This window comes from Lycorma delicatula, chromosome 5, assembly GCF_047948215.1.
Source record: "Lycorma delicatula isolate Av1 chromosome 5, ASM4794821v1, whole genome shotgun sequence".
In the NCBI taxonomy this organism is placed as follows: Eukaryota; Metazoa; Arthropoda; class Insecta; order Hemiptera; family Fulgoridae; genus Lycorma; species Lycorma delicatula.
This window is the reverse complement of record NC_134459.1, coordinates 35920937-35993025: the sequence shown is the minus strand read 5'-3', so window position 1 is coordinate 35993025 and position 72089 is coordinate 35920937. Positions and strand designations below refer to the sequence as shown.

General features: G+C 29.9%; 1 long non-coding RNA gene across 1 annotated transcript; it reads right to left on the bottom strand.

The window, feature by feature from the left end:
* Nucleotides 1–45934: 45934 nt before the first annotated feature.
* LOC142324849 (uncharacterized) lies at nt 45935–71059 on the bottom strand. The gene is made up of 4 exons (XR_012756413.1): nt 71045–71059; nt 53283–53462; nt 49388–49637; nt 45935–46638 (listed from the first exon to the last, which is right to left on the bottom strand). It is a non-coding gene; the product is annotated as an uncharacterized LOC142324849 (long non-coding RNA).
* Between the last annotated feature and the right edge of the window lie 1030 nt (nt 71060–72089).

Here is a 72089-nt window from a genome sequence, read left to right as displayed (position 1 = left end):
CTCAGGGGTCTGTAAGTGGCGTCCTCCTCCATGGGTGCACTTTTAGGAAGGAGCACCACCCTGGCCTCTTTCCAACATGCGGGAAAAACTCTTCTCTCCAAACCGTAACTGGCAACCTGTAATACTTCCCAGGGAGTCTTCTGGACTAAAATGATCACCGATGCAGGGATTCTGTCAGGTCCAGGGCTCTTCTTTAAAGCCAGACTTTTGGCCGCTAGTTGCAGTTCATCTATAGTAAATCTCCTGCTCTCACATGGTGTGGGTCCACTATCATCGGCTATCATGTTAGGGAACAATCTCGCCACATGCATTCCAGCATTAGCATTATCCAAATTAGGTAATCGTCTGCCGAACTTCTTAGTTACTATACGATAAGCTTGGCCCCATGGGTCAGTATCGAGCTCACTGCAGAGATTATTCCAGCACTCTCTTTTCCTTTTCTTAATTGCTCTGTTAAGGGTCCTTCTAGTTTCAGTATACCTTCTTGCTATATCCTGGTAATCTTCCCTACCATTTCTGAGAAGTGTCTGTTTTCTTCTCCTAAGGGACTGGAGCTCTTGTCTCATATTCCCGATCTCGGTCGTCCACCAATATACATTACGTCTCCTTGCAGCATTACTTCCCACTCTATCTATCTCTTGTTTAATTATATTTGATAAAGCTTCAGGGGTCTGCTGCTGCCTATCTTTTAGTTTATCAGCTGTTCTATTGACTATTAGTTCAATTTGTTCCGCTGAAAAACTTGGTAGGGGAGGATACTCCACTCGCTCGAAATTCGCATCTCTCAGGTCTAGTATCGTTACGCGGTGATCAGTAGCTATATCGTCAAGGAGAACCATCCAGTCATATTGTTCACTTTTCCATCTATTATCCAGGATGGTCAAATCCAGCACTGACTGGTGGCCTCTTGCTACATAAGTGGGTGTGCCGTCGTTTATACAATGACAGCCAGTAGTCTCAAGCATGTCCGCCAGGATCTGTCCTCTCCTGTTCGTGTAACTACTACCAGCCATCACCATTTTACTGTTAAAGTCACCCAACATAACTAATCTCTTTGGTGAATTAGTAATTAATCCCTGTAGGATATCTACGAAGCGAGTAAATTCCGCAAGCTCTATGTTGGGTGACACATACACACCCACTATCATGACGGTCTCATTCTCCAATGCCACCACGCCCCTACCCCTAAACTTGAGTCTCCAGTGAATATTATGATTTATGACCTTAATAGCAACATCCCCCTCAGTATCAGCAATCCAGCATGATTTGGCTGCCTCGTATCTATTCGGCTCGGCAACTGCAAGGAAATCAACTCCTCTCTCGACGACGACTCGTGCAATTAGATCATGAGCGAGGATACTCCTGTTCACATTAGCGAATAATGTTCTATACATGTTGGTCTTTCTTGCATTGCCAAGCTCCAGTCCTGTGTTCTCTGCTTCTGCAGTCGAGGCACTGCTTCGGTTCTCGACAATCAGCAATCTTATGACCTCGACCGCCGCAATTGAAACAGAGTTCCAACCTATCTGGGCCCTTACAGTCCTGATGTCTATGTCCTTTCCCCCAGCAACGATAGCACCTGTCTTCGTCCTCGCTTATATAGGCTCAGCAACTTATCCAGCCTATCCTGAGCCTTTGCTCTACGAGTTTGCACGCTGCTCTATAGGAGGTGATAACCGTGACGTTCCTGGTCTCGCCAAAGCCTCTTCTGATTGATGATATCTCTTGATGATAACTCTTCGTTTGGACCAGCCCTGTTTGCTATTGCAGCCAACACCTCCTGTTCTGATGTTTCAAACTCTACATCTCTGATGTGGACAACAGCTCTTCTGGTGGCTCTACTCTTAAGATCAACGTGCAAATCCGCCGCCTTATCCCTAAGTAATGTGGTAAAGTCCTCTGCATTTTTTGCACCCTCGATCCTTACATGTAACTCTTCGTTACGGCCCTTGCGCAGTGCTATTACAATGTTTGCCTCCTCACTTGCCACCGCACCCTTCATCGATCTAAGGAGCTCCGCATATGTCTTACCCTCAGCCTTGACGATTACTGTACGACTTTGATCCGCTGGTGGTGTAGCTTTCTTTATGGGTATATGATTCACTCCCACATACCTTACACTTGAATCTCCTTGAAGCGTCAAAATGTATACTGGCGTTTTCTTATTCCTTAACAAATAGGACAGGATCTTCTTCATGTAATTTCCAATATTCCCTGCCGGCAAAATATACGCAGCATCTGGCACCTGAGATATAACCCTCCTGATCGCTCTTAACAATGTAGCAAGGGCTTCCCTCTAAGGTATGCCAGAGCTGTAGCATAGCTTATATTTACTTCTCTTTTTTTCTGTAGTGCTGTCTCCAATGACTGAAACTTCATCTTTTATAATGTCTGCTGCGACTAATTTGGGGCCTTTTTCTTTTTCTCCCATCTTCTTTAAGTCTTTTAGATTGCATGTAATTTCCCTGTCCGGAGGGAGTTCTGTCACTAAATTTAGCTTACTCCTCAAGGAATCGGGCCACCTTCTGTGTAGGAGTTCTAACAGCTCCCCATCTTCTAAATCCTTAGAAAGAATATGTTCCATATCTTCAGTTATCGGCAGATCCGTTTGTGTGGTTTGCATCACCATGTTTGCAGTGGATGGCGTTTCAGCCAGCGCGTTGAGGCTTTCATAAATTGCTCTGAGCTGCTGCTCATGCGTACCAATGTATTTGCTAAGTCCAGCCCCCATATGTTGTTTTAGGGAAGCCAGCGTCTGTCCCAGTTGATAAATTAGACTACCCAAAGTATCTGGTAGCTCTTCCTCTTCTTCTGATGACCCTTAGCTTGGTTTCTTCTTGCATTTGACCTCTAATTTCTTGATAGGCACCACCCTCTGTTGACTACTACTTTGAGCGGCTGTTGCCTCTAAAGGGAGCGAACCTTTGCGCCTCATACTTGCACTATCAGACTACGGGGACATTCCGAGTCCAAAAAAAAAAAATATATATAAATGATAGCTTGATAAACTAAGCTACAGCAGTCTATCTTATCAAGAGATAACACAACCGAAATTTAATTAATTCCAATATCAAAAGTTTATCATTTGAAGAATAATAAACAATATTATACACAGTCGATTCCAGTTACAATTGTCTAAGTCATCCACTACAGATAAGCTACACCCGAATTGAAAACAACTCAAGGTACACCACTACTAACTTACACTAACCACTGCGACCAGCAGTCAACTATGAACCTTATTGCCAATAGCAATAAGGCTAATCAGATAAAAAATTCAATAAAAAGGTCAGTCCGTAACCAAAAATCACCAAATTATATTAAAACTTCCGAAAATTTTCCACCGTCGATTCCCATTACCAAAAATCAGATATAAAACCCGTTGATCCGAAAAAAAACAGTATAATACAGATCGTACAACAATACGTCCGACCGCAACACAAGCTTCCACTCGACTTGTTAACTACCTTTTTTTTTTTTTTTTTTTGAGTCTCCTCCCCTGGGCCGGTCCGACTGGTTGGTATTTTGGTATTGCGCGCCACCCAGGGGAGTGCCTGTTGTACTCAAATGGGCCTTCCCACCTACCGGCTGTATGTCCGCATGGCAGTTTTTTTTGAGTCTATTCGCCACGCCATACCATGATTGTCTTGACGTGACGATTGGGTCTTTTCTTTGATCTTTCCTATCAAGAAAACCCTTGAAGTCCCCAGTGGCTCATCGAAACTGGCACACCTCAGCATGCCAGTCCTCACCACTGGGGTTATCCGCCCTTCCCTATATTAAGATCAGAACCCCAATCTCCTCTAGTCCTCATTTTTCTGCGTTAAGATTTTCTTAATAGCTGAATCAACCCTCTTCCAGGCATCCTTACTCTGCAACATGTGATTAATTAATCTGCCGTTACCATCAGATGATAGATCGATGTCTACTAATTCTTCTCTCCATTTATGGCAGTCAGTAAATGTGTGCTCAACATATTCTTCGCGATCGCAATACATACATTCCGTCGATGCTCTTCTACCGATTCTGTGCAAGTAAAAATTAAAGTTGTCATGCCCTGTAAAGTATTGTGACAGGTGAAAATTCACTTCCCCATGCTTCCTATATATCCAGCTATTAATATCGGGGATGAGTCTCTTTGTTCTACCTCCAGGGCCATTCTCATTGCACCTGTCCTGCCACTTTGCCATTAGCCGCTGCCTTGATTCGTGAATTCCAACTCCCTGGTCTCTTTCAACTCTTAAAAGTGCCAATAAATCAATCGGTGGGACTCCAGCGAGCACACACAAAGCCTCATAGGAGACCGTCCTATATGCAGAAATCACTCCAACAGTCTCCTATGGATCCTGATCATACGTGCCAGGTTTTTCTTTACTTGCACTGAAATCCACCAAACCGGCACCGCATAAAGCATGGGCGATATTACCGAAGACGCTATGACCCTTCTCTTTGACGCCTTAGGCGCTCTTTGGTTCGTCATAATGATATTTAAAGATTTTATCATTCTGTCAGCCCTGTTACAAACTTCGTTTATATGTTCGGTGAAGGAACCGTTCCTCTGAAAGGTAACGCCTAGGTACTTCAGCTTATCAGTTTCTGCTATTGGTTCACCGTTTATCCTGATATCCAGCCGATCAATGATCCTTCTTCCAGTGAAAGTGATAAATTTGCATTTATCAATGTTCAGCACTAAATGTTTATTACATAGCCAGTTTTCTATCATCTGTAATGCCAAATTGGTATTATTTTGTACTTCCAGTGCATGTCTATCACTCGCAAGGATCACCAGATCATCTGCATAGGCATGACCTCGACTCCTGCAGGATAATCCAAATTCAGGATTCCGTCAAAAGTTAAAACCCATAATAACGGGCCCAAAACGGAGCCCTGGGGAACTCCACCGTGTATGTTGACTTCCAAATCTCCACTTTGCGTTGCAATTCTGCACGATCTGTCAGAGAGGTATCTCCTCACCTGTCTCCTAAGATATGGGCTTACGTTCTTAGCCAATAATGCACTGTGAATATGGCTCCATTTGATGGAGCCAAAAGCATTCTTAACGTCTAGGTAGACAAGTAACGGAATCCCTCTTGTTCTCCAAGTACCTCTTCTGACCAAGTAGTTACTTTCTTTGCTGCCAACACGGTGGAGCGTCCCTTCCAGAACCCAAATTGATTGATGCTTATACCCATACCTTCTTCAATTTCGCATACAATTCTGTTGGCGAGCATCTTCTCTACCGCTTTCCCCAAGTTATTTAAGAGACTCAGCGGTCTAAATCGAGACAGACCTTGATCATCACCGTCTTTAGGGAGGAAGACCACCCTGGCCTCCCTCCAACATCGCGGGAATGAATCATTCTCCAAGCCATAATTAGCTATATCAGTCATCTCCCAGGGAAGCTGTTTTACAAGCAGCCTTGAGTATTGCAGCAGGGATTCTATCAGTGCCGGGGCTCTTTTTATTACCGAGTTGTCGGATAGCGTTACTTAGCTCTGCAGGGGTAAACCTCCTCAGCTCATATTCAGGCAAGATGTTAGTTGCCTCTGCTGGACATGGAAATAATTCGTCAAACTGTGCCATAGCCTGTCGTTCACTCAACACAGGCAGACGCCTGCTAAACCGCTTAGTAACTATCTTGTAGGCTTGGCCCCAGGGATCATTGTCCAATTCCTCACAGAGTTTGAACCAATGATCCCTTTTTGATCTCTTAATGGCCCTGTTCAAGTGGCGTCTAGCCTCTATATATAGTTTGACTGCAGTATCAAACTCAGCACCACCTCTGATTCTCAGTCTTTGTTTCCTTCTCCTAGCCTGCTGTAAATTATCGCGTAAGCGTGCTATCTCATTGTTAACTAGCTGGGTAGTAAAAGGGACACGGTACACAAAGTCCGTGTTATTCTCTTTGATTATAAGTTGATATCAACAAAATGCTAAAACTTTTAAAACCTGGTAGACGAGTAAACTTTTTTTTTAACGTCACTTAATTGGGGATAATTTAACAGACAAAACTAATCGATCTTAGAATGTCTAGTAAAATTAATACTAGTAAAAATCAAGGAAATTAAACCAATGAAAGTATTATGCCAATGAAGTAACTGAAAACAAACTTTATTTGAATTAAAAAATTATAATATAAAAAATATCACCGCTACATCCACGTCTAGTGTTAATTTATCAGTATTTTAGAATTATTTTTAAGTAATTAATTTTAAGCGTTAAAAGGACTTAAAATTTTGTTATTGACATTTCCTTAAATTTTAATTTTTAATCACTAAAAGTACTTTTTTATTATTTTTGTGGAATTACAGTATAACGAAATCTGAAATTGCATCCGTAAATGATAATGTTTTATAGACTTCCGTTTGATTAGAATTTTTGGAATGATGATTTTTTTGTACAGTAATATTTTTGTCTTAGCTAGACTATTAAATGTGAGATAACTAATATTCTTTACTTGATGATATTTTAATATAGCGATAATGTACTAACTTAAAATTTTTATTTTTATGATAAATATATAATTTTATCAAAAGTTTCTAATTTTTACGTTACAAAATACCTTATGTTTATATTTTGTTTTAGTTTTGTTGTTGTCTTATTATATTTTATATTTTCTTTTATATTGTACATTTTTGTTTTCCGGGCGATAATAACACGAAAATGTTGTTCGCCCACAAAAAAGAATCACCTGCTAGACTAGTACAGAAAATTAAAGGGTCACCTATATTTTATAATAAAAATGATTGTATTCAAACTACGTTAACTTCGCAATCAAGAAGTTTAGAGAGACGAATAAAAAAAAAATTAAAGCTTGAATACTTTTTAACAGTATACTTCAAATTTAAAAAATCATTAAATTAAAATTTTAAAAAATCACTGAGAAGTAAAGTTTTAAAATTTGAAAGTTTTTCTTTGTGTTTGATCGAGCGCTTGGGGAAACGAATTTTTTTTTAGTAAAGTGCAATAAAATCGTTTAAAATCTAAAGACTTTAGCTTTAATTATGTCTACGATTTATGTCTTTTTTTATGTCTACGATTTTTCTGAACCGAAATATTCCTCTTTAAAGAGAAAAAGTCACTTTTGTCTTTAAAAACAACGTTTAAAACCAGTGATTGCAATTGCAATTATCAGAGCGTATCTTAAAAACAGCAATAACAATTATTATTAAGTTTAAAAATTTTGGGAGCCTAGAAACTTTTTGATTCTCAATGTGAGCGGTGGGTGAAAAAGTTTGAGAATCAATGCGCAAGGCTTTTTAGCAGTATAATATTTAACGAATTATAGGGAATAATGTGTTCAATTATTATACTTGTACTCATGTACCTTTGAAGTCGGATGTGTGTACAATATATGTAATTAACATGTATACTAACATACTTTTCTGGAAGCGATAGTAAAGGGGATTACTTATTGGAATACTGAAACACTAGGGTATACGCTTTGTATACCCTAGTGTTAATATTAGTGATAGTTGATAATATTAGGTCTATTGTTGATAGTTCAGCACATCTTGAATTATACTAACGAAACAAAGGTCAGAGGTGAAAGCAAGCAGCGAGTGCTACATTGTAAATGTGCATGCTCAGCTTCAGTACCTAGGGAATTAATGGAGCTATATTTCCAATCCATTGAGAGCCCTTATCACTTGTTTCCGTCCACTTAACATCAACTAGACTCTACTCTGCAGTAATTACTGTTCCCTGTGATAGCCTTCTCGACTACTTGTTTCTTGATCATTTTTAACAATACCTTTTCTTCACATCAGTTTCAAAGCGCAATATCATTTTACTTTTGTTTATTCGATTAAGATGTTTACGCGATGAAAATTAGTAAAAAATTGTAGAATTAATAATTTCATGGAACTTAGTAATAACCTTGTAGAAACACAATTAAGTTTCAAAACTTGTTATAAACATTTTTCTGAATATCAGGAAAGAGTTTTGCCCCGTTTGAAATAACAATTATTATTTTACTTTTGTAGGAATTTAATCGTAAGTATAAACTTTAAAAAAATAAAATTCAACAACTGAACTGTAACGTACAAAACTAAATTGGTAAAGGCTCTGAGTGATGGAGGCTTTAAGAATTGTCACCCTACAATATTCCGATCGAAATTACACTTTAATATAACTGAATTAACACATATTCTAGTTAGACATTCCTTAAAATAAGTCGTTTTTTAGTCTGTTATGAATAGAGTTGATCGATAAGTTTAGGTCGATAATTATTCGTTTCGATTTACAGTTTCATTTATCGTTAAATCATATCTTTTTCCGTACATGTCTACGGAAAATGTTTTGTTGACATCTGGGATTCTTGTATAGCAGATAATAAGCCCTGAATGTAATGTAGCATTTATAAAATGGAAAAATGTGGTATGTTTATTGAATTAATAGTTATGATTCAAAATTTTGTATTTTAAATATGACAGATTGTTTTCAACAACAATAAATTTGGCTATTGTACATCATAAATTTTTTTTTTAAAGAGAATAAATACGATTTTTTTTTATAAAATCTGTCGTTTTATGGCAAAGTTGTTTAAATATCTTATTTTACTTTACTTATCTATTACTTTATAATTTCCTAATAACGATTTAATTATAATATCTCCGTGTAATTTTTTTAAATATATATTTTTCTATTTAGACGTGGTTTTATATAAAATAAAATCTTTTATAAAAATAAGGTTAGCGAAAAGTTATGCAACTCTGAATCCATTAATCCACTGCAGCGAGAAATTTGCTTTAGCTTGACACTAATGGGTGGATTGGTAATGCTTGACGTATCAATAACTTACTTATACACAACAATTAATTTCTACTTATTTTGTCTATTATTGGTAGATTTGCTATTAAAAGACTACCATATATTTTACCAGTCCCAACGTGCATTTTTAATTATTTTATATCGCAATCATTTTTAAAGTTCGAAAAACGTTGCTGTAACTTTTTATCGATGAAACGAATACAATACGTAGAAAACCATTATGCTCATAATCGTTCGTTTTACAGAAATTGGTAGGGGAGACCAACGAAAACGGTCCTGCCGACCAACAGTTTTAAATGACAAATCTATAGAAGTATCCGGTGAATCTTTTGAAAAATCACCTCGAAACTAGCTAAGAAGGCTATCTCAGCAAACTGAAATATAGGAAGTGTCCGCAAAACAACGAAGAATTAAAATTATGTCCGTACTGTATTATCGTCGTGCAGAAATTGCGAATACACTATGATACAAAAAAAAATCAGTTATTGTATACAGTTTATGCGTTTATTTGCGGTAATATTTTGATCTAGGACAACATTTTCTTTAGCTTTGATGGGGTTTCTTTGAAATGGATGTAAACAGCTACAACATCCGATATTGGAATGTTGACAAACATCATGATTTCTACGATATTACATTACATTCAGAAAAAGTTGGAGGTTGTCGCGCGATTTCTCAGAAGAGAAAAGTTGGTGTAGTATTTTTCACAGAAATAGTAACGTCTGAACGCTACAAGGAGATTATAACCGACTTCATAGCACTGCCAGAAGATGCGGACGCGATTGCTGGTTCCAGCAAGATAATGCAACAGCCCATTCAGTGAATATAAGTTCCCTTGGGAGAAAATTGTTTACGGCCACCTAGATGGCCAGATTTATCTCACAAATTTTTTCTTGGAGGTTATTTAAGAGAAAAAATGATCAGAAATAATCCTCACGTTTAAATCCTAATAATAATATAACAATTCTTAATAATGGAATTGCAATAACACAAACCAGTATTGCAACCATTAAAAAAAATGTGTTGGTAACAGGAATAAACTTATTGATACCATAGAGAATAGCTGCCATAGAGAACATTTTATATAACAAAATTATTGTAAGATATGAAATTATTTTATTTATTACATTTTAATAAAGTGTTTTCACATATATTGATTCCTATTTTTTTTTTTTTTCCATATGGGTTGTATAACTTTTCGCTCACCTGCAGCTAATAAACGTACTGTGAATCACGGCAGTTAAATACGAGAGGGATTTTCTACATTGGCGTTTTATCCTTGCTATTATTAATTTACCTTCTCTCTGGTTAAACTGGATCTCGGTTTGACTTTTTGGTGAGAGAGATTTTTGGTGGGGTTCGTAAGTTAAAATTGACTTTTATTATTTTTTTTTTACCTATTGTATGTTACATATGGTTCTCTTCATATTATTCTATATTCTAATTATTTTTACATCGTTAAAATGTATGAAAATTATAATAAAGTTGAAAAACTTCTTCAAAAATATATCTCCAGAATTCGAAACTAGATTGATGGTTTCTTTAATTTTTTTGATTACTTGAAATGTTATTAAAATAAATCAGTGAAATTTTTTTTTCAGAATACCGGGTATTCAAAAAAGAATGTAAGGAATTTCATTTATTATAGTATCTCTTGGATGAAGTGTATAGTGTTGATAAGGCTAGAATCCCAGAGCAAAACGAATAGTTTTAATCGAGCGTATGGCCGTGATTCATTATCTTTCCGCTTAAAAGCGCTACTAGCGACTTCTGAAGAGAAAGCCTTCTGGTTCTATTGTTTGCTAAATGTAAATTTGCTGTTTCAAAGTGTGTTCCGTAGGAAATTTAATTTTGATCCTTAAGTGACGATAAAATTCCTCGATGGCATAATCGGTGTTAAAGTACCGGATGTCTATTGTATAAACGGAACAGTAGAGGATGACCGAAGGTAATTGAAGAAAATGTTGTGACCTTCCAGGATCGTCTTAAAAGATTTGTTAAGATGGCCGGCTACGAACCAGTAATGCCGGTGCTGGCTTTACTGGTAACTTTACTGTTCGAACATACAACGCATGTATGTTCTTATACATGCGTTCGTATCATTTACAGCTGTTACAGGCTTCGAAACCTACCGACCACGCTATGCGTAACGAATTCCCAATCGAAATTTTTCATCATGAAGATGAGTTTTTTTTATCGTATTTTCAACATTTCATCTTAGTGGAAAAGTTAATTAACATTCTTAATGTTCATATCTGGTGGTCTAAAAATCCTGATGAACTCTTAGAATACAAAAGGGACTCCCAATTTGTTTTTCCTGAACTACAGGATTGACCAGGGAATTTTATTTGAAAACAAGATGATGTGTTTTTTTGGTGGCTTAACTCTGAACGGGATCAGTTGAATGACGTTTTCCTTAATCTCTGAATCGGTCGATATGAACTCGATAACAGGTCTTGCGTAGCGTTCAAGACCTTCCGATCTGACCCCATGTGATTTGTGATTTTATTCTTTTGAGATTTTGTAAAGGAACCTCCGCTACCTGTGATCTGTTTTATTTGAAGCCGAGGATTGAAGCAACTGTCGCTTCTATTATTACCGAAATACTAGTTAAAGTACAGGATGAATTTTCCTATCGGTTGTATGAATGTCGTCACGAAAGTTTCCCACATTGAAAACTTGTAAGGAAAAACTATAAAAGTTACTCTTTCATTTTATTTTTGATTTATTACTGTAATTCAAAGTTAAGAGATACTATGTACCATTAAAACCCCGGTATTCTTTTTTTGTACATTCTGTATATAACGCGAAGAGGAGTCGCTAGTCATACCTCAAGCACCCTTGCTGTATTTAGCCTCCCGGCCAAAACGGTAGACATCTCTCTCTTTCTTGGAATAGGTTTTTCCTTCCAATTTTAAATCGTTCAGACTGGTATTACCTAAACATCTCGAAAAATAACTACGATATACACTTCTGACATTTTTTCCAACAGATGGAATAGAAACATATCTAGGGATGGTAAGACATATTGGGACGTAACGGAAATTTCAGATTTTATCTTTAACAATAAAATTAAAACGGCAAATCCATCATTTCCGCAATTATATTACATCCAATGCTTCTAAAAGCTGAAAAATTTGAATTAAAAAACTTCTTAATTACGAGTGTTGTGGTTAGGGATTAATCCTGCCACTTCTAAATTTGATAGAAATGAGATCATCTCAAATTTTCAGTCTTTCCTTTTACTAACTAAACTATGTCTTTAATCGTGTTCTTCGGGCATAAGAAGTATTACAATTTTCATCTAAAAAAAGTAAATAAAAGAGGTTTGTTAATTATTTTTGAAAATTAATAAATATTAAGTTACTAATAGTTTAAAAATTAATATAAAATCCCGTTTAAAACAGAGCTTAATTTTTGAAAATTGATTATACAAAACGCTACATTCATTTATTAATAAATATCGGTTTAAATATGTTTAGCTCTTAATAAGATATGTGATCCGCTACTTAATTATAAGTCTCTACTTAAAAATGTAAAAGACCAAGCACAATTTTTAAAAAAGAATTCGTTTTGTTTGTCAAATATTTCATTCACTTTGATGAAGAGAATCAATTTTTTTTCATTTATCAGTAGTATATATTTTCAGCTATTCTTAGTCATTATAATTGCAAGTTATAAATTTTAAATAAAAAATGAAATTTGATTTAAAAAATTATTATTTGTTCTTTAATGTTTTAATAATTTTGTTCCTTAAATTACTATAATTTCGTTAAACAATATTTTAGAATTCTTTTTAGAAATATCAACATTTGTACTGGACTTTATTTAAACGAAAAATCTGAGTGTACGTTAGCATGTTTATGTGCCAGTGAGTATTAGAAACCAGCCGAAAATGAAAATAAATCAAACAAATTAAAAGTGGAATACGATCGTTGGTTATGTTGAACTCACTGATCAATGCCTTTTTATTTTAGACCGAGTAGAAAAAAAGAGGAGATCTGTCTCATAGAGTCAATAAATATAGTCGACTATCCAGAATTGGTATTTGAGGCTAGTCACTATGCAGCGATTCAATTACAGCCAAAACGAATATTTAATTGAACAAAAGCTCTGGTAAGTTCTCTTTTTGTCTGGGAAATCAGAACCAATACCCAACCCTTTTCCCTTCAACCGTATCATACGCATTCTCATTCCAATCTACTTCGAAATGATTCCTCATTCTGACATCTTTCAATTCCTTTCCATCACTCTCTCTCTCTCCAACCGGAAAATTCTGACAACTGTAAATGATGTATCGATCACATATGGAAATTTTAAACTACTTTATATGTTAATAATAAATGCATTTCTTATTTTAAATTACTGTAACATTAATATATTTTGTAAAATTATGCCTGATTTACTGCTAGTTAAAGAAGCTATGTTAGATAATAAACTAAAGTGTTTTACGTAAATTACCATTAACCGATTTTAATTGTTAATTACCAAATAAATATACATTAAAATTTCGACTAACCGTACTTCGTATATCTGATTAGTTAAATTATTAGTATTGTTGAGGTTCTTAGAGAATTAAAAAAAATTATAAAAAACAAAAATCGTTCACCTCAGTCAACTGAGGTGAACGATCACTTTTAAAAAGGGAGATTCCACCTCCAGTTTCCAGATTGGTTCCGGTTTTTAGTACAGTTATATACAATCTAACTTTACCACAAAATTCTGGTGATGGGCAAGTTTTCTTCCTTTAGAAATCCTGCTTTTTAATTAGCTCTTTAATAACTAAATAAAAATAATTTTTTTTTTCATTAGTAATGAAGTACTTCTTCCGTTCTGAGTATAAATAAAAACATAATTATCCTCTTAGGAAATATCTTCCGATGCAGTACGTTTGGAAAAAACTTCCGTTGCTTAGATAGGGACTTTAGCTTTGTGATGGGATTTTTTCGTACTGTAGTTCTTCTGAAGCAGACGACCCTTTCTTTTTTTATACTTGTTTTCTTTATCCTTATTCTTGACGTATCTATCGAGTAAACCCACAAGCCTACTAACCAGTCATAAAATAACAAATATCTTTATGAATTTAGCGATAATTACAACTGCAATAATTCCTAAAATTGAACATTGTTATAGTAGGATCTTTATCTCCATTAAACGGAATTATTTTATTCCAAATTAGTAAAATAGTAAAAACTAAGTGACATTTAGTGACATTTACATAGTGACATTTAGACTTGAAATTGCTTGAAATTCTAGAAGTGGAAGCCTTATATTAATTTTGAAATTTGACCTTTTGTTTCTCAGTTTTAAGCAATTTCTTATTTTGTGTGATAATTTTTATATTAGTTTATAAGTATGAAAATAATAAAAGAACAAGGAAATCTTGAAATCAGAGAGCTGACATTTTATTTCTTAATTCACTTAGTAGTTATTAGTAGTTGATTAATTATGTACCGTGTTTCTTTAGAAGTGAATAATGCAGTGCGTGAAAAATGTTAAACCCTGCCTAGGATTCAAATCAGAAATTTCATAATGAGAGATCGAAGTGCTTCTACTCTACTTTATATTAACATTAACACTAACTTTAAATGCAATATGCCAATCCCTATGACTAATATTATACAAAAGTTTGTATAGAATTAGTGACGTGATTTAGTTATTTACAACACTGATTTTAAAAAAATTCTGCCATCCAATTAGTTAGTTACCTTGTGTTTTATAATAAAAATAAAAACATCTGATTGAACATCAGATGACTTGTATGCCTATTAAATTACATTACACTTTTTTTTTTAATGAAAAGTGCATAAACTTTTATTTCATTAACAACTTCTTATTTTTTTTTTTTATTATTGTATTCTTATTTATCGTAATTTGTTTTTACAATGAAAGGTTAATAATTATTAATAAATCAATATATTTAAATTTAAAAAAGGAGATGAAGTCTTGATTTGAACCGATGAACCTTCCCCTTCTATGATCCAAATATTTCATTAATTAAAATTTTATTAGCTATAACTCTGGAACCAATGAAAATAAGTACCACTTACGACATATTGCTGAAAAGCTCTCAATGAGGGCTTATTACTGCAGTTAAGAAAAAGTCCAAAATCCAAATTCTGTTTTGGAATTTTGGGCTTTTTGGACACGTTTGGTTCAATCGATTTTAATCAAAACAGGAGGTGCACAACTAGATGTTACAACAGTCCTAAATCCAAAATTTCAACAACCTACGGCTAATTTTTTTGAGTTATGCGAGTTACATACGTACGTACAGACGTCACGCCGAAACTAGTCAAGATGGATTCAGGGATGGTCAAAATGGATATTTCCGTTGAAATCTGAAAACAAAAAATTATTTATTTATTATTTACATAATATTGGTGAAGTATACTGGATAAAATAGTGAATACATCAAAAATGTATATATAAAAAATATTTTATATTTTTAATTATAACGTGTGCGCGTGACACTTGCATTCAAAAAGCATATACGGTATGATATTATGTATGTATATGTATTATATATATATATATATATATATATATATATATATATATATATATATATATATATATATATATATATAATTATGTAACAATGTCAAACGATAAAAATATAAGTACTAAAGATATGGCACAACAATAGACGCAGTATTTATAAGATAGATAGATAGATATATTTCATTCGAGAGTATTTATTTCGTACTTCAGTTACCACAAACCAATTGTTTCATTTTGATGATAATACAAATAATGTAAACATTTCAGAAATAGAATAAAATGTATCATTGTTAACTAAAATTGACATCATTATTAACATGTAAATATGTTGTTATTGTTACCAATAATTAATAAATAAAATTAATTTAAATTTTGTTGTTAATATTTTTCAATTCATTACACAATCATTTAAATATATATTTTAATAAAATCAGCACAAGTTAGAAATAGTAATATCATCAAATATGATTATAAACTACTAATCGGTATTCATTATTTCAAGTTTTCACTTCTGTCGGCCAGTCCCGCGACTGCCATTTTTTTTTTATAAGAATGATTTTTATGAATTAATTTATTAAAATTATTTATTAAGAACGAATCAAAATTTACAAATTAAAATTAAAATTGGATCATGACTACTGGGTTATTCAGTCCTGGCCTTATCTAAGGCCGTATGTTCAAATCGTCCAGACTGTTAGAAAGTTCTGAAAAATTACTAGCGAGTAACAAATCTGAATTGATTGTTGAGATATAAATGAAACTTGAATTTGGGGATCTCTTCAATCTATTACGTATCGTTGTTAAATAATTGATTAGTATTTTATGCTTCATTCATTTTTTTGTTGATTTTTGATTTAGGAAATAAGTTTTATTTGAAAACTATTATGTAGCAACCTATAAGTTTATTTTATTTATTCGACGCACATATATTTTAGAAATGGCAAATGATTTACCGACAGCAACTGTCGGTAAATCATTTTCTAATATGTAATACAAATGTGTTGAATATATTTTCTTAAAACAACGTATTGTAGACCCTTATCATTTTACTTCTTTTCTTTTTGTTTTGATGATGTTAAAATGACTCGTCAACTGTTTTTCACTTCTTCGTAGCCTCCATTCACTAATCTACCATTTATCTCGGTCTCTTTTACAACTGTGTGTTGGTGTTTCGCAGCTTGTTTAGACGTACGTCTAGGTGTGGGTTTATTGCGCACACAATATCGTTCAGAAAAGCTTTTGTTCTCATTTACAATAAAAATATATATATATATATATATATATATATATATATATATAATCTTCTAACCCTCTATGTCAAACTTTCCTCTTTGTTGTCAGTTTAAATATCAGTTTCAGCAAACAACTTATCAGATTCTGTACAAAACCTCAACAACAATAAATAATCATATACGAGCACAAAGTTATAAAAACAAAGAGAAAAGTTTCTTTACAGAACTTAAACGACACTCTTTATCTTCGATTTTTATCTTCAATGTATTACCTCTTAGATAATGATAAGATTAACTTCAAAATGTGTGTGTTATTAATGCAAGATTATTTAGTTCTTTTTTTTAATTGAAAATATAATTTGTTAAAAATATTTTACCTTATAGTTAGTTATTCAATTATAGTTAAATTAGTTAATTCAGTCACCTAACGATATATAATAGGCAATTTACTTCAATTTTACTTTCAATTTTTTTAATTTTTTTTTATAAACTTATATTCACGTGTAATGTTTTAATAAATTGATTAATGCTATTCCTTTTGTCTTATTTATACCGATAAATAAGAATTTAATAACTTTAAAAATGGCAAGAATTGGTTTTGGTTATAAAATGTCAAACCGGATAGATAATACTTTTTAGAAGATTTAAATCGGAATCGCATTCAAAATGATTTTCAAAACTCTTTTTCTTTCCTTTTCCTGTTTAGCCTCCGGTAAACTACCGTTTAGATAATTCTTCAGAGGATGAATGAGGAAGACATGAATAAGTGTAAATGAAGTGTAAGTCTTGTACATTCTCAGTTCGACCATTCCTGAGATGTGTGGTTTATTGAAACCCAACCACCAAAGAACACCGGTATCCACGATCTAGTATTCAAATCCGTGTAAAAAAAACTGGCTTTACTAGGACTTGAACGCTGGAACTCTCGACTTCCAAATCAGCTGATTTGGGAAGACGCGTTCACCACTAGACCAACCCGGTGGGTTGATTTTCAAAACTCTGAACCTGAAAATCATTTTCAATTTTATTTTGAATTTGGCAGATCTAGTTACGACTGTGCCTAAAGCGAATAACCGAATTGGCACTTACGTATTAACGCCACCGCAGCTACAGCTTTATTTAAAAACAAAGTAGTCAATCGGATTTCGGTGAAAAATGGGCCGATATAGAGTTTAACATAGATTCAATACAGTCTTTATAAATATAATTTAACCAAACTTAACCTATGCTCGCTTCGCTCGCTAACCTTGACTAATTAACACCGTAATTTTTTTAGTATTTATTTAATAAATTCAGTAATTATTGCAATTAATTTCGGGGTAACATTTAAAACATCTAGCATTTAAAACTACTAAAAACATCAATAAACAACTAAAAACGTAAAAAAAAACAGAACTATTAACGAAACTGCAATAATAACTACGAATACTCGGAACAAGAAAAACACAACCGCAATCATCAAGAGCTGAACCTAACCTAATTAATTATTTATTACTTTCTTTCTTTTTCCTGTTTAGCCTCCGGTAACTACCGTGTAGATAATTCTTCAGAGGATGAATGAGGATGATATGTATGAGTGTAAATGAAGTGTAGTCTTGTACATTCTCAGTTCGACCGTACCTGAGATATGTGGTTAATTGAAACCCAACCACCAAAGAACACCGGTATCCACGATCAATTATTTATTACTTAAATAATCAAAACATTACTATTGATTAGTCAAGGTTAGCGAGCAAAGCGAGCGTAGGTTAAGTTTGGTTAGATTATATTTTCATATTTATATCTTTAAATATGTTTCACTATGATGTAAGAATTTTTTTCGATTTTCATTGTGTTCATCAATAGATAGATGAACACCGCGCAACTTCTGCTGCGGTGGCGTTAATACGTAAGTATCACCCAATTTTCTCCTGTTAAGTAAGAAGAAAAGCTATATACAGCTAAGTGTTTGTGTAATACATACAAATATTTTTTTCGTGTTAAACATATGTCGAAGTATATCCCCTTAAATAATAGTAAAATAATTTTTTATGAAGGGAATCCCAGACTGATGATGAATAGATTTTTCTTTTAGGAGGGGGATTACACCGTCGTTATTGGTATAACTAACTTCTACATTTATTAACTAATATTAATCACAGGCCTATTCCATACATTATATTAGTTGATAATGCCTCGAAACCATCGCAAAAGAGCATTACATTTATTTAATTAGATGTGATTTAATTCCCAAAATTTTAGTTCAAAGGAATTTAAAAATATACATCATAACTCTAATTTTTAACTAAAATGTTTTCGTCCCCTTTAATCGAAACATAATTAATTATTTTGAAAAATTTATTTTGTTATAGTATTAATTACACAAATGTTTCCTTTAGTATTTGTCGTTATTTATCATATATTTCTACCGTATATTTTTGTTCTCTCTTTCATATATTTTATTTTACCACATCAGGTCTATCTGATAGACCTTCTTAAACAAATTGTCTAATAATTTATTCTTTATTTTATTTTATAGTTCTAAAATATATAGGTACTACCTACATTATTTCGACATACAAGCAAATAGAAAAAAAATAGGTCATATTTATTTAGTTTTAAATAAAAATTGTAATTATTTTGTAATATTTATAATCCATTTTCTGAGAATACAAAAATCAAAAAATATTAGTGTCTTTAAATGAAAAATTTTATAGCTGACGGAGCCGGTCCAGGCGGCTCGTACTTTACTCGCCCTTTGGGAAGGGAAAGGGTTATATTTTAATTGTTAAAGTCGACTGGGCCGGCTTCGCCGTCCCGGCATTAGTCTTTTAGTGGATTAAAAGATTGGTATATTGAAGGAAAAATTTAAATCACAATTTCTGTAAGATTTTTTTTTAAATATTGCTATTCTATCCATTAGCCATGAATATAATCAAATTAATTAAAACTTATTTTATCCTGTGTACATGTTACCAGCGATACCGCGTGGATGTTGGATAATTTTGCCGAACAATAAAAAAAAAAGTAAAACAATGTAGTAAAATCAAATTAAATATATTAAAATACATAAAAGCAGAAATAAATAAAAAGGTTATTACGTCACGTAGTTAATTAGGTCGTTTGTAAACTATGTTATTTTTCTGGCGATTCTCAGCTTTTACTTTATACTTATGATTTTTGATGGTCGTTTATTAAAAAAAGAAACAATTAGATTTAAAACAATTTATTTTTATAATCTATATTATAATCTATATAAAAAATTAGTATATATTTATTTAAGTTATGAATATTTAAAATATCACATTAAAAATATTGACGTAAATTTAGATTCTGGAAATATAAAAAAATATTTAATGGTTATATTTACATAAATATTTTGTTTTTGTAATGCATTTTTACAATGAATTTAACGACTAGTTAAGAAATAAATTATCATAATAATAATGTAAATAATAAAAATATATATTAATATATACACGTAATATTTATTGTTCATCCAGCTAAACAAACATCAGTGAGAATAAATAACAAAAATTTAAATAAAATATCAGTCTGATAAACAAAAAAAAATATATATTTATTACAACTATAATAGTTATTACAATTATTTATAATAATATATAATTTATTATATTATACATCAGTTAAATATAATGAAAAATGAAGAAATGCTGTTTATTACTTATTTTTACAATTCTATTTGAATAGGAATCTCTCATTTGAAAAAAAAATAAATAAATAAAATTCAAATGGGTCTTTTTAATACAATAAAATAATTTCTAATTTAAGATGTCAATAACAATAAGGTTTTGTTATTTTTTAAAGATTTTTCTTCACACTGATGAATCTTTTCTATTCAATTCTCTCTTGATGCCAAAAGTATACCACTCTGAAAAAAAGAAATATATATAAAATATTTATGTGAACAGATTTAAAAGAACGTATATTTTTGAAAATATTATTTTATTAATTTCTAAATTGTAAAATTTATTTTGTTGTTAAAAAAATATTCATAATTTTTACATAGATAATTGTTTTAGATCCGATTAATGAATAGTTGTTAATGAAAATATATAATTAAATAATTTTTAAACAATGATAAATTAACAGCAACTGAGCAGTTTAAAAATTTAATTGGGCACTTAATAGTATTACAAAACGTGTGTTGTATGTAGCGTGTACTAACGAAGAAACTGAGAACATTCTGAACATTTTCTACTAGTGAAAATATTGAAAAAAGGTTAATATAAACATTCGCCTGGAAACTCCTTGTTTTCAAGTTACGGCTAGTGAAAGATTTCAATCGGATTTCAGCTCTTATAATAAAAAGAAACACTACTGTAATTTCTGGCACCCAGATTAAGGAGTAAAGTTAATGGTCTCTTATGTAATTTGAACTGGAAAATAAAATAAAGCAGGTTCAGAACTTTTAATTCCCAAACCTTAACTCCACTAGTTTTTAAGATATCCGACGTAAAACACAAAATTCGGTGTTGAAAAACAAGGTTTTTTTTAGGTTTGTAGTACAATAGCTTAGTTAAATGGCTAATAAATGTGAAAGATTTAGTAACAAATCTTGTAGAGAATTTAATTATGAAAAATTAGTGTAAATTACAACCAATAAAAAGTAAACAGAAACTTTTAAAAATCGAGTTTTTATTGAAGCAAAACAGACGAAAAATAACAGAAAATTGTATTATTTCTTTCTTACCTAATAAGCATTAATTTAAAAACAAAAACGCTAGTTACTGAAAGTAATTTTAAAAGAAATACAAAATTTATAAAATAATATTTTAAGTGTATATATTCAGTATTTACACAAGTAAAATGAAATAATTATGTAAAATACTAAATTTTTTTAGTTGGCGAAATCTTTCGCTAGCTGTAACTCGAAAACAAAGCGTTTTCAGACCTATGTTTATATGTACTTTTTTCATTATTTTCACCAGTAGAACATGTCCTGAACGTTTCTCCGTTTCTTCGTGGAACACTCTGTATATAAATCAATATTTTTTATTCTCAAATCAATATTAAATTTAAAAAAAATTAATAATTTATTTAATAAAAGATATTTACGAAACTGGCGTTAATTATACCTATTTTAGCAATTAGAATTATGATACAGTTTGATTTCCTTTCTTTTTTCCTGTTTAGCTCCCAGGAATTTTTATTCAGGTATTATTTCAGAGCATGAATGAGGATGATACATTTCAGAGCATGTAAATGAGGTGTAGTCTTGTACAGTCTCAGTTCGTCCATTCCTGAGATGTATGGTGGTCAATTGAAACCCAATCATTTAAGAACACCGGTATCCACGATCTATTATTCAAATCCGTATAAAAGTAACCGCCTTTACTAGGACTTGAACGCTGGAACTCTCGACTTCCATTTCAGCTGATTTAGGAAGACGCGTTCCCGCTAGACCAACCCGGTGGGTTATACAGTTTGAATAAAAATAAATACGCGTTATTTTATTTTTTTTAACGATGACTTAACAGACTGTGTTCATCCATTTTCAGAACATTAGCCTATTAGAATTTAAGTACAACTAAAATGGGAAAATAATTATTGACTGATAAAATATTTTAAATTTTAATCTTACAAAAAATAATATGTAGGAAATACGTTTACTTTTAATACGTAGATTTTGTTATTTTTATTTTTAAATTTATAATTTTAATATCTTTCAATTAGAACTGTTCTGTAACAAAATTTGTAATCTCAAATTAGTAACATTATTTTTATATATTTGTATATGACAACTTCTTCATTATTTTGATTTAATATTTGATATGTTCTGACAAAGAATAAACGCAATCTGTCTTTATCGTTTCGTGACTGTGATTTTTATCTGCGTAAGTAATACTATGACGTTACTTGGTTAACTTTAATGTTTTATGACTTTATTGTTATGTATTTCTTTGTTTTTGTTGTTGCTTCATTTTTGTCATGAGAGGTGATGTATATTATTAATATTGTATTTGAGTTGGTTATCTTTGGATGTCTCCTAAGATCGTTACTCTTAATTAAAATTTTTACTTTGGCCGTAGTCCTTTCGGATACCGATTGCAAACAAAACAAAAATACATTAATATGAAATTGGATTTTATTTTAAGTAAAAGATATACAGTTTTATGTAAAGGTTAAACAATTATTATTAAGTTTTTTAAAACTTAATAATAATTGTTTAACAACAATTATTATTAAGTTTTTTTGAATGAGTAATTTTTTTTTAATTTTGTTAGATATAATTAACTTTTAATTCATATAATTAATAAGAATAATTCTCTTTCCATTTCAATTATGTTTGTTTTGTAGTAAAAGCAGCTGTGTAACATCTTTTGATGTTAGAAAATTGTTTTGTTGATTTCCATGTTAGTTATTTATATATTTATATACATTTGTGTGTGCGTGTTTATACTATTTATAATACCGAAAAATTATTTCTTACCTTTACGAATAAAAGATTATTTTAAAATGGTTTCTGGTATGATTTTATGGGCTGCGGTTGAAACCTTGATGCTGGAAGTTCATTCTTCGCTGTAGCTGTTTTAACTGGATAATTAAATGTACGATTTGTTTTTATTATTTTTTGTGATTCACCTTCTTTCAAACTCTTTCCGGTTCTCCAGTAAACTGTTTGGACGGCGCTGCGTCCAGCAACAAAGCGTGATGATGAACCGATCAACATGATGAATTGTCTGAAAGAAAAAAACGAGCCATTTAATATTATAGCTAATATTAACATAATTAATCAAATTTGTAAATCTGATTTTTATTATACATTTGGTTTCTAAGAATAATCAAAAGTTCATTCATCGTAAAGTAAAAGTACGTATAGCTACCGCAACTGCAATGTTTTCTTTGCTTGTTGGAGTAAACACAAATGCTATTAGAATTGATTGGTCGGGAACCTAGTTAATTCAGTAGGCGTTAAATTGTCAGCTTGTACAATACGCGAGCTGGAAGTTTCCCCCTCGCCAAATGTTGTATCTAATGTACTAGTCATTGTATCGTAGTAGTCTTTTGTGTATCTATTTTACATAAAAATGTGTCGTGTTCTTAGTAATCGCATATGTCATCTGTTTCGGTTAACTATACAACAAACCTTGCTTGCCCGTTCCGCCAAAGCCAGCCGACAGTTCGGTTGACAAAGATAGGCCAAATCTTCAGTTCACTTAGTATATAATTTTCCTTTCACTGATCTTAACCTTAAATAAAATGTAACGTCAACATTACAGCTGAAAATTCTATTCTTAAAGATTCTTCGCTTTCTTTTAAATAGTTATAATTTCAATAAATAAAAAACTTCATTTTTCTTTAATTATTTTACATATTTGATATCAGCGTTTGTTAAAATATATTTACAGTTTTATTGTCTGCACATTTTTATTTTAAATTTGAAAAAAGTATATTTAAGCTTTACGAAAAAAATGTTTCTCATAGGAACATAAAATTATATTGGAAATTTTACAGAAATTCAAGGAATTTAATAATTATTTCGGAATTAAATAAAAACAACTGTTTAACAAGTTATAACTTCATTTGTTTTAAATTATTCAAAGTTTCATTATCTAAAGGCCTGACCACAGAAAATCAAATACTGTGGTTAAAAATATTTCAAAAAAACACCTTTTCTGTTATTAAAATTTGCACTGTTTCTAAAAAAAAATTGTAGAAAATTAGAATTAGAAATGTAAAACTAGAAGTAATTGTTGTTGCAAAAATATAAATTTTTTTCCTTAGATACGCACTACGGGATAGAAAAACGGTACTTCAAAAAAATCATAATCCGCTTGTATTATGACCTATACAATATAGGTCATAGTCAAATTCATAACCCTTGTTGTACTATGACCTATAAAATATTAGGTCACAGTACAACCGGTTATGATTTTTGTGAAGTACTGTTTTTCCATCCCTTGTGAGAGTTTTAAGAAATAATTAACAAATTTTGTTAATTTTTATTTAGGATGAAACAGAAAACTCAGCTTACAATTAAAAACGTTAAACCTTTATTAAAAAATATTAAGCCTTTTATTTTAAATAAAATTAAATCTGTTAACAAACCGATTTTAAAAAATAACTCATTTTGTCGCCTAATTATTAGGTCTATTATTGTGAGAAAATTATTACTTAATTTTATACTAATTTACAATACTAGAATTAACAATAAATAAAAACAGTTGGGTCTCATGGGCTATACGACCACCACTATAAATATATAAAATTTATATAATAGATTTTAAATGAGATCCAATATAGTATAACATAAATATAGTCTAACCAAACTTAACCTACCCTCGCTTCGCTCGCTAACCTTGACTAGCGGCCGAAATTAGCGAGCGAATCGAGCGTAGGTTAAATTTGGTTGGATTATATTTACACTTTTAGATTTATTTATTATATAAATTTATATGTATATATTTAGTTATTTGTAAAAATACCAACCCACGAGACCCAAACAATTAATATTTAATCGAATTGAACATAAAGTGGAGGAAAATTACATAAATTTATAAAATTACATCAATTTTATCTCATAATTCGGCGGCAATTTGTTAACCGATTTTAAAAAATAAAATGTCATTTTGTTCAAAATAAAAGGCTTAATGTTTTAGCAAAACATACATTTTGATAAACCTAATATTTATGGAGATATAACGGATTGAAAAATCAACCATGGCCGCCATTTTGTTATATGTAAGTTCTGATTTTTTGCTAATTTTAAAACTTTATTACCAAGGCACTTACCAAATATTAACTTTATTTCTCTATCCGAACTTGAGATATAAATTTGTATATAAAAATAAAAAAAAACGACGGACAGGGGGAGAACGAAGGAGAAATTGCCATTTTTGTAAGGATATTTTTGTTGTTTTAAAAGTAGAATCAGAAAAAGAATAGCCAATCCACAATTTTACAAACACTCTGTATATTTTAAATCAATTTAATATTTTAATACAATTATTAAATTTTAATTCAATTGAGGTAACGCAAAATTTCAGTTATTGAAAATTACGTGGTAATCGTAATTTGTGTAATATGACAAAATATTTCTGGATTTTTTAAATATATTTTTTATTAATTTATTTTTTTTTTATTGTCATACCATATTTGTAATTATTTTGCCGAATATTTACAAAATAATATTTTGTTTTGATTCAGGAAAATTACTTTACGATTTTAAAAAATAATATAAATGTAATCAATAATTTAAACTGCATTGCAATCCTGATTTAATTTTATTATTATTATTACTTTTTATCTTCTTTATCGTTAATTCAATTTTCAGTTGTGTAAAAATACATAAATAAAACAAATGTACTAATCTAATTCAGATTATATAATGAACCTCATCGCAGTTATTGTTTTTGTTTACAGAATTCATAAAATAGTAATGTTTAAATACAGTTAATTCTGTTTGTATTCATTAAATTGCATGTAATTTCTGTTAAAAGGTTTTCATTGTTTTATGTTACTTTATCTTTGAAACTACATTGATATCTTTCATCCCGTTTCTTTTATTGTAATGAATGAATACATTATTTTCTCTATTGTTTAACCGAATAATTCGTTCAATTAATTTATAGAAATAAACATATCAAAAGTTTAACATTTTTAAAGAAATTAATTTATGAGAAATTCACAATCACAAATCGGGTTATAAGTTTTAATTAAAATGAAGTAAATTTTTAAAATGTAATGTGACAAACAAATATTTAATACGTAATAATAGATTAATTAAAAATAATTAAAGTAAAAAAATGTGTAATGATTTAAGCTCCCAATATCTAAAACAAAAGCATATATATTATTGATTTTAATATACTTTGTTATTGTAAGATCCATATTAATATGAGCTATAACAAAACTAATTTTTTTATATTTAGTGGAGGTATTTTTAATGTAAAATTGTATATTCGACAATTTTAAAACAGTTGAATTTAAATGTAGTATTCCATAAATCTTGGGAATTATTAGATTGGATTTATTAGCAGGCAAAAAGTAACTAAATATTTAGTTATCACCCTTATTTATATATAAATAAAAGATTTTTTTTTTTTGTTGAGCTTTTAGAAGCATCGACTACTATTATATAGTTACTAGCCCTTTTACACATCGAAAAAAGAAAAAAAGGGAAGTATCTCTCTTGAATAAGATTTATTATTATTATTTTTTTTTTATAAAAACGATCAAATTGAACTTTTAAGGTTTTTTGGAAAACATACCATTTTCTTTTTAGAAGTCCTTTAAAACGATCATTCTTTAATAGATTATTTTATGTTTTCATAATTAATAATTTTATAATAATTTATTAAAAGAGTGAGCTTAACAACTTAATCCACAGAGAAAGGAAATAATTAAACAAAAACAAAACATATTAAAGTCCTCTTTTTGTTGATTTATTATTATTGTGTAAATCATATACTGTGAGTATTATATATTGTGGATATACTGTACGTATTATTAATTGAAAACAAATTTACATGTATAAATTATAGTGACTCGTCAATATTTATTTATTTTTTAAAATATATTCTAAATAAACATTGCATATTATACAGTATAAAGAGCACATAATCAAAATATGTAATTTTGATTAGAGAAAAAATTAGAATATATATCATTTTTTTATTCTTTAAAACGAAGGACTGATCCTAAGTGTATAATATATATATATAAAAAACAACATGTAGTGAGTGATTCATAATCAATCCCAGGATAAACCACTGAAGATAAATTGGTGAAAATTTGTATACACTTTCTTCTTACAGTGTTAAGTGCATAATAAGAAAGGATCTTTTCAAATTCCGACCTTAAGGGTTTAAAATGGAGTAAATGAAATTTACTATTTTTTTTAATATCTGTAATAAATAAAGATATCAATTTGATTTTTGGTGTATATTATTTTCACGTTAATATTTACAAACAGATTTCTAGATTTTTAAATTCTGAGTTTAAAGGCTTAAAGTGGATTTTTGTGTTTTATTTTAAAACTGGAAATATTTTTAATTTCTCTATAACAAAAGAAGATATCAACTTGATTTTCGGTGAGTTTAGTCTTCATTTGAAAATCTAAAAACTAGTTTCTAGATTTTCCGAAATTCGATTTTGAAATCCGTAATGAAAGGTAAAAAAATGTCGAACAATGATTGCAAATTTTCTCGATTTCCGACTATACCAAATGAGATATTCACTTGATTTTGGCTTTAAATTTTCTTCAGATAAATATTTAAAAATTATTTTCAGGGTTTTTTAATTTTAGTATTTTAAGAAATAAAGAATATAATTTCCTTTTTATATTTTTGCCGTTTTACGCTTCTGCTATTAAATCAATCTTTATGAGATTTGGTAACATTGTGATGGTAATGTATGTTTATAATTATGATTATGTATTTCTCGACCGAAGCAGTGACGGGAAATTCAAAACCAAATAGTGGGTCCTGTACTGACAAAACTATTGCTCTGAAAAAAATTACAATACATAATGGTTTTTATAAATTAAATAGGCTTTAATTTTTATTTATTATTATTCTAACAAGTATGATTTTAATGAACACAGAGTTGTCCGAGGTACAGAGTCGCCTAGTTAGACAGGAAGGGTGAGCGAAGCGAGTCCTGATCGACTAAACATCCGCTGACCGCGATGGAAAACGCGTGTAATCATAGACCGCGGGCAAAACCACGACAGGGTTGCTAGTTTTATTTATATATTAACAAAAAATCATAACATATTAAACAGATAATCGGATATGTGTTACATTACTCAAGTAAATTAAAAAACAGGAACGAAATTATAAATATTAAAAAATTATTTTTTTTTAATTTGTAATATATCACATTATTATTTTTAATAATAAATTATATGCAATAATGTTTTTTAAATATTACAGTATTTGCCATATTCTATGATTTTACAACCAGTAATTTTAAATTCTAAATCAACAAATATTTTTGTAAAATTTAACAATGATGTTAGTTGCTTAAACTTATAAGCTAAGAAAGTTGAAGTATTTTTCTATTTTTAATATAAAAACTTTTTCTCTGAAAAATATGTATCAAACACTCTCATTAAAAAAACGCGAACAATAAATATATAGTTTATATTTTATGACTAACCTTAAAAAGTTGAAGCTACGAACAACGTAGGTTTTTGACCTCTTGTCAATAGGTATGTTCTGTACTTGCACATTAAACGATATATGATTGACAAGTAGAGAACAGAGCGTATTTATATGGTGTTGTACTGCAGTACATCTGACGTCATAGGCCAACCATAGGGGTCCAACGTGTTCAAAGATCTTGATCATGAACAAAAATAATGTTCTAGTAATTGACATATAAATATTCATTTTTTAAAAGTATTTTGCTTAATTAATTTGTGTATCATAACATGGTATGATTATTTTTTTTTTATACTTCATAAATAATTATTTATTTTTTTTATGAAACAGCGGACACAACAGCTATAGTCATTGTTAATAGCTGTTTATTATTTTATTGCTCTAATTATTATTTTTATATTTTTCATTTGTTTATTTAATGACTTTTTAAATCTTAAAATTTTAATATAAATATTATACGATCGCCATAATTCATTCATTATTTCTGATCATAAGAGTAAGAAAATAGTGAAAATAATAAATTACAGAAATAATGAAGAAAACAAATTTTTCAAATAATTGAGCTTTGCTGGAAAACAAGTTATTTCGCTGGAAAATAGTTTACAGAGAAAGTTTATATAAAACTCTAACCCTAGGTAGCTATTTAAATTTTAAAACGACCATTAATGGTAAACTACTAAGCAGAACATTTATGTAAACCAAATATAAAAATAAAATTGTTGAAATATAAAACAATATAAATAACAAATAACCATTATTCATTGTTTATTTTTATATTTTTTTCAATTACTGTTTTCTCATTCTTTTTATTGTTTCATTTTTACACATGCGCGCGCGCGCACACACATACACACAAATATATATATGTTAATAATTCTTTGCAGTCTATTGAAGATAATATTTTAACAATAGAAATAATACACCGTCAAAGTTCAATTCTTTAGTTACAGTTTTCGTGAACACTTTTTAGATGCAATTTTGTTTTCCAAATTACTCGTATATCAATGTTTTGCCTTAGTACACGTAACCAATATATTTACTCTAACAATCAATATATTATCAATTGATATATTTTATCAATATATTATCAATTGATATATTTTATCAATATATTATCAATTGATATATTTTATCAATATATATAGCAGTTTATATTTAATATTGAATATTTACTCTAACATAGAAACAAGTCAGACAAAAACGTACAACTGCCAACATCTATTAAAATACGCGAGGTTGATTCTAAAGTAAAGATAGTTTCATTGTAAAAAAATTTATCTGAAAACTTTATAAATATTTTTTATTTCTCTTAAACTACATCCCTTATACTACTTCTCCATATAATTGCCACATGAATTTACACAGTTATCATACACCAGCTTCAATATACCCTCCTCGTATTCTTCTGCCGCCAATTCATTTAGCCACTGATTAACAGCATTTTTAAGGTCAGCTTCACCCTCGAATTGCTTACCACTAAAAACTTCTTTCAATTTCCAAAACAAATGGTAATCAGAAGGAGCTAAGTCCGGACTATATGATTGGTGATCGTAAATTTCGCATCTAAATGTTCTCAGTAAATCACGTGTCGGACCCGCAACATGTGGACGTGCATGATCGTGCAGCAGGACGACGCCGTTGGTCAGCTGCCCACATCGCCGATTTTGAATGGCGCGCCGAAACTTAGGTAGAGTTTCGCAGAAGGCTTCTGAATTTATAGTCGTTCCAGTTGGCATGAAATCAATCGGCAGTATTTAAAAGCGATTCCAGAAGACTGTGGCCATCAGTTTGCGTCCAATGGCTGTGGCTTTACCTTTGTTAATCTGGTTGGTAATTGAAAATGACGCCATTCACTTGACTGCCGTTTTATCTCGGGCGTGTAATACGAAATTCGTGTTTCATCGCCGGTAACAATTGAATTAAGGAACTCCACCTTTTTCTGTGTAGTGCATCAAAAATGCCAAAGCAGATCTCATTCGGATTTTTTCTGAGCTTCCATTAACACGTGCGGCACCAAACGTCCACAAACCTTTGTGAAGCCTAAATGGTCATGAAAAATGCGACCGATAACAGCTCTTGAAATATCAGGAAATAGAAGGACTAGGTCGGAAATCGTTGAGCGACCATCTTTTCTGATTTCATCATTGACGCGTTTCAGCAAGCCGTCGGTAAATATCAAGGGCCTAACCCAACGTTCTTCATCATGTGCATTAATTCTGTTATTTCTAAACCTGTCACACCATTTTCGAACGTTTCTTTCATTCATTATATTATTACAGTACATAGCAACCAACTGCCTATGAATTTCAGCTTGCGTAACGTTTTGATAGTTTAAAAAACGTATGACAACGCACAGTCGGTGGCAACATCGATTTTCCTGTTCATTTTATATCGTAATAACTCACACGTAATCAAAGATACGCGACAACTTTCATGCAACAATGCAGTGTGTACATTACTTGCTGCATGGCTATGAACGACACAGGTTCGGCAACCTTAAGGAGAGAAATTTCCCAGCGGTCTTTACATTAGAGATGTCTCTAGTAAATTTTTAAAATTAATCATCTTATAAAGAAGACGATGAAAGAGATTTTGAAACGAAGACAGTAACAAAAGCTAATACAAAAACATCAATATTTTGTACAAATAATAAATCTTTCTTCAATAACGAGTATTATTAATATTATTTTTTATTTTTAAAATTTTTTAGTGTTTTTTTAAGAAATCGAAATTTTCTTTTTCCTTAAATTTTATTAAATATTGAGCGGATTCAATTTTTAGTAGTTGCCCTATCTTTGGTAGTTTTTCTCCGGTTTGTCGCCGTAAAGGGATCTGAAAGGAGAATGGTACAATCTTGCTAACAAATGCCTTCCACATATGTTTGCTACTGCTCTGAATCGTAATTAAAATTTTTGATTATCAGTGATGTTCAGATAAGTCTGCAGGTTTTCGACTACTCGAGAGTCTTTAGTTATTTGATGATATCCATCAACTAAGAATCTCGTCCAGTGGCATTAAAAACCATGAAATTAAAATTGAATAAGCGGACAGTAATAAAATCAAAGAAAAGAATTTCATTGCATAATATAAATGTTATTTCTAAGCTACCCGTATGAATAATAATTTTAGGCGTAAATAATGTTGAATTTTAGTGAAATGTTAAAATAAGTATTCTCGTTTAAGTCCTGATAGTTAATATAAAAGTTTGTAGTAATTGATTAAGCAAAAAGGGTATTGAATTTTTGATAGTAAACATTGATATAAGAAAATTAGGTGGAACGTTTAACTGATGATTTTTCATGAAAAGATTGCTTATCATTCTTAATATTTACATGAATCAACCGAATATATGAATCATTAAAAATAATATCACCTGCCAGGATTTTTAAAGTTTATTTATTTATTAAAACAATCGGTTAGTAATTACAATAAGATTTTTAAATAAAAAATAATAATTTATTTGTTGATATATTGCAATACAATGCATAATTGTTATTATATATCATTTATTATCGATAATAATGTTTGTGTTGAAATTTAGCAATAAAAAATCAGTTGACGTCTGTAAACATCAAAGTACTGTTTTAAAGGTTAGAGACACGTACATAAACAATTTATTAAAAGAAACGTTTTACAATATATCATACCCTAACATGCTGAAGTACAATAAGGCAAAACACTTCATCATAACATAATTAATTTTTCTTTGTATTAACAATTTTAAATAGAAATTTTGTTCACAATCAGCATTAAGAAAAATTTATTCATGACATAAAAAAAAATGTTTATTCATGATTAAAAAATGTTATAAAACGGGGTCAGTTTGCTCTATTGATAAAAAGCGAAAATTCAGTTGTTTGATTCATTTTCGTGAAATTATATGTTAATAATTTTTCTGATTTAATGAATGCTTTGATTAATATTATCAAGCGTTTATGTAAATTATTACTCGTTAATTTTGTACGTTGTTGGAAATTTAACAAATATTCCCATGGCTTAATTATACATTTTCGAAATACATTTTATTTTTTTAATTTTCATGTACTCTGATGACGTTTTTATTTAGAGCTGATTCTGTTTGATTTGTGTCTTTAAATAATAAAATGTTACAGAAATGGAAAATTATGTTGTAAGAAATCACGTGTGATATATAAAATCTAGTATTATTGAATGCATGGAATGTATTCTCAGACTAATATACACTGTTTGTATTTGGCTTTGTTAAAAATCCGGTTTTTACAATAATAATCTCTTCCATGCATGATATCTTATAAATTATGGTTCAAAAAGAATAAGAAACGGGCAAAATCATTGTAGATTGTGCCCTCGTAATTTTGGAAACTCTAATATTACATTATTTTAGACAATTTTAACACAGTCGTTAGTGTAGTAAAACAGTGTTTCGTAGAAAGCTTTTATTTCTATTCAAAAAATATATATTTATTTTTCATGATAATTCATAACAAAATATTCCTATGTTTGTTATTTAGGTAATTTTTCAAACTATTTCTATTTAAAACTATCAAAACGACTGCCGTTCATGTTTATTACCTGCATGGGTTGGCAACTCCCCAGTTACATTAAATACCTGAAGACCGTGAAGACTCATGCTGAAGACCATGCTGGGCTAAGAAACCCTCAACTAATTCACCGCCATCATCGGTGAAACCGATATGCCACAAAAGTGACTAGCGTTCAGAACCGTGTCAATAAGGATCGGACTAGTACCAGAGAATCGAAAGACATTATCCCAGATCTCATGATGACAATCAGGAGGATCTCTATACTGAAAATATGAACTTACAACATACAAATGCAAGTTCAGAACATCCACACGGACCACAACGTCGTGATGATTATTAGAGAGCTGTCGAATGAAGACACAATCAACCTGTCTTCTGCACGAAACAGCGGACATACTATCTGAACCAAAATAAAACCTCTTCCAACGAGAAAACCCTGTCAGTTCACCAAATACAATGTATGGATGCTGTAACAAAACAACATCCAACCCTCGACGTAGCGCTATCACACCAAGCTCAATCTGAATATTGTACACACCCTGTGCGATTAACTGACCAAATCTAACCATTAAATATTGAGTTACAATAATACATTTCAACAGCTCTCAGGAAGTGTTCTCACATTCTTTACTATTAACAGGGTGCTTGTGGTCTTTTCGAGAGGGCTTACAATTAATGCAAGTCGGACCCTCTGATATTTTAGGAAACTCGTCATCACATACTGCAGGAAGATTACAGAACTTAGCCCTGTGACCAAAAACCTCCAGCACTTAAAATAACGCTGTACATCTAAATATTCCTTAACTCGACTAGAAGAGAAGTTTATAAACAACCTGCTCGTCTTAGTGAAGCTGTTAAAAAAGTATTGCTGACCTCGAAGATACTGTGGTAGCGCCCTACCTCACACCTACCTGATTTAAACAGTAGCTGATATTCAGACTTGAAAGAAGCCTCGTCCAACTGAGTATTCTGCTCTCTAATGAGAGTCATCAACTAATCCTCAGATAGTCGTCGATATATATCATAAACTATGATTCTTGGGCGCCTCTTGTTGTTAGGGTCGACTTTCATATCGGACTTACCGACCTTTAGAGAGTTAGAAATTAACCTTAATGGTTTCCTTCTCGTCAGCAATGACGACTAATCTCTTTTTTGTTTCCCTAATATTACGAATGTTCAAGTTCGACCTCTTTTGTTTGACGACCTAATCTTCCTTTATCTGTTTGCTGGATTTAGTTGCCTTCCCTTAAATTTACGAACGCCACCTCCGATTGTTGGTCGCGCTTTTCTTTTAAAATATCTGTGTATTGTTTACGCTGAAGAACTGTATCCGTCTGTTGAACCGGGACTGAAACACGAACAGTTCCCTCATCACAACCTCCCGAGTCTCAGTCGGCTTAGCAGCTAACCGTTCATACCCTTCTGCCAGGGCAGAGGAGTATGAACGACTCTGCTCTGGGGAGTCATGAACATGATCTTGGTCATGATCGACATGGGTACTCTGCCAGGGGAGTATGATCGACTTAAGCTCCTTTAATTTAGAAATGATTTTTTCCTCGATCAGTCGTAGAGTTCTATATAATCTTTAAGAACTCATCAAAGCGCTCATTAAATGCCTTAGTGAGCACAACTGAACTTCCGACACCCCAGCCATTCTCTCAAAATCTTGGATGTAAACACCCTTGCCAGCCTGTAGAGACATTCCTAACGCCCCAGCCTGCGGCTCCTCCTCTCTAGAAGAAGAGAAGAAGAGGACCAATCGTCGTGCCGCACCGTCGACGACCTCGATGGGTTTATCCCGCCTGAGCCTACTTTGTCGTTTGCTTTCCTGCTCGGCAGTTGATATTAACACAAAAACCAAAACTCAAAAACACTAAAAAAAAAAAATAAACACCAAAAATACAAACACCAGTAAACAAAGCGATGTTTGTTTATTAACAAGATCCGACCAATGACAGAGCTGTATAAAAATAAACAAAATGTCGGCCAATCAACAGCTGTTTTAAACGAACAGCTATTACAAAAATAAACTAGAATAATTAAATTAATTGTGTTGTAAACAATAAACAAGGACCTGGGAGGCAATCTTGATAAATTACCAACCCAGGATGACAATTTAAATAAATAAACTACCCACCTACAAATATGTTCCAGATAGCCTACTGGCTACCCAAGCAAAAAATACCTAATAAATGGAAATATTCCAACTAAACAGAACCAGCCAAGTAGTGATTGACCAAACCTATCTTAATGCCTCAGGAGGCCGGAATATCTCTCTTCAGTTTAGGATATCCCTTTTTCATGTTAACGAACTTATACTGGCATAAATAAAACGTACTCAGCTATAAGGAAATATACAAGTATAATGTACATATATATATATATATATATATAATAACAATGAAAGAAAACTACCTACTATAGTTTTGATATATTACAACATTTAGATCGTCAAAGAATGAGGTACTAACAATTTTCCTAAACAATCTAAAAAGCAACACAAAAAGAACGATTAACTCTTTTAAAAAGAGCTTTATCGAATTTGGAATTTGGCGGATGGAACTGTCAAACGAAAGCAATCTTATAACCATTAAGCCACATTTCATTAATACAGAATTAAAAAAACAAGTAGCTACTTTTTTCTTGTTTGGTTTCAAGGTTAGGTTTCGATTTGGTCGCTCATTATAAGTAGCATTACAGTTTTCAGTATAGTGCTACGCACATATTGACTGATTTAAATTTGTCTAAACATACATTTTACTTATAAAATAAAACCTCGATATTGTTTATAAATTGATGGATATACTAATAGTTGCTAAATTTTTAAGTTAAATTTATTTCTTATAAATTTATTAATAAAGTATTTAAGGAACCGCAAAAAGTCGATTTAATTTAATATAATATCAGAACGATGATTTCTTTGTATACAGAACCGAAAGAATTCATATATTTTATCATTAATTTTAATATTAGCCACCATTTCGATCTTCAAAAAAAAAAAGAAGAATACCATCCTTGATATTTGAGGATGTATTAAGTCCTACAAGTTTAGATTTAATTTATAACATTTGATTTGGAATTAAACTATAGAATAATAAATCTATTTGCTTTATTTTCAATATTTAAAATTGCAGAATTAACTTTGAATCGTTTTACAACCTAATAATTTAATAGTCATCAACAATATACTTATAAGAAGAATTTAATAAGGAAAACAACGTAAAAAATCGGTGAAGAATAAAAAATGTTAAATTCATTGCTGGATACATTTGTCTTTCAATGTGATATAAGTTTGGGCCGCTTTACAAAATCAGACATTCACACGAGAGATGCCAGGGAAAAATTTATTGTATTAGTCTCCGTTTTTTATTAAAAGTTTCTATTTTTCAGATGGTACAATTAAAAAGATTTATATTTAATAAAGATTTTCTATCTTTCTTACTTTTTTCTATGTATCTTTTTGTACAGATTCTTTCACTTCGTTGTTGGTTATTTTTTTATTTATGTTCCTTCTTTTTTTTCCAACCCTTTGTCCTCTCCATCTTGCCTTCTCCACCTACTTAATCGTCTTGTAATTTTTTTAAACCCTCCACTCATCTTTTTGATTTAAACCTCTACTAATTCCCTCCATTAAATAATGTCATGATCTGTGATCATTTATTTTTTCCTCTCGCCTTTTCAACAACAACAACATTTTCTCCAGTCTAATTTAGCCCCGTCGAGAGCCCTTTCTTATAATTTACTTCATATATCTTTCATATCCCGTTCTTGCCATTTATTCATTTTATTGCGACTAGTAGCAATACAACTTATTTTATTTCTCTTATTCGTCTTCCTTTAACAATTTACTAATTTTTATTATTATTATTTATTTTCGCATATTATATTAACTTTTGTTTTCTATAGCTTTTTTGTCTTCTCTTATATGTAATTTTAACGGTTCTTTGGTTACTTATAAAGATTGCGGTCCATAAATTAAGACCGGTATAAGGCATTGGTTAAATTACATCACTCTATTTTCTTTAAAATTAAAACCTTTATACCTTTAATTATTTATCTTAAAATCCTCAATAGTGCCATCTGGTTGTCGTTTGTACAGTGATTACTACTGTTTTCTACTTAGTTACTGTATTACTATAAACTCTACGTAGTCACTGTATTTTCTACATTTGGTAGAAGATAAGATAGTTTTCTGTGTGTAATGCAACATATAATTTAGTTACATAATTATTAGGTTAGTGATATTTATTTACATTGATTTTTGATAAATAAAATCACTTTTAATGATATAAAAATAAGTAATATTATAAAAATAAAGAAACCATTAAAAAAGCTATATTTTTATGTTAAGCAGTTTTTATATCCTAAATTTGACGACTCCAAGTAACAATTAAAATAATATATGAAAATAAATATCAAAAATTTATCTTAAAACTCTCGACTTGTATTTATTAATCAGCACAGCGGTAACATTATTTAGTTTCCCATGTTAACGGTAAGAGTCGGTCAATGATATTGCTGTTATGTTATGGTCAACAAGTACAGGCCGAGTGAAAAATGGTGATCACGATATTAGAGCGTGGTAGAATTACCTAGTAAACATTTCAACACCAGGACATAAATTGATTAGTTTTATTTCTATTGAGATATTATACTATCTACTTAATAATTAAAACTTAACAATTGTTTACCTCTTTCTATTTTTTTTTAATAATATTTTATCTTACTCGTTAATCATTTTTTTTCTTTGTTACAATTTTTATCTTTAAAAAACCAGAGAAAGTTAGAAAGTGTTTTTAATTCATTTTTTTTTTTTGTATAAGAAAAAATAACCACAATTTTTTTTTTTATTTAAACGTACGCATGAATATAAACAAAAGATTTCCTGAAGGAATTGGTGAATATTTTATGAATGTGTAATAAATAAAATTAAATAAATGGTAATTAATAATTTTACAAATCTTCTTTGTAAAATATATGCTAGTATATATTCTAATTTTATAACATAATTTTAATTAAGGATAGATTTAAATATATACTATAATAAAATTATAATAATTTGATTTTATTCATTAAAGTGAATGGAAAAGAATACTTTTAACAATATTAAATAATAATTAGAAATAACTGAATAAGCACCTTTCTCTTACATTTTTTTACCACTATACAAAACTTTAAAAAAATAAAAGTGGCAAAAATTATTCCTCACCGTTTTTATTTTATTTTTTTCAAAATTTAATGTTATATGTTTGTACATATAGAACTTTTTTTGAGACATTTTTGAAAAAATACATTGAGCTGTTCGGAGAGTTTATTTTTGTATTAATGGGGGTCTTGAATCGTATGCGAAAACTTTGATATCCAGAAATTTAGTCGATAGCTATAAATTTCCGTTATAGCTAATTTTCTTCAGTAGCAATAGAGTTATAGCCGAAAAGGTGAATATTATTTATAAACTAACAATACTATTTAATGTAACAAGAAAATTGTGTTTTAAAAATTTTTTTTTTAGTAAAAAAAGTTTGAAAATATTTAATTAATAAAACTCGATTGTCAACAGTTAGTTGACAACACGATTAAATCACTGCCTGCATTGAAATATGTTCTGTAGATATCGATAATGAATTTTTACTGCCTTGTTGACAGTGGAACGGTATCATTCCTGTAACTTTGAACACATCTGAGTATTAGCTACCGTTACTGCAATTACACATTAATTACGGACTCATTGACACATCTAGACGTCAGTCTTAATCAATCTGCAATACATTTTAAATATACTTCTAATCTGAGATTGTTCGGTATACCTTTAACATTGTGGGATGTTAAGAAAATTATACCATTGCGTATTCAATTAATCATTGATTTCAAAATTATTTTTTTGCCGTAAATAATGATTGCAGAAAGAAAAATATTGATTATGAATAAGACAGAATAAAACAATATTTTTTAACAGTGGGATTTTTGGTGCACTGGCAACCAAATTTTGGATTAAAATGTAATTTTAAATAAATATTTTCAATGCGCTTCAATTTTTCAAGATACTTACCGAGTACATCGTAATTATGATAGTTATTGAATGTGATGTTTAGTTTAAACTATTACTACCGCCGATGATGGTCTAGTGTATCGTAATGTCGCTAAAAGATCAAGAGAAAGTTGACAATAACAGGGTAGTCATACTGCTGTATTTTCAGTAAAGTTATTTGAAATTCAGATATTAAAACATATTTTGAATTTTCTAAACAAATATTCGTGATGGATGATAAAAAATCAAAATATTGATGTTTTGGTTTTAAAAGAGGAATTTAATCACGTAACTTCTACTATTTAGTATGTAATATTGATAACCTACTACTTAACGAATAATTTTCTCGTCATAAACCATACCAAGTACTATATTTGTATGCATTACATTCCCAAGTTCTTAATTCTTAAAAATAGTGTCTACATATTGATATTTTTGTACGTTGTACCCTTTTATTAAAATAAATGCTTTATTATTAATTTTTTTCCACATTTGTGTTTACTTTGCGGAGGAGCTGGTTGAAAAAATATTTGCTTTAATAAGGAACAGGAGTTGAAAAAATTTCATTGACAATTAGCCTTACGTAAAAAATATTGAATAGAAGTGATAATCAAAGGGTGTCCCACATAAAACGCAACCCATCAATCACTCATCCATGAAATTTCAAAAGTCAAGCTTACTCCCTTACTCGTTACCGAAATGGACTCGTCCAACATCTGAACATCGCGGCGACGCAGTAGAACACTACCGATAGTAACAACAATGGAATCATAACGTTCAGTGTATTGCTAGAGACAACATGGTGTTTTCGCTAGATGAACGTGTTTTCATTGTTGAGTCGTACTTCAGTACGAAATCAGTGGTTGCAGTGCAAGATTTGTTTCGCCATAAGTACCAAGATAAACCAGCTCCTAAAAAAAAAATCAGTATTAAGGTTAGTTGCAAAATTTAGAGAGACTGGTTCTGTTAACAAGGAATAACAAGGAACACAAAATATTTGCGTCAGTGTTTGTATTCAACACTGACGCAGATACAGTCACTGAAATTAAAGACCGATTACTCGCCTCGCCAAATAAATCGATCAGACGTTTGTCTGCTGAAATTAATTTGTCTAAATCAACTGTTCATCGGGTGACCAAACAATTACAATTACGACCTTATCGCATTCAAACGGTTCATCGACTTCTTGAGCCCGACAAAGAAAAACGGTTACAATATTGTCAACGGTTCCGTCGATTTCTGCGTGAGGGAATTAATGTTATGGATTCGTTATTTTTCACAGATGAAGCACGGTTTCATTTGGACGGCTATGTAAACAGCCAAAACAGTAGAATTTGCAGTGCTGAAAATCCCCACGTTTATCACGAAAAACAATTACACCCGCAGGAGTTGGGCGTGTGATGCGCGATATCGCGGAAGAAAATAATCGATCCTATTTTTTTCGAGTACACCATTAATTCAGCACGATATCAGGATATTTTATTTCAGTTCATTGCACTCTTGGAAGAGGAAGACAGACACTGCTGGCTACAACATGACGGTGCGACATCGCACTACGCAGGTTCAACTTCTGATTTCGTTGAGGAATTCTTTGGTAATCGTGGTATCGGTCGAGGCTTGTGGCCACCAAGATCTCCAGATTTGACTGCGGCGGATTTTTTTCTATGGGGTTACCTCAAAGAAAAAGCCTACAGCAACAAACCGCGAACACTTGAACAATTAAAAGTCAATATTGAACAAGCTGTTTAAATATCCAGCCACAAACTTTGAAAAAAGTTGCAAGAAACGCTGTAAAAAGAATTGAAGCTTGTATTCAAGAAGATGGCGGCCACTTCCAACATTTACTCTAAATTAAGGTAATGGATGGTAATAATAAAAATTACATTTACATTTACACATGCCTTTTTATTATTTCAATATTTACCATTATAAGTTTGGGTTGCGTTTTATATGTGACACCCTGTATATTCCATAATTACCATATCTACCGTGTTCACCATTTTCTTCTGTTTGACGGTGACAAAGATAGCGTGCGCACTGTACGTGGATTTTAAGGTTTCACAATGAAGTTGAATGATTGATTAACCTTAAATTTATACTATATAAATGAATCCGTACCGAATTGTAATACAAACTTTTTTTTTTTTTTTTTTACTAAAACCTAAACCCAGTAAAATAAAATGATTTAGTTAAAAAAAATTCGCTATGAGTAATTATCGGTATTAGAAAATTAAACGCATATCTTCCTCACGTCACTCTATACTTTTTTTTTTTAACAATCGGGACCACCGTTATGTAATGTTTCAGAGGATGAGATGAATGACAAATGTAGCGTGTGAAAATGCCATGTCTGACCGGGATTCAAAGTGGGACCTCCGTATGAAAGGACGAGACGCTACCACTCGCGCCGCGAAGGCCGGATACTTCATACTTGTCGAAAGCTTACATTTTTCACACGTACTCCACTCTTATTTCAAACGAAAAAATTGTTATCGATCATTTATAATCACATTACAGTTTACATTGTGATAACGACCGTTCAATACGTAAAGGTCTCATGCACAGTAACAACTGCAAAACGAGTGAAAAATGAGACTGCGTTCATTCACTGTTGCAGAGAAAGTAAATGTTATTGCTTACGCAACGGAGCAAGAGAATCGAGTTACAGGCAGAAAGAAAGAAAACTAATTTCTCGTAGCCAATAAAAAAAATGGAAAAGCGCAAAATAGCCGGAAGTAGGAGAAACACTTCCTGGCCATGTTTGGAATGTACCTCAGTTTTGATTAGCAATTTCTAAAGAAATGTGGCAGGTAAAAGCCATGGAAATCGCCAATCTCTTTGCCGTCATAGTCTATGTATTCAAATATCTCAGCGGCTACCAGAATCATATGAAGATAAATTAACAAGATTTCAAAGGCGTATCATAAAGTTGAAAAAAAGGAACAATTATTACCTATATTAAACAGGAAATGCGGATCAGATACTGGCGATTTCAAAATTCTATCGATAACAACAGTTGAAAGTGTAGATGCAAAGAGTATTCGGATACGAACTGCCGGTAATAAAAATAATCTTGCCCGTTGATGCTATTGGACGGAAAATTTACCCCTCTTGTTTAATTTTAGAAATAAAACATCTACAAAAAGGTGGAAATGTTTCACTAAATAAGTTAAATGCGAACAACAAAAGCTATGGATGGATCATGAATTAATGCTTGAATTTATTTACATGATGCAGTTTTTACTACTTAAATAGTTCTACTCAAAGTTCCTCACTTAATTAATTTTTAGCCTAATTTATTATTTTTGTTTGTTGGTTGTATAATAATTCATTGTTTTTGAAATTCATTTATCACATTATATTTTTGCAATATTTCTTGTTTTTCTATTATTTTAAAATTGTTAATGTTTATAATGTGTAACAGCGTACACTATAATAAAATAGATTATGTATTTCGGTAAGAATATAGAATTGGGAAGTCAAATTACTAATGAATTTTATATCAATTTAAAAAATAAATACAATAATTTTATCTATAATTCTCCGACAGAACAATACGTTGTATAGAAATTCATTTTATAATGCTAATTAATAAATCTATATTTAATACTGAATTTTTCTTCATTACTATTTCGATTACGAACAGATTATTACAATTTTTTTAACTGTGATTTTTTGTGCTACTGCTTAATTAATAAATTCAATCAAAATCAAATTAAAATTGTATTTGTAGAAAGAGGATTATTAAAAAAAAAGAAAATTTATTTAAATTTGCTGGTATAAAAAAAATAATTTTTTTTTTTATTAAAATTTTATTTTTTTTTATAAATATGGAATAATTTAAAATTTAATACTAAATTTTACAAAATATTTGAATTCTGTGAGTGAATGTAAAGTATTGTTAAACCAGTGCTTGCGGACAAACTGCTGTCTGATGGGCGTATTCGCCTGTGGTAATGGGGCGTACCTCTGACGACCTCTGCTTCAAATGTTGGAGTCCAGGCCATAGGGCCAAGTTCTGTAATGGCACCGATAGGCGTGGCCATTGTTTCACGTGTCCTAAGGCCGGCCATACACGTAAAGATTCTAAAAAGGAGCCTCAATGTACATCCTGCAAGCTGCACGTTCATGCGCTCGGTGGTCGGGGGTGCAAGACGGTTCCATCTGCGTCAAGAGTTGTGTCTTCATAGTAATATCATAGTGTCTGAGGGACAGCCCCGTCCGGGAGGGGTGGGAAGCTTCGGTCTTCCACCTTCAATAATCGGGGAGGACTCCTTTGAGATGTCATTGGGGAGAATGTAAGACCGTAGTCCCGGTGGGGGATTCCCTTGGGAGTACCGGCTACCTGGGTAGCTTTTTATGCCCTTCCAAAGTAGTTTGAGGTGGTGGCACCCCTCAGATCTAAGTTTATGCTTAGTTGCGGATCCGGATCCGAGGGGCAGGGAAAAACTTGAAAATACATTTTGTTTAAAGTATTATTTAGAATAATTTAAACGATCTTATCTGTACATGAGACGACACGTGAAAAAGTATACCAAAGAAATCATCTCTATTCTAAATGTAACATATCTTCCAATAAATACTTTATAAAGATTTACTGATTAATTAGCGGATTGAATACGATTTTACAGCGATATCAAACAAAGGAATTATTATATCTTGCAGCCATGCAAGAAGGTTTGGAAAATTTTTGTTTTATGGATTTATCTAATGTCATTCCACCAGGAATAGTAGTCTGATTACGGTTACCAGCAATCAGTCTTCGCTTTACATCATCGGTCGTGTGACCTCTAAAACTGTATGTTACAAGTTCAGAAGGTTTTTGAACTTTGTAATAAACCTTTTTTTTCTTCTTTGGAGGAGGGAAAATCTCTTGACAGATACCACTAACCCGTGGTAGAGAACCATTGTCAGATTCACAATAACGTAGTCAGGTTCTGACTACGTCGTGATTAACAACGTAGTCAGAACGACGAACAAGGTTGGTGGATGATCAGTAAAACGTCAAAGTGTAGTTAATTTGGTTGTAAGGGACCTGTAGAAAACAGAGATTAGAATATTTAAAATACGTAATTGAGGATATAAGCTGTAGTTATATATTTTGGTCAAAAGATTAATACAGAAAATAAAATAATGGAAAGTAACTCTTAACTAGTCAGTTATGGAAAAAAAAAACAGGTTTAATTTTTTCTACATTTTTTCTTATTTTTCTTGCTTTCTTACAAATAAGATAAAGGAGGGTTAATCTTACTTATTGGTAAAATAATACCATTAAATTTCAATAAAATATTAATAGTCACAACTAAACTACGACGGAAAAGTATATAGATCATTCCAAAATTTTGATATCGGATTTTTTTCCAAATGTCGACATTTAACGACCCCCGGGGTAAAAAAAGAACGTAAAAAGAAACAATAAAACACCTCGAACAATGTATGTATATGCGTACGTGTGTTAATACCTTCAGACTGGCTCAACATAAATTTTCAAAAAATTGTTCATTAAATTTCTGTCCATGTGACAGTGACGGTATTAAATTTTAGGAAAAATTAAAAACAGGTGAGGAGTGGTTTTTTTATTTTGGTTTTTTATGTAACGATCGTAAAAATTGAGCTTTAGCAGAATGAAGTCGCTGGTTAATTATTTAAAATTCAAAAATTTTAAGTCGGTCAGAATTAGGGGTTGGAAGATATTCAAAATTATTTTGAAACAGTTTTCACCTCGCGTATTAAAACCCCTTTGATTGAAAAATTGAAATTTGACTGTATATAAATTGTAGTTTTGGTTAATATTTGACCCCACCAAGCAAGAGACATGGTAACAATTTTTTTTTTCTCCAAAGTTAGTCCCAGGAGATGTTGGCCAATCTTAAGGGACTGATTCGCGCCATCAAATAAACAGAAAACTTTATGAAAGAATTGAATTTCAGAACTTCAGAAATCAGCTATTAAAGAGTTTTTCCACAACAGTATATTTACAACTGGCTCCTTAAGTGAAACCATAAGTAAACAGTTTGATAATAAGCACATGATAAGAGGTACGTAAGGAACTCTTCTAATAAATCAATCCATAATAATAGTTTTCAGTCAGCAGTAATCTAAAAATTGATCAGTAAAAAAATAATTCTGCCTACACTTCATAGTCTATAAAAACAAACATTATCAAATAATGGGTTATATTTTTTTATATATATTTTTTATGTATTTAGTCAATGTGTAGGCGGCCTAAGATTTTGTATATAATTAAATTAAAAATAAACTTTATATATTTATAAATAAATCTAGCACCTTTTGTTGAACTTTATGAATATTTCAAATGTTGCAGTAATAATAAATAAAGAGAAGTTAATATAAAAATAAAGTTTAATTACTATTTTTTTTTTAAATAGATAAAAAAATAAAAGTTACAAATTAATTACTACTTTGAAAAATAAAAAATAAATGAAACTTTTGAAATTACTCGTCTGTATAAAATTAAGTAACGTTTTTATATCGACTGTTTTTTGCAGCTTCATTAAACTAAACTCAATAAATAACAATTTTCAGTACTTTCCAATATTCAGAGAGATATTTCAAACATTTTCGTTTATAACTAATATACGATAGAATTTCATCCTCACTGAAATTATAGTCTTTCATTAAATTAGTTCAATGATAAACTCATACAGATGCCCAAGAACACACTCATACACAGCATTATATAACATGACACTACTTTTATAATATATAATGGTCGTTTATTAAAAAAAAAAAAACAAAAAAAAATTATTAAATTTAAAACAAATAATTTATTTTTATAATCATTGTAAAAAAAACATATAGAATTATTTAAATTATGAATAGTATAAAAATATTCACATTATAATACATTAAAAATATTTACATAAATTTAGATTCTGAGTTACAATAAAAATATTTGATGATTACTGATATTTACAAAAGTATTTTTTTTTTATATATTTCTACAACGAATTATCTGACTAGTTAAAAAATAAATAAATAAATAATCATAGTAATAATAAAAATATATACATAATTTTATACAAAAATTTATATCCAGCAGTAGAAACATCAGTGAGAGTAATTAACAAAAATATTAAAAAGTGTAGAACTAATTAATTAAAAGTATTTTTTAAATGTATTTATTATTACGTGTTATATATTAATTTATTATATTATATATTAGTTAATAATAATAAACTGCGAAAAAATTTTATCAGTTATTTAATTATATTTACAATTTTACTTTTTAAATTATATTTTAATAACATTTATTCATTTAAAAAAAAATATTCACAAAATTTAAATATAATACAACTTTTTTTATTAAATTTAAAAGTAATAATAACAATAGCAAATAGGTTTATACGAGTTTAGAATGTAATTTTTTTTTTTTTGGAGATTTTTCTTCTCACTGATGAACCTTTTCCATACATTTCCTTCTTAATACCAAACTGTAGTTTAATACTCTGAAAAAAAGAACATAAAAATATAATTGCGTATATTTATTTGAACAGATTTAAATAAATATATTTTCTTGAAGATAATATTTTATTAATTTCAAGTTATAAAATTTATATTTTTGATGATAAAAAAAAATATTCATAATTTTTATAGATAATTGTGTTAGAGCCGATTAAAGAATAATTTCTATTGAAACTATGCAATTAAATAATTTTAAAACAGTTGTAGATTAACGCGAGCTTTCACATCCTGATCAGTTTTAAATTTAATTGTTCATCAGTTTTTAATTTATGTGTTTAGATTTTAGTTTTATATATATATAATAATTAAATTTTAATTAATTTTTTTCAGTAATGACGTATTTCTAAACGAAGTGTAACAGATTGAATTTCTCCTTTGTCGGAAGATTAGTATATTAGAATAAAAATATTTATCAACAAGTAAAAACTTTGAATTTTAGCGTTCCAAGAATAAAATCCCTTTCGGCACGCCGGAAGGCGGAGGTAGATTTCACCAGTGATAAGTACGGGACAAAAAAGATTTTCACCTCAAAGTTAAGAAAAACTTCAAATTTACTCAATACAACAATAGTTGCATGTGAAAAAAAAATGTTCACATGTTTAGTATACGACAAGCCCCATTTTCTTACAATTCCAGCAACATTTTGGTCATCCTTTGTTGTAAGGGTTGGTCATATCAAAAACTGTTTCAAACAAAAGTTTTAGGTAATTTTTACAGGATTAACGACCACTTTAAACCGATTCAACTGTGCCTATTAAGGGAGGTATGATTTTTTTTGTCTTCGAAACTCCATTTTTTCATCCCCTGGACCAATGGTTGGCGATATCAAAAAATTTATTTAGATACGTTTTAGACCCTTATCTAAAGAATAGTAGGAACTGTAAATGAATTCGATATTTTACTTAATAAGAAAGTTACAGCGATATTTTGTTTTTTTCCAAAAATCCCCCCAATTTCCACCCCACGATCCGATTTTGCCCATTAACCAACTAGGCCGAGATTTTGGGTCGTTATATTTTATGTATGAATTTGAAGGGATTGGCGTAGAAATTACGGCAGATATCGTGTCCACAGATGAAATATATATATATATATATGTATATATATATATATATATATATATATATGTTCAGCATTTTAAAAAAATTAAGGTTCAAATACAGAGATAGAAGAACAATTGCTAACATGTACAGGAACCAAACAGCAACAATAACAATTGAAGAACATAAGAAAGAAGCCCTAATAAGAAAGGAGTCCGACAAGGATGTTCCCTATCTCCGTTACTTTTTAATCTTTACATGGAACTAGCAGTTAATGATGTTAAAGAACAATTTCGATTCGGAGTAACAGTACAAGGTGAAAAGATAAAGATGCTACGATTTGCTGATGATATAGTAATTCTAGCCGAGAGTAAAAAGGATTTAGAAGAAACAATGAACGGCATAGATGAAGTCCTACGCAAGAACTATCGCATGAAAATAAATAAGAACAAAACAAAAGTAATGAAATGTAGTAGAAATAACAAAGATGGACCGCTGAATGTGAAAATAGGAGGAGAAAAGATTATGGACGTAGAAGAATTTTGTTATTTGGGAAGTAAAATTACTAAAGATGGACGAAGCAGGAGCGATATAAAATGCCGAATAGCACAAGCTAAACGAGCCTTCAGTAAGAAATATAATTTGTTTACATCAAAAATTAATTTAAATGTCAGGAAAAGATTTTGAAAGTGTATGTTTGGAGTGACAAATGAAGAGGTATTGCGGCAAATAGATGAAGAAAGAAGCATTTGGAAAAATATAGTTAAAAGAAGAGACAGACTTATAGGCCACATACTAAGGCATCCTGGAATAGTCGCTTTAATATTGGAAGGACAGGTAGAAGGGAAAAATTGTGTAGGCAGGCCACGTTTGGAGTATGTAAAACAAATTGTTGGGGATGTAGGATGTAGAGGGTATACTGAAATGAAACGACTAGCACTAGATAGGGAATCTTGGAGAGCTGCATCAAACCAGTCAAATGACTGAACACAAAAAAAAAAAAAAATGTATATATATATATATATGTATATAAATACATATAAATGTATATATAAACGTTTGGACTGACGGTGGTTTTGGGGTCTGGGGAATGTGAAACGCGAAGATATTTCGCAATTTTCCGGAAGTAGAATCATGGTACCCATTACAATAGGTAGGTTTCTTATGAAATCTACCTAAAAAAATATAATACCTAGGGAATAAAAAGAACTATGTATGTTATCGTATAGACTCATTTTTTAATTAAACAAACCTTATATTATCGTTTAATTAAACTTTTTTAGCAATAAAATGTTTAACTTTAAATTGGAAACATATATTTTACATATTTTGGATACAAAAAATTTTTCATTACTTTTAAAATTCTATATTCATATGAATTAGAATGCAATAGAGTCGTATTTTAAATAAAATATATCGATTTGATGTTCATAATAAATTATTATAGTATATTTGAATAATAAAGTAAGTAATTCATTTGAAATTCTCTTAGAAATATAATTTTTCATTCGCGTAATGAAAAATAATTATTTTCTTTACATTTTAATCATTGTGTTTGTTTTGTAGTAAAAGCAGCTATAATATCTCTTCATGTTAAAAAATTATTTTATTGCTTTACTTGTTATTTATTTATTTATATACATTTGTGTGTGCATGTTTGTAGTATTTATAATAACGAAAAATTATCTTTTACCTTTACGAATAAATGATTATGTTAAAATGGCCTTTGGTATGATCGAATGGGCTGCGATTGAAACCTTGATGCTGGAAGTTCATTCTTCGCTGTATCTGTTTTTACTGGATAATTAAATGTACGATTTGTTTTGATTATTTTTTGTGATTCACCATCCTTCAAATTTTTTGCGGTCCTCCAGTAAACTGTTTGGACTGCACTGCGTCCAGCAACAAAACGTGATGATGAACCGATCAACATGTTGATTTGTCTGTAAAAAAAACATAACACAATTAAAATCCTTGCTAATAATCTTGTAATTTATTACTTTATTAAATTCAGACTATACTTTCCCTTCTAGCCATGGTTCCACGAACCACTTTCAACACGCACCGAGTTGATTATCCTTATACTTGCGAAAAAATACTGATAAATCACAAAATCAGATCAATTTGTTAAAACAGTGTATTGTAATTTCTTCTGAGCAACAGTTTGGTCAGAAAAGGATTTGGATCTTTAAATGATCTGAATTACGCAGGTTAGTAGTTATAGGTGGATAGGGGGTTTACCGTTATTCGTATTTATTCAACGGTTTTTAGCGTTACATGACAAACATTACCAGGAGGTGACCGTACTTTGTTTTATTGCAAAATTGGAAAAATTACATGTTAAGAATAAATAAAAAGGGTGAATTGAAAAAATGTTCCTCATAAAAGTATAAAATTATATTGAAGACTTGACAGACATTGAAAGAATAATAATTAGTTCGGATTCTAAATAAAAATATCTCTAACAATTGATGATTTTTTTTTCCAATATTCAAAATTTCATTATCAAATCCCTTGGGATGGAAAAGAAAATATTTTTAAGAACATTTTGTTTATTGTTGAATATAATTTGCGCCATTTCATGAAAAAAATTCAGAAAATTTGAATGTAATTAGTAATGTATTATTGAACTGATGTCCTCAGCTCACTAGAATTCTACTTTTTTCCTTAATAATAATTTAAAATAAATAGGACTTAGTACATCAGGGCAATAATTTCAGAAGTACTGTTTTTCCATCCCCTTGTCTACATTTTTAGGGATTGATTTAAACATTTTAAATAAAACTGCAGTTTTATATTTTTTGAGGAATAAAAAGTTTTCATGAAGTTGCAAAATTAAAAATGTTTTTGTAAGATAAGAAAAAATAAAAACAGTGTGGTTTTATTTTTTTTGTTGTTTTAAAGATAAAAAATAGCTAAAGTTATATTTATATATATATATATATTAATGTATATATTTTATTTAAATCAATTTTTTTAATTTCAATGCACTTAATAAATTTAAATTCATTTGAGGTGACATAAATTTCAATTATTGAAAATTAGTTGTTAATCAAATTTCCTATAATGCAATATGACAGAATATTTTTAAATTGACCTATTTATTCCAGTTTTACTTTACATGCAATCATTACACAGAATTATTTACCAATAATGTTTGTTTTTTTAATGCAGTAAATCTACTTTATGATCCTTAAAATAACATGTAATAAATGTATTCATATTTTAAATTGTAACCGTGATTTAATTCCTAATATCATTGCTTATCTTCATTATCATTAATCCAATTTCAGTTGTTTCAAAATAAATAAAAAATGTGCTGATCTAATTCAGTATATGTAATGAGCCTTATCGCAGTTATTGTTTGTGATTACAAAATAAAATAATACCAACGTACAATTAATTTTACTCATATTCCTTAAATTACATGTAATTTCTTATAAAATATTTTCATTGTTTTATATTACTGTATCACAGAAACCGTTTTGATATCTTTCATTCCGTTTCTTTCATTGTAATGAAAGAATACATTTATTTCTATTGTTCTGTATTTACGTTCGATAATTAATAAAAATAAACCGATTAAGCATTTAATATTGTTTTAAAAATTAATGTAAATTAGAATAATTTTGTTATGAGAAATGTAAAATACTGCTCAGGTTATAAGTTTTAATTAAAATGAAATAATTTTTTTTTTAAATATAATATTACATACTAATACAAATTAAATAATAATAAATTAAAAATACCAAAGGAAATAAATTAATGTCGATTAATTTAAGCACCTAAAACATATTAATGTAGTTATATTAAAGTATATTATTACGATTTGATGTAGTTTTAAAGGAACATTAAAGCATATATATTGATTTTAATTACTCAGTTGAAATAAGAGCCATGCTAGATGTAATATTCCGAAATCTTGGTTATGACTATTTGATTTAAATCGGGTAAAACCTAACCAAAAATTTAGTTTTATCGAAAAATATTGATAACATTTATTTTTTTCTATAACAAAGGCAATTAAAACGTATTTTTTCTAAAAGATATCTTTGGCAAATAGACAATTTTAATATCCTATAAAATGTATAAACTTTAATAAAAAAATATTATGTTGTTTTCGTGATTAATAAATTTCCACGTAAAATAGATTTAATAAGTTAAAATTGTTTCTTTTATATTTGGTACTTACGTATTAACGCTACAGCTTTATTTAAAAACAAAGTAGTCAATCAGAGTTCGGTGGAAAATGGGCCGATATAGAGTTTAACATAGATTCAAAACAGTCTCTTTATTAATTTTATAGATAAATGGTTATTTATATTTATTTATTTTATAAATATAATTTAACAAACTTAACCTACGCTCGCTAACCTTGACTAATTAACAGGAGTGTTTTAATTATATAAATAATAAATAATTGCAATAATTACTGAATTCATTAAATAAATACTCAAAAAATTACGGTATTAATTACTCAAGGTTAGCGAGCGTAGGTTAAGTTTGGTTAAATTATATTTATAAAATAAATAAATATAAATAACCATTTATTAAAATTAATAAAGAGACTGTTCATTTTCTACCGAAATCCGATTGACTACTTTGTTTTTAAATAAAGCTGTAGTTGCGGTGGCGTTAATACGTAAGTACCTTATTTTTTAATAATATTTACTCTAACTATTATTGTTTTTTTTTTCTGTTTAGCCTCCGGAACCACCGTAAGGTACTTCAAAGGATGAATGAGGGTGATATGTATTAATGTAAATGAAGTGTAGTCTTGTACATTCTCATGTCAACCATTCCTGAGATATGTGGTTAACTGAAACCGCAACCACCAAAGAACACCGGTATCCACGACGTAGTATTCAAATCCGTATAAAAGTAAGTGCCTTTACTTTAGGATTTGAACCTAAGAACTCTCGACTTCGAAATCAGCTGATTTGCGATGACAAGTTCTCCACTAGACCAACCCGTTGGGTTACTGTAAGTATTTTTAATTGATAGCAAGTTTACATGTTTAAATTATAATTATTATTTAAAAATAATTTTTATTTTTTAAATTTATTCTTAAATAACATTTTATATTTAAAGCATATATAAAAAAAATTAATTTTTATAAGAGGATATTTTTTAAATATAATTCTAAAACAGTATAATTACTTTATTATTCTCCAAAATGATTGACAGACGTAATAAGTAAACTTTATTTGTATATTAACAAACAATAATAAAGTATTAAACCGATAATCGGGATGTTGTACATTACGCAAGCGTATAAAAAAACAGGTAAGAAATTATAAATATTTCGGTATTAATTTTTTTATTTTTAATAATATATTATATATTTTTTAAATATTAAAATACTTATCTTATTATGATTTTATAATCAGTAATTGTAAATTATAATTCAATTATTTATATAAAATTTAACAATTATTTTATTGGCCAACTAATAAGTGAAGATTGTATAAACTAAGAAAATAATTTTAAATAAAACTAACATTTTTTTCTAAAAGATCTGCTTATATTACCTCATATAAAAGAATGCAACACAAATAAATAAATATAATTTATATTTCATAACTAACCTTAAAAAGTGAAGCTACGAAGAACGTAGGAACTTGATGACTCGTCAGCCAAGTATATTCAATATGTGATACAGTAAACGATGTGTGATTGACAAGTGGAGAGTAGAGCGAGTTTATATAGTACTGCAGACAACATCTGACGTCATAGGCTAGCCATAGGGGACCATCGTGTTAAAAGGCCTTGAACGTGAACAAGAACAATGTTATAACGATTGGCATGTTAATTTTCTTCTTTTTTTTAATGCGTTGTATATTTAGTTTTTATGCAGTAACGTTTTTTTTTTTATATATATCCTAAAAAATCGTTTATTAATTTACTGCTTATTAATCATCATTATGAAAATATTATTATAATTTTAAAATATTCCATTTATTTATTTATTTTTTTTTGTATGCATAATTTTTGGCTTAATTAGTAAATTTATTTACGTTTCATTTTATTACAGGACTTAAATTAATTTTCTTATACCTGTAAAATGTATGATCTTAAATGTAACCTTCATAATTAATTCATTATCATATGGTCATAATAGTGACAAAATAGTGAAATTGATAAATTACAGAATACATTAAAAAACGAAAATTTCAACTAAAGAGTTATATTAACTGTTACTAAAATAAATTGAAAAAGAAGATAAAAACCTGCAAAAACAGTTTAAAAAATATCTAAATAAAAATCTAAACTTAGATGTTTTTTTTTAAAACAACCATTAATAATAACCCAGTAAACATTGCATACATAAAAAAATAATAAGGTAGTATTTATAGTGTGTACAACAACTCGACCTTTCATCCGGAGGTACCGGATGTATTATATATATATATATATAAATACAATACCATAAAGCCTCGCATTTTAATAACGTTGTGTTATTGTTTTGTATTTCGTTTTATTTTAAGTAATTATACCATAATGTTGTAAAATGTTTTTACCCGAAGAATTATAATATTTTGTGATCAAAATATTTTACCTGTGTATCTATATTTATTTATACTATTTGCATATTGACTTATTTGGATCTGAATATTTTGTGTTCATGTTATTTTGATATCCAACCGAGAAGTTAACAATTATTATTTATTTATATTTATGTATAACATTTTTCCGCAGTCTATTAAAGATAATTTTTTAGCAGTTGAAATTATCATCCTGGCTTAACTTTTCAGTAAAAGTTTTCTTGAATAGATTTTGTAGCGTAAACTTGTTTTAAAAATTGTAACATCTGCACTTTTATCTATATGTAATTTATTATATACACTATTTTATAAAGAGGAAGGGGCTTTTTTTTGTTTGGGTCAAGTGAAAAAAAACTACCAGATTTATCGTTACTAGATTTTTACTCGTGTTTTTTGGTAACGGAGAAGGTTTTTGGATATATTTCTCGAAAAAGAAAAATATATTTAGTAGTGGAAGTTTTCCGGTTGCAACAAAAACTTGAATACAGTGAATTAATGAACTGTGAACAGGGTTTGAACTGATTCGAATAAATAATATTACATAATAATAGAATTAAATTTACATTAAATAAAGAAATCGATGCATACTATTATGTAAAGAGGAAGAGGGTTTTTGTTTGTTCGGATAAAAAACTACCCGATCTTTCGTTACTTTACCCATATACTTTTACCCATGTTTCTTGGCATAACTGGGAATGTTTTTGGATATATTTCATTTCGAAAAATTTCTAAAAAATATATTTATATGTATAATACGAGTGCATATATATTAGTGGAAATTTGCCGGTTGAAGCACAAACCTTAATGAATTGTGAACTGCCAGTGTCTGTCACTGTGTGAGCTGAGTTTGAACTGATTGATTATGAACATCTAAAAACCAATTTCTAGATTTTTTGAGTTTCATTCCAAGTTTAAAAGGTAAAATTGATTTTTAAATTTTTTTACTCCTGTTATTTTTTTCATTTCTCTGTAAAACGTTAACATACAGCCTGACTTTTGGTGAGTATCATCTTTGGTGAGTACCAATTTCTAGATTTTTGAAATTCGACCTTGAAATCGGGTGAAGAAAGGTTAAATGTTTTGAACAATGATTGTAAATTTTCCCAATCACAAGTATAGTAAACAAAATATTCAGTAGATTTGGGTTTGAAAATACTCTTCAGATAAGTATTTAAAAACCACTTTGGGTTATTTTTTATTCCGATTTTTTTAAGGGATGCGAAGGTGTTATGAGGATGGCTCAACCACCACAGTCATTGCATGTGTGACTGGTTTACACATTGCATCTACTGGACAGTCATTGCATCTACTTCCGTTTACTTGACTAATAAACATAAAACAAAAAGATTGACCGCTACGGGAAACGCAAGTAACCACATAGTTCTGGCGAGGCTGGGACGGGGAGATAGTATTAAATATTAGTAAATGGGCTTAGTTATTATTTTGTTGTAAACATTAGATTTTTACACAAATGTAGAAACAAGTCATTGTGTTATGATTTTTGTAAACTAAAAATCGGAAACTGCAACGTATAGTAAAAATATTTTTTATATTTAATCATTTTACTGTGGTGCTATAGTAGAATGTTAAAAATCAGATGAGTGGATGAAGATGAAAATCAGATGAACAAATGAAGAGGTATTGCGGCAAATAGATGAAGAAAGAAGCATTTGGAAAAATATAGTTAAAAGAAGAGACAGACTTATAAGCCACATACTAAGGCATGCTGGAATAGTCGCTTTAATATTGGAAGGACAGGTAGAAAGAAAAAAATTGTGTAGGCAGGCCACGTTTGGAATATGTAAAACAAATTGTTAGGGATGTAGGATGTAGGGGTATACTGAAATGAAACGACTAGCACTAGGTAGGGAATCTTGGAGAGCTGCATCAAACCAGTCAAATAACTGAAGACAAACAAAAAATCATTTTACAGCGGCAGTGAAGAAATTATGGCAGTAACACAGTATCAAAATATATAAAGCCAAAGAAATTATATTTTTGTACAAATTATAATGCTTTTTTTCAATTATTATTATTGTATTTTTTAATAAGTTTAGTGTTTTTTAAGAAATTAAAATTTCTTTTTCACTAAAAACGTATTTCCTTTTCTGTGACAAGTTAGTGAATTTGTCAAAAAATTATTGACTTCCTGTATTGATTTCTTTATTCTCTCCACCGCCCAGCCCATTTTATCAGCATTTCATTTAATTTCCGGATACCCTTCACTTCTCGATACAATCTGACAGCCTTCCTTAGTAATTTTTTTAGTAGTTATGTTTTTATATTGATTATTAGTGACGATTCCTGTTAAATTGTTTAATATTTAGTATCCAATGTCAGTAGCAATTTTCATCCAGTCTATAATATTTTTTTAATCTCCAATATCTGACGTGAAATTATTTTTTCCATCAACATGCATCCCTTTTAAAAAGCACAGATGACGAAATTTCATTAAATATTGTGAAACTAACTTCAAATAGGTCACGTTACACACAATATTTATCCCCTCATTATATTTTGCTTCGCAATATTAGTGGTCAGGAAAAGAATGAAAAAAATTAATCTTCAGGAATTACTTATAAAAATTAAGAAAATGAAATAACCTACATTCATTTTACTTTTTCATGTGGTTAAACCGGCGCGCGCGCGCACACACATTACTGAATCGTATGACTTGTAATGAATGGTGATGATCAGAAAAAAAGGAAACAAATGTTCTACAACCATTTTTTTAAAATCAGTATTCTATTATTATCATTCAATTAATTATTAAATTCTTAAAACGTTTTCATATTTCATTAAATTTTCTAATTTCAAGATAGTACCTGTATTATTAGTAATTACCAGGAATAAAAATTGGAAACTAACAATTGAATTTCTCCAGTATTCAGTTCTTCTTTATTGCAGGGAGGAAAATTTCTTTGTTAATATTAAAATACCTAATGGTCTACACAAAATTTTCTAAAGTTTTATTATTTAATTTTTTTTCTAAAATATACTTTCTGAAATGCATAACAAGAATATGACAGCCTGTTTTAAATTAATGTATAAAATTTCTTTAAAAATTGATCCAAATTTCATACTGATAATTTTTTTTTAATACTAATAAAACTTATACTGAGTTAGTAACCATGCAAAAAGTATTTTTTTAATCCCTTTATACAGGCTAGATTTAAAGCAAAGGTAAATTTATCCGGAAAGTCGGGTTAAAATCGGCCCAAGTATTCTTACATGACACACGATATAGCAAACTAGCAAATAGATAAACAGCAATGTTCAGTAAAGAATAATTTTATTTAAATTACTGTTAAAAATAAAATTATAAAAAAATATTCGAAACTAAGGGAATGATTCTTCAGTTTTGTACTTAAAAATGTATGTATAAAATGTATATCTACGCATATTGTAACGTACGTATAGATATTTCACAAATTTTCATTCAATTTTGAAACGGTGGGTTTTTGTTTATATTAATTTATTTTGAGTTTTTTCTGTTTTATTTATTAGCTTAATCACTATACTTTTAAGGAAAAATATATTTGTATAATTTATCACATCATTACCTCCTTTCTTTTTCCTGTTTAGCCTCCGGTAACTACCGTTCAGATAATACTTCAGAGGATGAATGAGGATAATATGTATGAGTGTAAATGAAGTGTGTGTAGTCTTGTACATTCTCAGTTCGACCATTTCTGAGATGTGTGGTTAATTGAAACTCAACCACCAAAGAACACCGCGATATCCACGATCTAGTATTCAAGTCCGTGTAAAAATAACTGGCTTTACTAGGACATGAACGCTGGTACTCTCGAATTCCAAATCAGCTGATTTGGGAAGGCGCGTTCACCACTAGACCAACCCGGTGGGTCTATCTCATCATTACCTAACTAACATATTATTCACATTCATCGTTTTAATTTTTTTTTTATTATGGAATTACAGATTAATTATATAACGTAAAAAGTAAGAATCTTAGAAATTGTTTGTTTTTAATTTTTTTTTATTATTGTAAGTAATTGTTTAACGTAACATTTCCAACCCAAAATATGCTAATATTGTTAGCATATCCCACAATGTGGGATATCTTCAAACAAAATTTATATAATTATCACTCGTTAAAAGTAAGTAATTTCATTATCGACCCGTTTGGAATATTTAAAAAAAATTTATTTAACTTGGTAATTTCAAAACAGGCTTATAAAAATATTACAGAAATTCTTCATAAAATTCGAAAAAAAAATTGTTTCCTATTGGTGGTAATAAATATAATCTATTTAGAAAAAAAAATGAAATATGTTTTCTTGGTTTGTGTGTCTGTTCCCTATAAACGAGGATTCACTGATTTTCATAATATATCTTAATCGAACTAGTGATGATTTGTATATGAAAATGAAATTAATACAAATTGGCGGATGATAGATATAAATTTTTTTATCCATTTTAAATTCTTTCTAAACTATACATTGTTTTTAAGTTAAAATACAAGTAAAATACTGAACATTTGTGCAAAAAAATGGGCAAAAAGATAAATACGTACACATAAAACATCAAACGTAGGAAAAAAAGCAACGAATTTATTATTATAATAAATTAATTCATATATATTCATCCATCCAGTTACTTAGGATTTTATGTAACTAATCCTCACATTCAGTATCACTGTAGTAAACTATTTTTAAATTTTAAACTTATGAATATACATACACGTAATTAAACAATCAAAACTTTTGCATACTTAACCTTGTCTTTAAAATTTTAATCTTAAAGTTAGTTATATATTTTAATTACTTTATTTTATAAAACTTTATTCATTATAAACATTATGTTATTCTAATGATTAGAAATGGTTATAAAACAGGAGCGTTTTACTTTCTTGAGCCATAAATAAAAGTGAAAAAGTTGATTAACTAGCAAATAGAAGTTGATTCATTTTCGCTGATTTATTATATTTTAATTACTTTTATATGTAACTGCTACAGTAATGACTAGCTATCAGTAGCAATACGTAATGCTTAGCCGGCCTCCGTGGCGCGAGGGGTAGCGTTTCGGCCTTTCGTCCGGAGGTCCCGGGTTCGAATCCCGGTTAGGAATGACAAAATTGTCATTTCACCGTATCCTCTAATGAAATATATATGCGGTCAGTAGGTTTTTGACCGCACGAGAGTCTTTAGTTATTTGATGATTTCGATCAACCAAAAATCTTTTCCAGCGACATTAAAACCAAGAAATTAAAATTGAATAAACGGATAGTAGTAAAATCAAAGAAAAGAATTTCATCACACGATATAAATGTTATTTCTAAGCTACTCGTATGAATAATAATTTTACGAGTAAATAATGTTGAATTTTAGTGAATTGGTAGTAAGTATTCTCGTTTAAGTCCAGAGAGTTACTGTAAGTGCATGCTAATTAATTGATTTTAGGAATACGGATTAAATTTAATTTTTTTGTAGTTGCGCTTTGGTGTAAGAAAATTAGATGGACCGTTTTGAAACAGATGATTTTTCATGAAAAGATTGCTTATTTTTAATATTTACATGAATCAACGGAATATATGAATCGTTAAAAATAATACCTCGTGGCAGGTTTTTAAAATTTATTTATTTCTTTAAAAATTAACTGTTTAAAATAATATAATTTCTAAGAAAATTAATAAAATTATTAATATATTCCAATACAATGCATAATTTTTTATTAAGTATGTTTTTTATTATCGATAATGATGTTGTGTTGAAATTTTAATAATAAAAAATCAGTTGACGTTTGAAAATATCAAAGTACTGTTTTAAAGGTTAGAAAGACACGGGCATAAACTGTTTATTAAAAAAGATTCTTACAACATATCATCTCATTCGTAAATGCTGAAGTACAATAAAGCACAACCCACTTAAATACACTTACTCATATAATAATCAATATTTTTTTGCTTTAATATTTTTATTAGAAAATTTTATTTATCAAGCATTTATTAAGTAAAACTTTATTCATGATAAAAAAATTGTTTATTCGTGATTAAAAAATTTTATTAAACGGGAGCGGTTTACTCTGTCGACAAAAAAGCGAAAATCCACTTCTTTGATTTATTTTCGTTAAAATAGATGTTTATAATATTTTTGTGTTTAATTAATACTATGATGTAATAATATAATTTTTTTTTTGTAAATTATTAAGCTGTGATTTTGTACAATGTTAAAACTTTATGATATACATACTCGTGGCTTAGTTATATACATTTTTGGAGTAGATTTTATTTTTTTTAATTTTCATGTACCCTGATGATGAATTTATTTCGAACTGGTTCGGTTCGTTTTATCGTTTTTTAATAGTCAAATATTTCAGAAATGGAAACTATGTTGTTAGAAATCATGTAGCAAACATAAAATTTAGTATTAGTGGAATACAAGGAAGGTTTTCTCAGATTAATTTACGCTGTTTGTTATTTGTTTTTGTTATAAAGTTGATTTTTATAATAATAATTATTATTATTAATTTAATGAATGATGTTCGATAAATTATGATCTAAAAAGAATTAGACACGGCGTAACCTTTGTAGATTTTGCCCTCGTAACTTTGTTAAATGTAAATACTGTAATTTACAGTATTTCAGATAATTTTAACTCAGTCTTTAGTGTAATAAAACAATTATTCGTAGAAAGTTTTTGTTTCTGTTCATAAAATTTTTCTTTAATTTTGCATGATATTTGATAAATTTTTCCATGTTTGTTATTTGAATAAATTTTTAATGATATCAGAAAAATATTACTGTATGGTAACTTTTACGCATCCTATTAATTCTGATCAAAGTACCGTTTTTTAATTTTTTTGTAAATAATCGTACTTAGGTCATTATATATATATATATATATATATATATATATATATATATTTTATTTTTATAATAGTTTCTTCGAAAATACGATATGTTTTCATATCTTTACGCTAGCATGTGAAACATGCTTTTCTGTAAACTTAACTTTTAATATATTTTAAATTAAAAGTGAAAATATATTTCATACAAACAAATATAAATTAGAATTGCCTAGAGGTATGGCATTTCCCGAAAAATATCTCAATACCATGTTTGACTTTTTTTTTTTTAGCAACCAGGTAGTAAGTAGTATTGATTAGATCTTAGGCAAAATTTTCCTAACGAAACTCAAACAAACAACAAGGAAGTAGCAATTCTACTGGTCTTCATAACCGTAACACTTATATCCAGACAGAAGCAATAGAAAAACTAAAAATAAGAAAAAGGATTAAAGATTTGCAAAGACATGATATCACCAGAGAAAATTTGCGCAAACAAACCTTTTTAAGTGGTAAATTCAATGCTCAGTCAGTTAGTGGATGACCAACTATACCACAATCCTTCAGGAGATCCAAATATCTCTCTTCAATTTAGAAATATTCTTTTTTACTTAATCGTCTGGAGTTAAGATATCATAATGTCCCTTTACATTATTTTTGATTGACGATTATTTGTTTAGCATTATTACATGGTGAAAAACTTAATATTCCTAAACTTACTAAAAAACTTCAGAAAAAAGTAAGCCTGTTATTAATTTCTGAAATTTTTTGCCGGTGGAACCGTCCAACAGAAGTCACCTTATAATGAATTATTCAGCAACTTTTCCTTATTGGAGAGTTAAAAATGTTTAATTTCGGTTTGTTCCAAGGTTAGTTTTCGATGTTTAGTCACCCATCATCAGTTAAACAACATTTTCCAAGAATTTCCTCTGTTCAGCAAAGGGCATTACAGTTTTCACTATAATACTATGCACACATAAATCGGTATAAATTTTCCAAAAGTTACGTTTTATTCATAAAACAAAACCTTGATTATTGAAAAAAAATATATATTTTTTTTTTCCGTAGTATTTAATTTAGAATCGGTTCCAACTTACAGGTTTAAATGTAAAAAATTTAATTGGAGATAGGGGTTTCCATTGAAAGTATAGGCATGCATATATAGTCATATTTACAGAGTAAACATAAATATATACATATAAAGATGAGTCCAAGGAACACGGATAAAGTTCAGGTCATAAAAAACAAAGAAAAAGCAAAAACAATAATCTTGTCATTCAAACAAATAGTAATCAGTCAAACAAAGAGATAGTGAAAAAATCAAAGAATCAGCTAAAGTAAGTTGCGAAACGGAAAAAAAGAATTTTGACGATCACAACACCCTAGTATAGTTGATTCACGTCAAATCTTTGAAAAAAAACAGATTATTATATGCAATTGCTTTATGCGCGGAACGTCTTCGCTGTAATCCAGGAGGTTAACTGAGAGCCAGTTTACATATTTGTTTAGTCAGTCACGTTTTGAATCGTTTTGAGTCTTGTACCGAATCGCCGTATCTCCTTTTGAACGGTTGTCAATTCCAAAAAATCCTGAATTTCAGTGTTTTCGTAAAGCAGGGCGCCTGTGTTATATTTCTCAATAGTTTGTTCTGAAATCGCTGTACGACTTCAATGTTATTTATCGTACCACACAGTTGGATTCCGTAGGTTCAAATTGGTTTCAGGAAACCCACCGAGTTAGTCTAGTGGTGAACGCGTCTTCCCAAATCGGCTAACTTGGAGATCGAGAGTTCCAGCGTTCAAGTTCTAGTAAAGTCAGTAATTTTAATACGGATTTCAATACTAGATAGTGGATACCGGTGTTCTTTGGTGGTTGGGTTTCAATTAAACACACATCTCATGAATGGTCGAACTGAGACTGTACAAGACTACACTTCATTTGCACTCATACATTCATCCTCTGAAGATTATCTGAAAGATTATCTTCAGGAGGCTAAACAGGAAAAACAAAGAAATTGGTTTCAGGAGCGCTGAATACAGCAATTGTTTGTTAGATAATGATAGTTGCGTTCCCGTGCCTAGCACTATATCTTCCTGAATTTATTTTAAGCTGCGTCCTTTTCTCTCTGACGACTTCACGTCAGACGGCGATCCAGATGCTGTCCTTAGGTATCGCACGCTATTGGCATGCGAGATAAAAACGCCATTAAGTTAAAATAATAATAGTTGCTAGATTTTTATGTTTAAATTTTCCTGTTTAATTTTTTTTTATATATTCATATGTAGTTAAAAAAGTAAATATGGGACCGTGAGATGTCAATTTAATTTAATATGATATGCGAGTAATTATATATATATATATATTTTTGTTTTTTTTAAAAAAAAAAACAGATAATTTGCCTTTATTTGCATTTTTTTCTTCAGAACCGCAGTAATTTAATTATTCAAAAAGAAAAGAAAGAATCCTTGTTTTTTAAAGAACATTTATTTTAATGTAAGTCCTAGGGTTTCAATTTTAAATTAGTTTTATAGCATTTTATTTGGAATAAAATTATTAAATAATAAGTTTATTTACATTCTCTACCAATATTCGAAGAAGCAGATTTAACTTTGAAAGTTATACAACCGATAAATTTCACAGGTTTCTTAACAATTTCAAAGTAAAAAGTCATCATTTGTAGACATATAACAAGAATTTTTTTAAAAAAGTAAAAGATCAGAGAAGAATAACAAATTTATAATTCATCGCAGTTTTCATTTGTCACTCAATTTGATATAAGGTAGGGCTGTTTTACAAAATAGACAATCACATAAGAGATTCCACAGAAAAAAAAATTATTCTGTTACTGTGGGTTTTTTTATTAAAAAACTGACAACAGAGTTGTAAAAACTTCCCGTCATGTGCATTACACACGGATATACATACAACTTAATTTAGCACGTCAGTGCTACACTAGCGCTCCTTGTGGTGTCAAAGAAAGTGATATCATTGAGTCACAGGTGCCGGCCTCCGTGGCGCGAGTGGTAGAGTCTCGGCTTTTCATCCGGAGGTAACGGGTTCGAATCCCGGTCAGACATGGCATTTTCATACACGCTACAAATCATTTATATCATCCTCTGAAGCAATACCTAACGGTGGACCCGGTGGTTAAACACACAAAAAAGGTGGTGGGAGGATTTTCGGGGTGTACTGTTGACGCAGTATACTCATTTAACCACTAGTTCAGAGCATTTTTGGGGTGGGGGTGCGATTTAGCAAAATTTTCTTTTTTGCAAATATTATTTTTTAATTGTTAACAAATTTACCTAAGAAAAATTAGACCATATTTAGGCGAAATCTCGAGATCCTTAGGTTGGCATTGCTTTATAGCGTCACCCTCTTGATCTTTTAAGTTGAACATTTAATGCCATCAATCCCGTAGAAATAATCTGACCAAATTTGGTAAAAGTCGGCCCAGTAGTTCTGGAGATATAAGGCGATTCAGTGTGCTACATCGAACATACACACGTACATACGAATATCGGGAAAATTTCCATCCCCAAATTATGCCCAAATTGGTCAGATTACAATACTTTCCATTCTACTGCTATAGTGCTAGACGGAAAAGTAAAATTTGATCTATTTTTCAGATTGTTCAATTAGAAATATATATATTAAATGAAAATTTTTCTCTCTTACATTATTTACATTTAAATTAAGTACTTAATTATTAGGTTAGTTTCATTTAATATAAATTTTTTATAAACAAAATTATTATTAATGTTAAAAAAAGATGTGATATTAACTTTTTTTATATAAAAAATATTTTTTTATTCATAAAAAAAGTAAAGAAACTGATATAAAACTGATATTAATATGTTGCGAAGTTAAATTTCTTAAATTTATCAGCTCCTAGTGACATTTAAGATAATTTATAAAATGAATCCCAAAGATTTATCTTAAAATACTCGACTTGTATTTATTAAACAGGGGTTAATTTTCCATTTAACGGTAATAGTGAGTCAACGATATGCTGTTATATTAGATAAAAATGTATAGGCCAAGCACACAATTATGATCACTATATTACAGCGTGGTAAAATTACCACGTAAACACTTCAACACCTTAATACTTCCACATAAATTAAATGAATATTTCATTAGCACAAGTGTAGATAGCTTCTTTTTTTTAGTAAAATAATCTATTTCTATTTCTGTTAAGTGTTTATTTTTTTAGACTACTTATAATGAAAATTTTACATTAGTTTTCCTCTTTTCATTTTTATTATTATCAACAAGTAATTATTATATTATCTTATTTGTAAAACATTTTTTTTTCTTTAATTTTTGTGTCGTTAGAAAATCAAATTCGAAAAATACGTTTGGTTTTTTTTATGCTCTAGAACAAAAATTTACAATTTGTTTCTCCTGATGAAAATCTATAAGTAAATAATATGTTAAAATATCTCATGATAGAGGGCCATCCAATATGACCTTCACGAAACAAATAAAAATGATGTACAGTAAACGTCCATGTTAATAAACATACTTATAGTAACTGTTTTTTTTTTTTAAATTTTAACTACATTATTTTTTGTTTAAACGTATGCCTGAACATGCTCCCAAAAGTTTTCATGAAGAAAGTAATAAGTAAAAATGCATACATGAATATGTAGTAAAAAATAACAAAAAAATAAATATATAATTAAAAAAAACCAATTAAATTAATAAAAAAAAATATTTTTATAAATTGTATTTCAATGATTACAACATGTAAATGATTATTTTTTCTTAATTTTATAATATGAAAGTGTATTTAGGATAGTTTTAAATACTCTGTATAGATTAATAAATTTTAAATATTTTCGTTATATTCATCAAACTGAATGGAATACGTGTATGACAAAAATATGGCTTATATATCCTTTTAAAAATGATTCAAAATTTGACATTATTTCATAGGTCAAGTGTAGAAGCGAAGGATATAATCGGTGGGCGTATAATCTAACAAATTTATGTTATTGAAGTTTTCAGTTTATTTTAGCTCTAAATATAATTCAGTTGTAGTGAAATAGTGAATTGCTGTTTTATATCTATTGTTAAAATGCTAGTTGGAATTTGTGCCTTATGCCAGTATATTTTAGTTGACTAAATTTTATTACGGAAGATCTATCTACATACCAGTCTGACTTAAAATATCAAGTTTACTTCCAGGAAGAAAGATAATAATTAAAGATAATTTCAGTAAGTTGTACAGGGTCCGGCATATAAACCTGACGATTTTAGAGGGATAATAATTAAACTGTGTTTCATACTATTAAAACATTTAATATATCAAATTAAAGATCAATTTTTGCAATTTATAGAGAATTAGTTACATGGATTTTTTTTTTATTTGAATATTATGTCGTCCAAATGTTTACCATTACTCTTTACACACTCACTTAACCTCATTTTAAAATTTGACATTGCTCGCTCAATCATCACTTGTGAAACTGCTTCAATTTTCTCGTTGAATGGCCTCCTCGAGTTCTGCAATTGACTGTGGTCGACTACTAAAGACTTTATGTATGCGATACCCCCACAGAAAAAAATCACAAACAGCCAGACCAGGTGAATGCGCTGGCAAAGGAATGTCGCCAAATCGGGAAATCGAACATCCAGGAAAGGTTTCTCGCAGAACATCCATTGCGATTCTCGCCGTATAGGCGGTGGCACCATCCTGTTAAAACCAAATTTCATGTCCTTCAATGTCATTCAGTTTCGATCGCAGAAATTCATTCAACATGTTTACGTATCGATGAGATGTTACTGTTACTCTGCGATTTAACTCCTTAAAAAATTATGGGCCGATTATGCCAAACTTTGAAACCGCACACCACACTGTAACATATTGACTGTGGTTTTTCAAGAATTTGCCGTGGATTATGCGAAGCCCAATAACGGTAATTTTGTTTATTCACAAATCCTGACAGATGAAAATGCGCCTCGTCACTTAAAAGAATAATGGCATCCTGGTGGACATTTTCGAGGATGACCTCGCAAGCTGCTTTGCGAGACGCCCAATCATTTGCATTAAGTTGCTGCACTAACATCATCTTATATGGATGGAATTTCAGGTCGGCATGAAGAATTCGTCGTACACATCGATCAGAAATGGCTAGCGTAGCAGTATGTGTCGCTGCTCAACGTCGTGGAGACCGCGTAACAGCTAACCTTACAGTGTTAATGTTTTCAGGCGTTCTCACAGTCCGTCCTGTTGGTTTCATTTTTAAAGCAGATGATGGGTTCCTAAAATTCTTCATCCACAACAATATCGTAGTCCTACTAGGAACAGACGCGTGTCGATTTAAATTGAAATGTCTGCGAAATAAACGTTGTGTTACAATAACAGAGTCATTATTTTTAAAATAGGCTTCAATCACAAACGCTTGTTGTTCACCCGACCACGACATACTGGCTACTGAAATAGCATGAATAGACCTGTCGATGTACAACACTCCCGCCTTCTCATTGACAGTGCTGCCAACATAACAATTACTACAAAATCGTCAGATTTATATGTCGGACCATGTACATAGTAGATTTGGTTGGGGTACTGCTGAAGCTGTCTTTCACAAGGGGATAACAGCGTGCAGAGCGGAGCAGATTGTACGGTGGTACACTCTAAAGAGCATCGGCCTCTTCCTAATTTCCTCTCTCTCTTTTCCTGTTTAGCCTCCGGTAACTATCGTTTAGATAATTCTTCAGAGGATGATATGTATGAGTGTAAATGAAGTGTAGTCTTGTACATACTAAATCATACTTGTCAGGATCTTTTCTGCAGTACGTTTTTCCTTTCTTCCTAATTTCCTAATTTTATTTATATGAACTGTATTTTAATCTGAATAAATCTGCAATATGTTCTGAAATGTTTAAATATTACTACTTTTTTCTTGGTGTCTTTCGAGGTTTTTTCGAAGTTTATATGGGGGTAGGCAGTTCAAACTTTTGAAAGATAAAATTTATTAAAATATAAGGCAATTTATTGACTGGGTGAAGCTATGTCCTTTTTTTAATTTTATCTTATTTTTGTGTCATAATCCAGTTACTTCATAACCAATTTATGAATTTTTTATGGAAATTTTTGAAGTAAGTTTCGTTGTAATTAGGAGAAATGACTGTATAACAATTTGTATAAAATGTTTCTTTTTAGAGTGTGACTGTTCGTGTAGACTGGTCATTTAGAAATAAAGGTGAGCAACATAAAACCGAACCCATAACGTAACCGCTGCAGAATCAATAGGTTATTTTGGAATGAAATTTTATGAATGATACGGATAAATTAAATAAGAAAAACGTAAAACTTAATTTAAATGTTGTATTTATTTACCTTATTGTTACAAAGAATGTTCAAAATGACCACCCAGGGCATCGATGTACTTTTTTGCTCGATTGATCATATCGAGAGTCGTTTGACGCAAAACGTTGTTGTCAATTGAGTTAATTTCTCGTTGAATCTTCACCTTCAGTTCACCAATATTGTGGAGATTATATGCACAAACGCTCTCCTTTAAGTAGCCCCAAAGGAATTCTTTTTCATTATCAGTTAAATGCGCATAGAATTCTTCGAAAATTGTGAGGTAAACCTGTCTAATGACAGTTCGATCAAAAAATATTGGTCCCACTATACGATTAGTGAGGAAGGATTCTTCACTATCCAATACCTGGTGTTCAGCGAATTAACATGGCCGGATTAATGAGAACATGCCTCGTCGATGTTGTAATGACAACATCGGGTCTATCTGTTCACCAATAATGTTTTCGAGAAGCCAGTTGCAATAGTCAAGTCGTATCGGTTTGTCTGTCTCCTTCAGTTGTAACACGGTATGGGTTGATTTTTAAATCATGTAGAATTTTACGACAAAATATGTATTTAAACCAGATTGCAGGGATAACTTGCGTAGTAATTTTCTTTGTCTGGCAGTAATTCTCCTTTCAATATCGGCAATGGCCTGTTGAGTCCTAACGGAAAGCTAACCTATTTCGTTTTACATTTGAAACCTAACCTGTTGTATTCCGTTTTTTTTTAACTAAATCGTGTATGCTACTCGTCGCTGGGATAGAGACATTCGGAAAAATTTTTACGAATACTTGACGTGATTCTTCAAACGATACAGATCGAATTTAGGACTTAATTCTAGCTATCCTCTTCTTAATTGAATAAGGCATTTTACACAAACACTATTGCACTCACAATACTGCACTGCAAGAAAACGTATACTGCACTGACGACACGTAACCAACCACCTGACAAACGACAGCAACAATCATTAGTAATATATATCCACTAGTCGCAGTGGTTGTGTATGAGTCTTTCATAAATTTCGTTATGGGTTCGGTTTTATGTTGCTTACTCTGTACAGTAGACTTCTCCATACCACCAATGCTACTTCCTCATCATCTGACTTCCTTCTTCTTACTCCGCCGCAGTGATATTCTTTTTTGTTATTGGATCCGATTTTTACACCTTCATCAAATTAAACTTTTACATTATTAGAAGTAAAATTGAAAAAAAAAAGTCAAATTTAACAGTAAAAATATTTGAATCCCTGTTTATCCTCTTGACCAAATAGCGTATTTATCATCGAATTGCACTGTAATATTTATAGTATTAATGCTAAAAACATTATATATTTTAATAAAAAATTTGGTTCCCATTTGATCCTTTCTCGGCAGCTACCTCACACAATATTTTTAATAACACTCGCAAATTGAGTAATCGATAAAGTATCAGAAATGATAAAAAATTGCAAAAAAAAGTTTAATTACTTATTGGTGATACCAAGGTTTGTCTTGGAACCTCCTTTTTTATAATACGTTTCCATGTCATCTGTTTTGATGCTAGACAGAATTTAACTTTTCATCTTGAAAATTAAAGTTAAAAAAAAATTGTATGTCTTTGGGACATAAAATTTAATTTATTGAAGTAATTATTTGCTTCAGTAATTTGGCCCGATTTGGAGCATACAAGGCTACAAACAAACATTGTTTACTAAAAAAAAATTAAACAAGAAGTGTTGTGAGTGATGCCCCTTGTTTGATGCGATTCAAAACATTAAATTTGTACCAAATTTAATGTTTTTTTGTTAACTGAATATCAAAATATAAGGCAAAAACTGTTAAAAAAAATAATGATGAATATCCCCCTATGCCGCAATTCAATTGAATTTAAACTTTGTAATTTTAAATAATTTATTAAGTACTTTCTTCCTACTAAAGTTTAATTTTCTAAAAAGTGAAAAATTTTAAATTGACAAAATTATCTTTTGCCCTTTAATTTTTTCCAAAATATAATGCCATCAACTCCTAATATTTAGATATTTTTTGAGCTCTTTTCAAAAAATTTATATTGAGTGATCCGAAGTTTGCTTTTTAAGTAAGGGGGCATCTTCATCTCTTGTGAAACCTCCGTTACCTAAATTTTTGGCTGATCGCTATACAATTCCTTTACAGTTATGCTTCTACAGCCGCAATAAAGTTACAGCCGTAAAGGTAAATATTATTTGTAACTTTACATTACATACAATGGGTTTATTCGTACAACGGCAGCTAGATTTTGGATTAAAGTTTTGTTTTAAATAAATATTTTTGAAAGCACATCAATTTTTAGAATAGATTACGAGCACATCTTAACTATGATAGTTATTAAACGTGATGTTTGGTTTAAACCATTACTACCCCTGGTGACAATCTAGTTAAGTATATCGTTATGTTGTCGTTAGAAGATTCAAGAAGTAGTCGGTAATAAGGCGTTGGTTATTGCTATATTTTAAATAGTTATTTGAAACTCAAATATTCAAAAGATATTTTGAATATTTTAAAGAAATATTCAACATTTTCGTTTAAAAAACACAGAATTGATTTTTTTTTTTTTAGATCTTAATCATAAAACTCCTACTAATTACCACATTAATAATAATGATGACAATAATTATAATAATAATAATAATAATAATAATAATAATAATAATACATACTTATTAATCGTGTAAAGATTTATAATTCTCTGCCATAAACCAAACAAAACAAGCCCTACAATTGTTTACATTGCTTTTCCAACTTCTTAATAATTACAAATAGTGTCTACATATTGACATTTTTGTACAATTGTACTCTTTTTTAAAATAAGTGCTTGATTAATGATTTCTTTTCTTGTTTGTGTTTAATATGTGGAGGGACTGGTTGAAAAAAATTTCTATTAATAGACATCATGAGTTGGGAGAAATTTCATTAACACAAAGCTGTCTTACGTAAAAGTTCGTGCAGTCCAATTGATAATAAAATGCATTTTATAATTACAGTATACACCTATCTACCACACTCACCATTTTATTCAGAACAGAATGAGGTTGCAGAAAAAGCCTGTGCGTCTTACATGGATTTTAAGATTACTCATTGATGATAGAATACATATATATATATATATATATATATATATATATATATATATATATATATATATATATATATATTAATCAATTCTTAGAGAATAGTAATCAAAACTGCTTTGTTTAGATTGTGATTCTACATCCAGTACAATAAAATAATTTACATAAAATAAAGGATTTTTCTACGAGTAAATATCGAAAAAATTAATCTCCTATCTACGATGTAGCGCCATACTTAACAAAAGCTATCCATTGAATTTTTCTTACAAGTAAGCTATTCTTATTTCAAACGAAAATATTTTTTTATCGATGATTTAGTAGTAATTTTACGATTAATTTCATTGTAGTAATACCGTTCAGAACGTAAAAGTTTCATGTACAGTAAGAACTACAATATGTGTGAAAAAAGACACCGCGTTCATTCGCTATTGCAGAAAAGATTCGTGTTATTTCTTACGTAGTGGAGGATGGAAAATGTGCTACAGGCAAAAATTTTGTTATAAGAGAATCCTACATTCGTGAGTGAGGAAAGAAAGCTAATTTAAAAGCCAATAAAAATAAAAGATTATTTCAACAAAAAACGCACACCCTGAAATAGAAGAAACATTTCCAGCGCATATGTAGAATTTTCATC